The following is a 72,089-nucleotide window of genomic DNA, read 5'->3' on the forward strand; positions in this document are numbered from 1 at the left end:
TGAACAAAGTAACAAGCCATATACAGTTCTCTACGCTAGTAGAACTCTAATATTGATTGACTGACGGTTAAGTTGTCACGAAATTCTAGAATTTGCTCTCATGAAAAAACCTTGGACAAGCGATTACATAAATGTACCCTTGAACCAGTGACATGTGATATATCATTCGATGATATCGTACATTATTACAACTTTTACAATATAAATATATATATTTCATACATACTCTAAGCATGAACAAGGACACTAGAAATTAATACATGAAGGCTATATCTTGTACAAGGTGAGGTAGTCATGGAAATTGTAGATTTTACGACTTTGAGAGAATCGTTTTTCAAATCACGTTTATTTAAATCTATAGTCTTAGCTATTGTAATTCATTTTAGAGCATTCTCTTTCATGTTAAACCACATCTTAATGACACAGTATATTAATAACACAATGGATTTAAGCGCTGCACAGATGTTTTGAAGGGAAACGGGCTTTAGAATATTAAAAATGATGATTAAAGCGAGACAATATGAATTCAACTTCACTGTAAAATCCGATCAACATTTATTTAAAAAAAATTAATGTCTATATAATGGCCCACAGAAATATTTTAATAGTGAGGTGTAGGGCTGAAAATTCATAAAATCGCAATATTTCTAACGCTTTTATGTTAACTGAAAAAAATTGGGGAGCCCCCTCCCTGATCCATGGCCCCTGTATATATGCCCATAATTTACAGGTTATTCAACTTGCAATTCATATTGATACGTTCATATCAATTTTCATGTCGATACCTTAATGTCGCAACATTCTTTTCGGTACTGTCATGTCAATACAATTTTGAAGACGATAAAGAATATCCAATACCTGTATCACATTTTCCTTTGCCTTAGAACTATTCTCCATTGACTGAAGTTAGTGTATGTTGTGCGGGAAGTAACATCCCGATACTTTGTATATATATTTTCATGTCGATACCTTCACATCTTATGAAGATGGTACATGGAATATCGAATGTCTATATGCAGAGTCTTAAAATCACATTTCTACCTTGCATTAGTATATAGGACTATTGTCCGTTGACTGAAGTTAATGTATTTTGTGCGGGAAGTAACATCCCGATACTTTGTATCGATATTTTCATGTCGATACATTTACATCTTATGAAGATGGTACACAGGGGCAGATCCAGCTTTGGCCAATGGGGGGGGGGGGGGCGAAAAAAATACCCATATTTTCCCCTATCGGCCGCTCAAAGTTGATTTGGAGAGGTAGTCCTAACAATGACTTCTTACCTTTATTCTCAAAAAACATAAATAAATAATAATCTCATATCAGTCTAATTGAATAATACGAGCGCGAAGCGCGAGACATTGTTTTAGGATTTTTTTTTTTTTTTTGGTCCTGAAAGTTGGACATTCTGAGCAATGATTGTGTTGGTGATCAAGATGTGTATGTAACTTAATAAATACTGCGAACGCGAATCGCGCTCAGAAATTTTTAATATACGTTCTGGCCTGATGGAAAACAGAGGACTGTTTGCAGTTACCCATGAAAACGATTCATATTTCAACAATCAAATAATGCGAAAGCGAAGCGCGAGCTAAAATTTTTTGATATTTTGACCTAATAATTGGACATTCTAAGCACTTTTTGTAAGCACTTTTTGTAATCATAAACATGATAGGTATGTAACTAAACATTTCATGCGAGTGCGAACGGGACACACTATTTATGTTTTGTAAATCGAGAAAAGGGTGACAAATTGGGTATCTTCTTACATTAACAATGCAAGCGCGAAGCGCGAGAAGATTTTTTTATATTCTGATATGAAACTGGATACTAGTAATTCAAGCACGTTTGGAATAAACAAAAAAACTGCGTATCTATTGTGTACGCGTGTTTTTGAGATTTAGACCTAGAATCTGGGCATTCTAAATACATTTCTTTTATTATGAAAATCAATATTGCGCGAGCTGAAAAAAATTGATGGAGATCTGAAGAGGGTCAATTTAAGCATGAATTCAAACATCGTAGGAAAATTGTGAAGTGGATATGGATCACAACTCACAAATGATGCGAGCCGATTTTTAAAACTATTATTTAGACCAAGCACCAGGAGAAATTGAAACTACATTTTGTCATCATATGAAAATGACTATTTTCCTATTCTTATTCCTAAGCACGAGATGAAACTTGTCGATATCGATATTCCATTCTAAAAAGTGGCAATTTCTTTATAAGGAATTCATGAAACTGTTATTTATCAATCTGAAATTAATGAGAGCTCGAAATCTTTTGATATAAGGCCTGAAACCGGACATTTTAAGCATTTTTTAAAATAATGTTTTACGGCGTACTTGTGCGCATATGGTAATCCTCCTATGCATTGCTAACCGGCCGTTGATGGAGTGCAGGTGGGTGTTTCATAAAGCTGTTCGTAAAGTTACGCACAACTTTACGCACGACTGGAACATATTCTTAGGTCCTAAATCAATTACATAGTGATGTCACACAACACAAGAAAGGATCACCAGTCGTGCGTAAAGTCTTTCGTTTCTTACGAACAGCTTTATGAAACACCCACCAGGAGATTCATGTGCAAGAGAATGTCTTGATGCGCGCAGTTGCGGTAGCGAGGTTTGCCTACATGTGAACCAACAGAATGTGGTGCCACTGCAAGTAGGCTTGCAATAGTATAGGACTATTCTCCGTTGACTGAAGTTAGTGTATGTTGTGCGGGAAGTAACATCCCGATACTTTGTATCGATATTTTCATGTCGATACATTCACATCTTATGAAGATGGTACATGGAATATCAAATGCCTATATGCAGTCTTAAAATCACATGTTTACCTTGCATTAGTATAGGACTATTCTCTGTTGACTGAAGTTAGTGTATGTTGTGCGAGAAGTAACATCCAGATACTTTGTATCGATATTTTCATGTCGATACATTCCCATCTTATGAAGATGGTACATGGAATATCAAATGCCTATATGCAGAGTCTTAAAATCACATTTTTACCTTGCATTAGTATAGGACTATTCTCTGTTGACTGAAGTTAGTGTATGTTGTGCGAGAAGTAACATCCAGATACTTTGTATCGATATTTTCATGTCGATACATTCCCATCTTATGAAGATGGTACATGGAATATCAAATGCCTATATGCAGAGTCTTAAAATCACATGTTTACCTTGCATTAGTATAGGACCATTCTCTGTTGACTGAAGTTAGTGTATGTTGTGCGAGAAGTAACATCTCGATACTTTGTATCGATATTTTCATGTCGATACATTCACATCTTATGAAGATGGTACATGGAATATCAAATGCCTATATGCAGAGTCTTAAAATCACATGTTTACCTTGCATTAGTATAGGACTATTCTCCGTTGACTGAAGTTAGTGTATGTTGTGCGAGAAGTAACATCCAGATACTTTGTATCGATATTTTCATGTCGACACATTCACATCTTATGAAGATGGTACATGGAATATCAAATGCATATATGCAGAGTCTTAAAATCACATGTTTACCTTACATTAGTATAGGACTATTCTCCGTTGACTGAAGTTAGTGTATGTTGTGCGAGAAGTAACATCCAGATACTTTGTATCGATATTTTCATGTCGACACATTCACATCTTATGAAGATGGTACATGGAATATCAAATGCATATATGCAGAGTCTTAAAATCACATGTTTACCTTGCATTAGTATAGGACTATTCTCTGTTGACTGAAGTTAGTGTATGTTGTGCGAGAAGTAACATCCCGATACTTTGTATCGATATTTTCATGTCGATACCTTCACATCTTATGAAGATGGTACATGGAATATCGAATGCCTATATATGCAGAGTCTTAAAATCACATTTTTACCTTGCATTAGTATAGGACCATTCTCTGTTGACTGAAGTTAGTGTATGTTGTGCGGGAAGTAACATCCCGATACTTTGTATCGATATTTTCATGTCGATACATTCACATCTTATGAAGATGGTACATGGAATATCAAATGCCTATATGCAGAGTCTTAAAATCACATGTTTACCTTGCATTAGTATAGGACTATTCGCCGTTGACTGAAGTTAGTGTATGTTGTGCGGGAAGTAACGTCCCAATACTTTGTATCGATATTTTCATGTCGATACATTTACATCTTATGAAAATGGTACATAGAATATCGAATACCTACAGTTTATATATCATGATTTTCCTTTGGTTGAACATTAAAAAAGAAAATTCCGTTGAATGAAAATGGTGCATGTTTTCTGAGAAGTAGCGTCCCGATACTTGCTATCGATATTTTAATGTCAATACATTTTTATCTAAAGAAGATGATGATAAATTGAATGTAGATTCTTCCCCTGCATATCGTTCAATATACAATGAATTTTATCTGTCCTTAGAAAATGATTATATTTTTTAACAATATGAGATTTAGTGCAGTTTCCATTATGATAGGGTTAATTAGGCCCATCTGCCATGAAGCCTTAATAGAAGATTGTTTTGGGTGAATTAAAGTGTTCAAAACTCAACTTAATTAAGTAACGTCTTTATTAAGTTCTTTCTTTGCTCATTAATAGGGTTCAGATGAGCGGAAAGTGATGTGAGAATGAAATGTAAAAAGATAATGACTCAATAAACCCGTAATACAGGAGAGAGCGAGTATAACTAATGTATATATATCATGCAGTGATTCATATATAATTAACCTGTGGGTATAGTTTACGGTATATTGTCAAGCACTGAGGTTGTATTATGCTTGTTCCTCTATACTGTTAACAATAGATTCATATCATACTCACATCTTGCATGTAGATTGATGTGCTGCATTTTGCAAGATTACCGATGAAGAGATTCACCGGTTCCCATTTTACATTGTTATGGAGATTTTATGTATCTATAACAGCGCCGACCTTTATCCCCCTGCATACTAAATGGATCGCAACACTACATAAATTATGAGCTTTAGTTGAATTACACCATACTTATTCCAAAAGAAATAATACACACTCTCCGCTCATATCGCCCTTTCCCATTAACTGATACACTTATGAGAGTTACAATTTGAATATATTAAGTTGTAAGTTTCTTTGTTTTTTTTTATTTAAGAGAAGCAAACACGCTTATCCTTAACATTCCATCATAAAAGAGTAACTCCCTGATTTGATAAAGCCGGGTAATTAAAAATAAAGGTTCATTAGAATCGGAAAGTGGAAATTGCGCTCTAAATCTGAAGTGTTAGATAAACACCCAAACGAGCCGTGAAGTGTTTACCATGACAACAATTATAAAAAGAAGGTACAAAATGATTTACAGTGCTTTGCAAAAGCAATAAAAAGTGGCGAGTATTAATTGTATGTAAAGTTGACAGTGATTTGATATCGAGGTGAAGGGAAAATGAAAGGCAAATAAAGTTCTTTGAAAGTTTAATGGAGAAATAGGGGAGATGGTATAGAGAAAGGGGTCTGGAAATGGAAAAAAGAAATGACAGAGAGAGGGGGAGATTTTATAGAGTTGGAAAGATAGATGTATAACATTGTACAAATAAAATACGTTTGCCTGGAGCATAATATTAAACAGATAACAACACAATTTGCTTCGAAATTCGCATAATGATACTTGGAATTGGGCAAAATTTTCGAAAGTAATAATAAGCGGAAGTTTGCCAAGATTCACATCACAGGATTCGATGAGTATAACGAGAATATAGATTACGGCAATATAGAGGTAAGGAATAACAGAATCTAAACGGTGAGAATATGAGGGAAAACCAGATATTTGATATGTTTAGTAAATTTATGTTCATGGTCTTCTGCAAAAATTGAATGAGATTAAAACAAACGATTGCAGCAAATGTCTTGATACTTGAGATCGAGACGAGATGCATCGCAAAGTGACATGACTAAATCGTCATGCATCTTCCAGCGATTTGAAGACAAAAAAAGATTTGAAGAAAAAATAGCCCTAATGAAATGATAGTCATGCTTATTAACCTCGCCTCTCGATGACGTCATCGTTGTTAGTCCAGCTGAGTTTAACGTCTTGTCTATGTGGTTTAGATGAGGGAGGATTTGGAACCTCAGCGAGTCTGGCAGTTACGCAAATGGGTTTTCTTTGAGAGGGAGTGAGAATCAGACTGTGAAAATAGTAAGAAGAGAGAGAAAGGAAGAGAGAGAGGGAAAGAGAGAAAGAGAAAAGAAAGAGGGGGAGAGAGGGAGGAAAAGACGGAGAGAGAGAGAAGGGGGCCTTTCCTGAATAGGTAGTAATGACAAATAACAAGAGAGACGATAAATATTTAAATAAGGAGAGTGAGAAATATAGAATGGAGACGAGAAAGGGAAATACAAAGTACAAATACAATGCTCTGTAACAAAGAGAGAGAGAGAGAGCTAGAAAGAGAAGTAAAAACATAGCGGTAGATATGAAATAAGCAAAGATATGAATTTGAGGGGGATGACGAGAAAAAAAGAAAGAAAGATAGGAAGACGTGAATGAAGGGCAAGATGACAGAAAATTCAATAATCACTGCAAGTGGCGTCGCATTGCGGATGATCAAAATTACATTAACTCAATCGCCTACTCCAACTATTTTTGGTCGCGTGTCCCAATCTAGTTTTATTGAATCGTTGATTATTTTTACCTAAATAACAATTCATATGTCTAATAGGATGCGAATGGCATTAATGATATTATATAATAATCAAGTGGATGCTTTTAAAGATTTTATCTGTATAAAATTATATCTGAGCAACTAATCAAAGTTTTCCCTAGGTAATAGTGATTGCCAATAAACAATGGAAATTTGAATCTACGTATATGTAGAACAGAAATGACTAAGATACATCAGAATCAAATCTGTAGTCCTCGAAAAATTCCATCGCGGGAGTTCTAAACCGCCTTGTTATTTCTTATAGGTTACATTTTTAAAGATGAGAACGAAGTAGATGTTATGGGTTTAGATACCAAAACAAAGAAAATAAATCATTTTAACCATACAAATTGCTCTTTTTTATCCTGACCTCACTTTATCCTTGGCCGTACCGATGACCTAAGCTGGTAAATGAATAGAAGAAAATTACGAGACCTTGACACAAACAAGCTATACAAAAATAGAATTAAGGAAACCTCCTTTTGCCCTCTTTTGCAGAAAAGTACGAATTTTCCGCCAATTTGAAGTAATGTACTGACAAATTTCCTTCATGTGTTTTTTCCTCGGGAGCTTTCATTGGCGAATGCTTTCATCCTTCGATTTCAAGACGAAAGGGGAGTGTTTGAGATGGTATTCCCTGACCGTTGTGTAGATAGACCTATATCGTATGTCCTAAATCAGTTCTGTCAACATGGCTATGGTAGCCCCGTTTGTCTTAAAAGTCTTGGGATGATCGATAGGACACGTCTAACGATAGTAACGACTTGAACGATGGTCGTCTGCTAGATTTTTAAATCTGAGCGGTGTTTGACGTTGGGTTTGTTCACTTTGCTGAAAGTATGGCGCATGTGTACTTTTAGAAATGACCATAGCATGGGAATAAAATAATAAAAAGAAAATGAAGTAACCGGATATTTGAAGACAGAGAAACCGAGGAATAAAAGGAAAGGGTGAAGTGATGTATGAATTTACAGATTTTACTTCTTCTGTAATGCTCAAATTCTTCAAGCTCGCCAAGATGATTAGAACAGGATCATGTTCATAGACCTTGTCATAGACTGAACATGTTAGAGAAGCACCTTTATATGACACTGGTCATTTCAAAGTGACAAAGTGAAACAGTTTTTGAGAATAAAATGTAGATGCTTTACAATAAAAAAAAAAGAAAAATAATTTATCATTGTATTTGAATCCGTATTTTCAATATGAATGCATTAATGCAATGGTTTATTTTATGTATTATTTCTATCCCTCCAAGTACCAATTTCATCTGTTTATTTTCGACATTTAAATTCTTCTGACACTGATTTCCTTATCTTTCATAACACTCCTCATTACAAAGTATTCTTTATTTTAATCTCTAAATTTCTTTTTTACCCCCATCCCTTTAAACACTTTCTCTATTTCGTTTTCACTCTCTTTCCTCTTTTTTTTTTCAAGTTTGTCATTTCTTCCTTTCTTAACCTCCCCCACTTTCTCCATTTACTTTTAATGATCCCCTTTCTGTCATTTTAATGTTTATCTCCTCAAATGTTGCATTTTTTTTTTTACAATTTCTATTTTTTCAATTATTTCTTCTTCAATATTATATTGCCTCTCGACTTTCACATTTTAAATACCCCTTCCCAGACCTCCTCCCTTGCAAGGGAGCCAGCGGACTCACCGCCAAATTCTTGAAAGAGATGCATGAGATCCTTGTGGAGTACGTCCAGGAGTCCTACGACCGTACCACCAAGATCCTTGAATTCAACCATCCTCATGACCTGAGGGAGAAGCTCCACCTGGAGCTCCCTGACAAGGCGGAGAACCTGGATCAGATTCTCAATGACTGTCGAAACACGCTCAAATATTGCGTACACACAGGTGAATAGAGCAATAAAAAAAGTTCTGTTGTTAACGTCTATCAGAAAAACTTTCAAAGTCCAAGAAGTTTTTATAACCCAACACGCCTCCATCAATTTTTGTTTTCCTATACATGTATGTAAAAAAAACAACGAAAGATGTGCTGTAATAAAAACGAAGGAGCGAATATTATCCGCCCTATTCGGTCCCGTATTTTGAATGTTATTTGCATATTCATTCTTATAAAGTCATCCTATATAAAATGCACATACTGTCGATTCTGAGTCAATAAAGTCCTTAGTCTAGAGTTTTTCTGGATTCGATATAACTTGTTTCAATCTGCTCCCTTATCTCTGATCTGTCTGTTTGTCTTTATGTCTGCTCGTATATATTTTATCTGTCTGTTTGTATGTAACGACAGGTCATCCACGGTTCTTCAACCAAATCTCACAAGGGCTCGATATCGTTTCAATGGCAGGGGAATGGCTGACAGCTACAGCTAATACAAACATGTGAGTATCATCCATCAAAAACAGAAGAAAAGAGATTGGGATTGTATTTTATTCTGTCAGTTCCATGAAGCTTCCTCCACTTGCTTTTGCATGCTGCATTAAAAAGTTGAGGTTGATTTTTTAAAAGTACAAAGTGCATGACATTTTACTCACTGAACGCAACATTGACAAAAATATTGTTGATATTGTTTTTCTTTGTTTTTATTGTTGTTGTTACTCCTCTTTCCTTTAAAGGTACATTCTTCTTTTTATTTTCTTATCGTTAAGTCATGAATACTGCCTGGAAGATTATTTCATTTTATTTTAAACAATTTATCTTGTCTTTATGTAATTCCCTCAAATTTTCACATCCACCAGTGTTTCTTCTGCTATTCTCTTCTGAATATCTCTTTTTTTTTTTTTTTTTGGGGGGGGGGTTGTTTGTCAATCGGTGACATTTATTCTTCAAATTGTAGTCACGCTATAGCTCGTGTATTCTGGTCATGTTCCATGGCATTCATTGTACATAAACATTGAAAATGTTTTAACCGTGAAGAGAATACTCTCGGATTTCTTTATCTACCGTACTTACGATAGTATGAGCAGGGGTAGGAAGTTTCTCTTTTAGAGAACCATGATTTTATCGATGATACATGTTTAAAGCGTTTATGCCTTCTGGCATGTCTAACAGAAGAGTGCATTTATCTTGTCTTCAGAAGATAATGGAAATCGTAACTTTCGTCCAGGTGTTTCTTTTGTCGTTCCTGAAATCTGTTCATCCTACTCTCCCAGGTTTTACAGAAAAGCACTCGTACAGCTGATTTAAATATAATGTTAAGACTGAAGGCACTCAGGGGTACGCTTTTAGTGATTTTGGCGTCAATATTATATTTCTCTCTCTCTCCTTGGACAAGTTTCATCAACAGCAAAACTATTCAAATTGGTTTCTAATATGTCCACTAAGTAGTCTTATAGCAATACGATTCATTGAGTGCTGTCTAAGATATATTAGATTGGTATATTAACATTTGCAATTATCTATAAGTAAAACCTATAAATTATCTTAAGATTGATAGATAATCATTCATTGACTTTAAATCGTGCTATAATATGCATACAAGGTTGGGTTTGTTGATAATGATCAATAGACAAACTTAATTCGTCTGCAAAGTCACTGCAGAAAAAGTTAATATTTATTGATGGGCAGAGAAAGCACTTTTTGGTGGTAGATTTATTAAAATATTATTAGTTAAGGTTATTTGTTTAAAAATATTTTCATTGTTTGTACACACAGAATATTACAAAATCGGCGATTTTGAATAGTTTATCAACACAAAAGCTATTCTAGTTTACTAAGAAAATGATATTAAGATTTGTGAATGAATTAAAGATTCTCACATGTTATTGTCCTCATTCCTTGTACCATTTTCCTCTTCCTGCTCTCACAGACCCTTTAGCTTTTCTACATTCTCTCACTGCCCTCTTTCTCTCTTGACTTCGATATTTCAAGCATGGCTATTCTTGTGTAAATGTGAACTAAGAAACACTTGAGACAAAATGTCAGAACTCCAATATCGAAGGTTACATCAAGGGAGAACAAATCAGATAACTTTGATCAGTTCACGCAACCTACATGCACTCTTGGGAGAAACAAGGTGGAATGCAATAAAGGTTGACGAATAGTTTTAGGTTACACAACTATAACCTATCGCAATGTAAGAAAAGACGGTTGATTCTTTTGATGATCAGTTCGATGACGTCATGAAGTAGATGAGAATCATGAAACACATAGAAATTAATGAAATAAGTAGTTAAATTCCCATCAATAAAACAATTAGTAGCGATTTTTTATTATCTGACATTTAAGATCTTGATAAGTTTTTTTCATTTCGTGACATCATTACAGTGTTAATTCTTTATCAAAACGTATACAAATCCGAATGGTAACTCCATGTATTTTGAGAACGCACTTTTCATTTTTAGTCTATGTTAATTACAGAATTTTTCAATAATTACCTAATTGGTCTTTCTTTCATTTTACTTTCATGATACCTCACTGATGATGAAAATATCAAACAAATAATACTATTTCCTCCAACATCAATATTCGTGTTTTTTTTTTGTAATCTCGCAAACATACATGGATCCGATGCAATTTAGGGAAACAAGTTTGAAACATTGCAGAAATCATTTTTAAGACAAGCAACGTGCCTCGATTACAACTACCTCTACGATATCTTCGCCATGCATCATTCTTCTTTTCAAAGATATAAACGTCAAATTTCATTGAGGAAATTGTACACCAGCCCCAATACCGCCTGCTTTCAGTCGAAATCATCAAAGCTTTGCTGACACACTTTTCTTGATTTGGTTCTGATTCCATTTTATTTACCAACGCGATTGTATTCATCACTGAGGTCAGTGGTGTAACTACGGGGGGGGGGGGGGCACAGGGTGCACGCCCCCCCCCCCATCGGCTGGCCTAAAAAAAAACGGGGAAAAGGAGAAAGAGATGGAGAAAGGAAGAAAAACGTAGTGGGAATAAAGAAGTTATTGCACATTATTATGTTTATCACATTATATATCTAATGTTATATTACATAAGAATTTTTTTTCTTCATAACTTTATGAAACATAATTTTCTCAGGGCCTATGTGTTCGTTCCTGGTGTTTGCATTGTCTGTTTAACGAGATATATAATCGTGTTGTACTAAAACATCCCGTTTTTAAGTCAATGTACACCACATATATTTCCTCGCACTTCGAGTTATTATTGTTTTATGCAGTGACATATGCTTCTTTTTCATGACTACTTAAAGAGATTGCCCCCTTTTAAGGTCTAAATATACAACATTTCCAATCCATGCTTAAGTTTGCATTAGTGGATTGGTGAGATATGTCTGCTTCTCATGAATTCCTAAAATCAGTTCTTAACATGTTCCTTTTTCTGATCTGAATATAAAAAATTTTCAGCTCGTGCTTCGCGCTCGCATCATTTGGCTAGTGAAATAAGTATGATATTAGTGAATTCCTACAACCAAGCCTTAAAATGCTTTTCTTCAGGTCTGAATTTTCCAAATTTTTAGCTCGCGCTTTATGCTCGTAATACTTGATTGGTGAGATGCGTTTATCATGATTACAATGACTACAAAAACTGCCTCATGTGTTTAGATATAATTCTAACAAAATCAGTAAGCGCTTGGCACTCGCATTAGATGATTATGGTGAGATATGTGTACTCTTAATGGATTCTTTAAAAAGAGTCCTTAAAATGTCCCTGTTTGGGGTCAATATATACAAAAATTTCATCTCGCGCTTCGCTTGCGCATTATTTAGCGAGACAGATACATGACGATTCCAAAAATGAGCTTATAATGTCCCTTTTTAGGTCTGAATATAAAAAAATTTCAGCTCGCGCTTTGCGCTCGCATTATTTGATCAACATGAGATACATATCCGTATAATGGCATAGTCCTTGAAATGTCTCTATTTTGTCAGTATACCTGGCAATTGAGCGCGCTAAGCGCACTAAGTGAATCAAAAGTTTGGCTGGTGCCCCCCCCCATGCCGTGACACACGGTACGCCATTTACTAAAGTCTTGAATATCCAGAACAGTTTCTCGTGGATGCAATGAAGCTTCATATTGATATGTTATGATATAGGCTATAGAAGATAATGATGGACGACAATGTTTAATTCACTCAAATTTTAATTACCTATATTGTTTGTTTGTGTTTAAAATGCAGTAAAATCTATGAAATGATGAAGGCCTCATTTCTTAGTTGTGGATTCATTTAGTAATACTCTATAAAGAGTAAGTTGAGCCACCATCCCCAGGCCAATAATGAATGAGTCAGACATTGTAGGGAAAAATAAAAATTTCAGCCAAAAAGAGGGAAAAATGTGTGAAATAGATAAGTGCTTCTTATATACCCACACACGTCTTTAAATATAATTAAAACACAAGAACAAAATTGTTAGTCTAGGTATTGATCCTCAATCTTTTCATAGTCTTTTACATGATAGATGCATAAGAAATGTGTGAATGTGAAAATGTCGCATTAAGTTCGGACTGGGGTAAGTTGAGCCAGCCAACATGGGGCAAGTTGAGCAAAAGTAATTCTTATGGTAATGTATATAGAAAAAACCCCAAACAAACTTTTAAAAGCCATTGATATGCAGGCAGAAAGGAGCAAATTCACATGGCAGTTCTTTTACTTTTAGAGGATGTTAGTATTTATAGAGAATTAGCAAGTGAAAGACTATAAATAAAAAATTCACATGCTAGCTCTTCCCCCATACTTTTTCTACATAGTTTTGTGGCTCAACTTACCCCACAGATGGGGCAAGTTGAGCCAATTGACATCGTTTTTTTTTTTCCAAAAGTGACAATGACTTTCAGGGTGGGGATAAACAATTATATACTGTATAGGTGAAAAATATTTCCCAAGAATTAGATTTTAAGGCAAGCTACTTATTTCTACAAGATTATTCGCCATATCAATTCTAACATGCAAAAAGCGAAAAGTGTCACAACTTACCCCGCCTTTCCCTACATAAGCTGAATGCTGATTGAGGCATGTTGTATCATGTTAAAGACACGAGTTGACTCACGAAATATATATTACAAATATTATCATGGATGCAAGTTATGCTATATAAGGGGAGAAGTAAATGCTTAGTTTCCGATGCATCTCATGCTCTCCAAGGCTTTTACTCTTGTTTTAGTAATTGTTTGTGTAAAATCACTTTTTAGTTTTCCTGAAACCAAAATTACTTTTGTTAATCTTTTGATGATGTTTTACACCTCTATTTCATCTTACTTTATATCCAGTTCACTGGCGTAAATCCGTGTTGATGGGTGGGGGGGATGACTGAAATATTTTGGCATTTTTTTTGTAATCATATTTGTAGATATGCAAGGAATTGTAATTGATATGTCCACAGTGGCGTACCGTGGGTCACGGCATGGGGGGGGGGGGGCACCAGCCAAATTTTTGAATGACTGAGTGAGTGACCTAATAGAGACATTTTAAGGACAATGTCATTAAACAGATATGTATCTCACTGATCAAATAATGCGAGCGCGAAGCGCGAGCTGAAATTTTTTTATATTCACACCTAAAAAGGGACATTATAATCAAATTTGTGTAATCATGATAGGTACCTGTCTCGCTTAACAATGCGAGCGCGAAGCGCGAGCTGAAAACTTAGATAATTCAGACCTGAAGTGGGGCATTCTAAGGTTTCTTTGTAGGAATTAACTAGGACCATACGTATTTCATTAACCAAATGATGCGAGCGCGAAGCGCGAGCTGAAAATTTTTGATATTCAGATCAGAAGAAGGGACATTTTAAGGACTGATTTTAGGAATTCATGAAGAGCAGACATATCTCACCAATCCACTAATGCGGACGTAATCACGGACAGGAAATGTTTCATATATACGAAGACCTTAACATGGGGCAATCACTTTTGAGTCATGAAAAAGAAGCATATGTCACTACATAAAACAATGATAACTCAAGTGCTAGGAAATATATTTGGTTTATATTGACTTGAAAACGGGATGTTTTAGTACAACAGGATTATATATCTCGTTAAACAGACAATGCGAGCACCAGGAACAATGAAGACGTAGGCCCTGGGCAAATTATGTTTCATAAAGTTATGATAAAACTGTTTCTTATGTAATGTAACTTAACATAATTATAATATAATATAACATTATAATGAATAATATTTTCTTCTTTCCCACTACGTTTCTCTTCCTTTCTCCCTCTTTTCTCCTTTTCCCCGTTTTTTTTTTTTTTGGTCAGCCGATGGGGTGGGGGATGTGCCCCCCATGTCCCCCCCATGTCCCCCGTAGTTACGCCACTCTATGTCCATATGGCAAATACCCCTCCAATATTATTATCTTTTTTTACCCCATGATGGTTAATGGTTTTATTAGAGATAACTTTAAAATAATTTGACATTCCATCTTAATCCCTTCCCAAAGACCCCAACATTGATGAATTGGAAGAAACGGGGGTTTCTTTACAATGTTATAATTAGGACATAAGTATTTCGTTTGGAAATGGTGTACTGGCTCTTTATTTGCATTTTATGATTCAATAATATTATTTTATTTGTTAAGCGGTATTTTTGGAAGCATTTTCACCAATAAAACAATTATCTCTTGTGATTTTTTTTCCCATTTCTTTCGTAAAAAGTGGGGGGGGGGGGGAATGTTTGTACAGGCCATCCCCCCCTCCTCGAAAAGTGGGGGGGATATATCCCCCCCATCCCCCCGGGATTTACGCCAGTGATCCAGTTGAAAAAACATTGCATTATCAACTGATTATATAATAGGACTTTCAAAGATCAATTAAGGACACGCCTTTTAGTTATAAACATAGGAATGGAATTATAGTAAAAAAACACATTATAATATGAATATGGTTTCGTCGGAAAAATGGGAAGACTAACGTTTGCGTTTGCTGTAAAAAGAAACTACTGCTCTAGGAAGATAACATGCGGAGTTGCAAGAGCGTTTAATCGCAATATTCACACACGGTAATGTTAATAGTGTGATTATTGTATTCTCTGCGTAACATGGGGATCTCCCGTCGGATATTAAATCAGTTTCGTTATTCTCAGACATATTAGACCAAGAAAAGTCAGAAACAGTCTTTCAGAAATCTAGCATTCAATTACACGTATAGTGATCAAAATGTAACGAACCATTAATTTTGTTTTCTGAACATCCGAAGGTGATACAAAATGATCACAAAGATCTTTGATTAAAACAATTTTGAACAAACTCTCAGAAAGTGCCAAATATACGGATTTTATTGTGTTCAATTCTTTTCTGATTTGTGATTTCATTAACAGGTTTACATACGAGATTGCACCAGTATTTGTTTTGATGGAGAGGGCCACATTGAAGAAGATGAGGGAAATTGTCGGCTTCAAAGATGGTGATGGTATTTTTGCCCCTGGTAAGTATATACATTAAATCAAATTATACATGAATGGACTCAATCGATAATTTGCCCCTAAGCTTAAAACTAGTTGAAAACTTTTCCTTGGAGATTTTTTTCTTTATCTTCCGAATTAATATATGTGCCCTCGTGAATAATTCTCATATTTAAAAGCTGGATCACCCACCAGGCAAGTCCTGTTTTATCCGACATTAACCATGGTAACATACCTTTTTAGTTTATTAGAATCAATGGAATTTTCAGATCTGACAACTTGTCGGAACAAAAAATAGTAATGAAATGCTCCCTAGAGTGACAACTTAAACGACAAAAGACTCACATAAAGGAACCCATCATATTAAACAAGATAATAACTTTGATGATAGAAAAAGAGTACCACTTACTTCACAGCATTGTCGAAGTAGAGATTAAAGGCGGGTTGATATATTGTGACAAAGGGTAGTTTATAGATCAAATCGAAGATGTATTTTCAAAAGAATAAATAAATTGTAAAAAGAAGAAGAAGCAAATGAATGTTACAGTTGAGAAATAAATGAAGTTCGAATAAAAAAATAAGAGCAATATGCGCCAGATTTATTAGGAGAATCATAGAGAATATACTGTAACAAATAGAATCACAGAAAATGATGGCGATGACAAATGGAATTAATCACATAATGGAAGAACATATTCAAATGTTCTAAACCTTAGCCGTGAACCCAAATATGGCAAGATGGAGGCAGAAACATACTAGACATACTGCATGACATTACTTTCTAGGTAATTGCACTCTATCTAGATATCTTCAGGTGTTTGATTACATGTGCTAGACATTAATTATATGTGCGTGTAATGAGAGAGAAGTAACAACTCGACCTTACTATGGGATATAATGCCGTAATCTCCACGTGACGAAAGAATCGATGGGGGTAATTATCACCTTGGTAACGTGTCAATAGAGGGATTTTCTCTCCCATCCACGGCAGTTGAGTGCTCAATCATACAAATCTCACCTTTCTCGAGATGCATAATTTTTGTTACAATCGATTTACCAGCGACAAACCTTTGTCAAATAAGACTTGATATTATTACCACATTTACTATTGGCTCACTTTAGGAATGATGTAGTGAATACTAAACCTGCTTGACGTTTTCATTTTTGAAAATGATAAACACTATATAAGATATGTCGCATGAACGTATTCGGATTGGTCAGATGCGTCCTTCTTGCCATTGCGCAATTCGTTTCATAATCATGAACCGTTAATTATATTTCAATATCTTTTTGGTCAACAACTTTTTTCCTTATCTTAGTATTCCTGACTCTGTAAAGTAGCAATGAATGCGACGTATGACTGCAAATTGTTAGGTTCTCGTTCCTATATTTTTCATCATCTCACATTGCATTGCTTAACATCGTCAAGTATATCATTAAAAAAATGATATGCATTCATAGATCTTTTTTATATCTCACCTCGGCCTACAGCCTCGTTATCATGAATCCGCTTTAAAAAATTATCTGTGAATTTTTTATTTCGGTAATTCAAGTTTAGATCATACACTATATTTAATATAATATACATGTACCAATTTATGTAAACTTTAGAATATTGGCACGGGCTTACTTAGCTTGTGATTTTTTTTTATTCCATGAAAAACTGGTACCATTCCTTTAAGTTCTATCATTTAAAGCGAGTCGAAACATCACGAATTTAGACAAAATAAATATATAGAGAGAAAATATATTATATACATAGCGACAAAATCTTTGGGTCTCTTAAATAGCACTAAAAATGTTTTCAAAAGGAGAATGATCATGAACGAAATTAGTATGATAATGCTGTCAGGTAACGCCAAATGTATGTTTTCTGAACATGACTTTCGAGTATTATTCAAATTCAAATTAAACAATTGACTTTAAGGATTACAGAATAATTGAATACATTTTGCGCATAGTTTGGGTCATTTCATTCTCCTTGACAAATAATTATGTAAAGGAGAATGATGAGAGCAAGTAGGGCAGCGTTTCATCAACCTTTGTTATCTGAATTGTAAGATCTGACAACGTTCCTTGGTTTTGATTGGATAAGAAGCGCAGATATTTAACTTTTACTATGGTAACTGCGGAATGAAAATAGAATAAAACATTCCATAGTTTGCGCGTTCTCTCATAATTAAACTTTAATCAAACTTTGAAACGATAATAGATTTTCTTTCTACTATTTGTATGATGTCATCACAACAATAGGTTACTACGATTGAAGTGGTACCTTATATTATCTTGATTAAATCCAGATTATACAACAATTCTACATTTCTACGGAATGATAGGTTACAATATTCAATATTGATAAAGTAAAGGTTATCTATATACCAACATGACCAACATGACTAAACAATCTATCATTACACCCACGCCTTCTCATTTATATATATTTTGGAGAAATTTCTTGATATATTTTTTCTTAATGAGTAATAGTCTATACTATGAGAATATACTCCACCAGTCTTTTTCTTTCTTATTTTAATTTCTTTGTATTCTGTTTGTTTTTAGGGGGAGCTGTATGCAACCTATATGCAGTGTTAGCTGCCAGGCATAAATTCTTCCCAGCCTGCAAAAGACGTGGCTTGTTTGGTCTGCCCAATCTTGTCATGTTCACCTCGGAACAGGTAAAGATGTAATGAATTTGCATATGTTTTGGATCATTGGAGAATGGGATTCCATCTGAGCAGTGGCAGTAAAAGTAGTAGTACGCCTAATGATAGTAGCAGCAGCGACATCAGCAGCAGCAGCAGCAGCAGCAGTATAGTAGTAGTAGTAGTTGTAGTAGTAGTAGTAGTAGTAGTAGTAGTAGTAGTAGTAGTAGTAGTAGTAGTAGTAGTAGTAGTAGTAGTAGAAGTTGTTGTTGTTCTTGTTGTTAAAGTATTATCCTGAATAATATTCTGAATATGTCTAGACTCTATAATCACGATTAGTGCATTGAAATAATAATAAAACCATAGTTAGCACTGCAGTTAACTGCGTTTTGTGCAATGGCAGCGGTAATTAACCATAATCGTTCCTCGGCATCTTTGTAAATTTCAGAGTCATTTCTCGATCAAACGGGCGGCCTCCATCCTAGGTATTGGTACAGATAATCTCATCCTCGTTGAGACAGACGACAGGTAAGTTACCATGGTAATTGCGATTTTTAAAACCAAATTATACTCTTTGTTTCTACAAACAGAGCCTTCACAGAGGGTCAAGCATAATCACGTCGAGTTGTTGGCGTATCAAAACGAAGCCATATCTTTTGTAATTACATTGTTTGGAGGTCATGTACCCAGTCATACTACCCAGACCTCAATTTCTTTCAAGGAAATCTTGTAGACATGTTTATAAATCAAGTATATATCACTGACATCGTTAACATTCCCATTTTACCTAAACACCCCCTCCCCCCCCCAAAGATATAGTAATATTAATAATGAATAACTAAATTGATTAATTAATAAATTTAAAAAGTGTGTCTGTCTCAAAGCATTTAGCCATAAGCCACCATCCTCCTACGTTCGCCTCCAAGACTACTTTGAGATCTAGAAGACATAGTGATAATACTTACTCTCATTTTATTGGTAGACTTGTTACTTTCAGAGATACATGTGACTGATTTTTTTTTCAAATGTGATCACTGCAAAAACTCCGGTGTTGATTTAACACCAGCCCGGAATCTATATCTGTCCACACCAGAGAAGTATTGAAATAACACCAGTTTGGAATCAAACCGATGCTGTTTTAATACTAATTGGTGTTGTATAAACACATATCTGGTGTTAAACCAAAACCAAACTGGTGTTGTTTAACACTTCTCTGGTGTGGACAGATATAGTTTCCGGGCTGGTGTTAAATCAACACCGGAGTTTTTGCAGCGTGGAAGTGTCTCTTTTGATTATATTTCTGGAACACAAATTAAGTAATATTTTCAACAGGATTTACATGTTCAATAATTCATTTTCAATAACCTATCTGTGCATCTAAAAAAACGTAGAATCGCAAAATTTGCAATGCGAAAATATTTAAATCATCAAAATGTCTTTATTTAGGGGGAGGATGAGTGCAGAGGATTTTGAGAACAAAGTTCAACAGGCGATTGGAAGGGTAAGTTATTTTTCATGGAAGGCAGAATACTGGTATTTCAAACAGATCAGCAAATTAGATGTTCATTGTAAAAAGAAAGTTTGATATAAGCAGTCCATTAGTGAAGACTGTATATGGCCTTGTTTGTTTAATTTATAAAACTATAATCAAAAGACTTAGACATTTTAGGTAGATTTACTCAAGTCATGTTTCTATAAGCTATTAAATTTTTATTACGCTGTTTTTTAATTGCACATTTTATAACATACATGTACAATAATATGAAGAATGTGATTGAATACATGAATATCATAAATAATTTTCATTACATAAAGATCAAATAGATGATTATTTTTGGAAATTTAATTTCCTTATTTGTGTGCGAAATTCATGTGACCTCTGAAAATGAATTAATAAATGATACATTAAAGTAGGGCCAACTATTCAAATTATGGACGTCTAAAAGACCAGCGATGATTTCTCAATTCAAACTTCATCAAATAATTTTTGCATTCCATAAAGTAACGCTAAGGGCAATCAAAATTGTATTTCTTTGAATTAACCTTACTGTTTGTTGTTCTATTGTCATTTTTATCACATGTTTTGCGTGAAAAGAATGCATGTGTTCAGGTTTAATGTATTTTTTTTTACTAGGGGGACAAGCCTTTCTTCGTCAATGCTACAGCTGGCACTACCGTAGTTGGAGCATACGATCCAATCAACAAAATTGCAGATATCTGCTCAAAATATAACCTTTGGATGCATGTAGATGTGAGTTCTTACAACCAAAAAGTCATTCGATCGAAGCGGGCAGCAATTCCATTTGAGCGCTGGCCAACTACTCTGTCATTCTCGGTGTGATTTTATCCCGGGATTTTATTGCCAAAGCTAATCGGTTTTAATTCTATTCGATATATATTTGCGCTTAAATCTTGATAACTATTTTTATCAACTACTAAAATGTTACATTATGTGATTGAAAAAAAATCGATTAATGGGTAATGGTCAGCAAGACTTGATCTAATAGCACTAAATGCAATAGACCCATTTAATTCAGCTTCACTGTTTTTTATTTCTTATTTACCATTCCCTTTTATTCAGAATGTGATCTCATTTCATTTGATCAAAGAGGGCAGCAATTCTGTTTGGGCAGTGATCAACTCTTTTTTTGTTTTTTAAATAATTCTAATTGTTTTGCAGTTATGTTTCTGTTGCATTTTTTTTTTATAATGAAGTTCATTTAACCAATTTGTTTTGATTGGAAGATGGTGTTAAATAATAATGACATTCTAGTTCGTATTTCAATTTTTAATGACATAAAAATAAACGAGTTTTTAATAGAACCCGATACTGTAAATTCATAAGAAAGTAATTACCTTGAGAGAGGTTGAGGATGAAAACATAAATTTCACATTATTAAATCTGAATGAATCAACCCTTGTTAGTATCTATAAAAAAAAATCAAATTATTTTGGGGAATTAAATAATTTGTTATCTTTATTTCATTTCTGTTCATCAGGCTGCTTGGGGAGGGGGTGCACTTCTTTCGCGGAAACATCGTCATAAACTGGATGGTGTTAGTAGGTATGTACGTAATATCAGATATCCTTATTCAATCAGGGCATCAAGTTAAACCTTCGTGTTTTTAAATCTTTCGTCGACAAGTATGAGATGTCCGACCATGTTCTTTCTTTTACGTTTAGTCGGGGATTTCCTGGTTTACTAGATTCTTCATTTCATTTCATTTATTGGTTTCTGCAACAATTTTTCATAAACACATTAACAAAGAAAATACAATAATAATATACGTATAACTGACAAGCAAACCATTGTGTTTTTTTTATAAATCAAATATCTATCATTTAAGTTTTGATTCACATAATCAAATCACGTGTTTATAACTGCATAAGCATAATTTCCAATACTGCACAGTGCATAATATGTAAACGGAGTTTTCGGTTATTCTCGTGGGTGCTATTATAACACACGTACCATAATATGTACAGTAACAATAATTATTACATAAGAAACTTTTTCCAAGTAAAGTCAGACAAGATGCTTATAGTAGCAAGGTTTTGCCCTTCTATGTTAATTGTACATTTCTCGAGCTAAAAAAAAGTTCTGGCTGTTTTCTTTCGGGAGGGGGGTGGATCCACATTATACAAACAAGGCAAATAAATCCCCAAATCCATCGATATCTATTGACATCATTGAAGTTTGCCCCTCTATTTCATAATAGGAAAATCATACCAAAGTTTACTTGGTTCACGCTGATGAAGAATTCGGTTTTAATATTTCATGCATTGTTTATTAAGATGATTAAAGTAACGTAAAGACCTTTGCTTCACATCTAACAGAGCCGATTCGGTGACATGGAATCCTCATAAGATGATGGGTATTACACTACAGTGCGCTGCTGTGCTATTCAAAGAAGACGTAAGTTCCTTCTAAAATAATAGCCAAATTAATTGTTCTCATCAAATATCATTTTGATCAAATTTGTTTACGTATAATGCTTCCCAGACATCTTTATCAAGTTTAATTGAAACCCTGGTTTTGCTAGGCAATAAGAAGCGGGTTCATGACGGACATTCTGCAGAAAAGTGTAATTTTTAACCACACACCATTTGTTAATGGTTTAGTCCAAATTATTCCCAATATTGCATGTTTCTAAAGAGCCATTATCATATCAACAATGCGAAATAAATAAATATAGTCTTTCATCGGCAGACACAATACATACCCTTAATTGAGTTCTGTCAGCCAATCCACAGTGAGGTCATGATCAACGGACCCCGTACAACTTGATAACCAGGCATTATTTCTTTAGTATCGTGTTAAAAAAATACAAGTCAGTTTTCAGTGACATGACACCAAAAAAGGAAGAAGGCCTGAAAGGGGTTCGAACCCTTGATCTTCTGTTTACGAGACAGACGCCTTACCACTTGGCCACCAGGCCTTACATGGGAGTAATTTGGTCGTAATGTAATTTAAAATAAGTCATCATTATTTCATTTTGAGTGGGGCATTAGGAAATATTATATAATTGAATAATCATGCCGGAGAATTTACCATTGAACTATATACTAATTTATTAACGTTTTTTTTTTCAAGCAAGAAGTATGCGTACGTGTCGAAAAGATTCATCAAATTTCCTTGAATATCTGACCAATAAAATATTTAGGGCTTTTCATGACATGCAAAATCTATATTATTTTTTCTAAAACTGCATATTTTTGTTCGCTTCGCTTGTGATTCCGTGTTTAAGTAAGATATTACCCCCCCCCCCCCTCTTCTCATAACAATGCTTGGAAGGGATTCGAACTCTCGACCGGAACCACTTCACGTTCAAACCTTATTTGTGTATGACCGGGGCTAAAAAAAGTTTCGCAAAGGAGACCATGGGAGGGCTTGGGACATCCATCTTCTGTCTATGAAACAAAGACCGTAACTACTTGGCCAGTAGCCCTTATTTGTGCATATCCTGGGCAAAATATAGTTACTAATTGTCGCTGCAGTAACCAAATAGCAACAAAACCTAGCAAAAAAGCGATTGTTAAAAGTCCTCGTTTCAGTAAAACAGGAAGAAAAAAAGCACTTGCATTAGCCACCAGTCCTATTCTGTGTACCAAAAACATAGTTATAATTCCTTCTTTCCGTAAGATTGTACAAAACAGGCCGGAGGGGTGATTTGAACTCTCCATCTTCTTTTTTACGAAACGGAGACAGTATCCTTGGTCACCAGAATTTATTTTTTGTTTGACTTAGCCAAAAGATGTTAGAAATTCGCGTATCAGTAATATTTTACCATAAAAAAGAAACACCATGAAGGCTTGGGAGGGCTTCGATCCCTCGATCTTCTGATTACGAGACAGGGGCCATATCATTTGGCCGTCAGGCGTTAGGGTTGGCCAAAAACATATAAAACGTTCGCGTCTCAGTATCTTCTTTTATAAAAATAGGCCATGGGAGGGAATCGAACCCTCGATCTTCTGTTTATGAGACAGAGGCCGTAACCACTTGGCCACCAGGCCTTATATGTGAACGAGCTGACAAAACATTTTCAAAATTTCGCGCTCCAGTATTTTCTTTAAAAAAAATAGGCCATGGGAGGGAATCGAACCTTCGATCTTCTGTTTATCAAACAGAGGCTGTAACCACTTGGCCACCAGGCCCAATTTTTATAAAGCCTGGGCAAAATATAGTTACAAATTGTTGCTGCAGTATTTTTTTAATACAACACGTTAATGCATAAAGACGTAACCAAATGTAAAAAAAAAATGTTACAAGTCCTCATTTCAGTAAAAAAGCACTTGGCTACCAGCCCTAATCTGTGTATATCCTGGAGGTATTTCATAAAGCTGTTCGTATGTAAAGAGTGACTTTAAAAGCGACTGGTGATCATTTCTTAGGCAAAAGAAATATAAAGAAAAAACAATAAAAAAATAAAAATACTAAAGAACATTGTTACCCTAAAATAGTCAATCATGACTTATTGCCAAATAAAAACAAGGAATGGAATGGCACTAAATAATCACCAACTGACCAATGAACTTTTAATGGTGAATATCATGATTACATTAAAGGATCACCAGTCGTTCATACAGTCACTCTTAACCTCAGCGGCGTAACAGGGGTCGCTGGCCAGGGGGGGCAAGAGCCAAACATTTCCCGGTCATATCATGGTATGAACAGGCGTAATGGTGTGATGAGGCGACGAATTTGAGAGGGCCAGATATTGCGTATCGGGCAGAATTTATCTTTAAAAAAAAGTCGCGAGCGAGCGAAGCGAGCGAGCAAAAACTTTGAGATTTTTAATACAAAAATCCAATTTTGTGATAGATTTTGACATGATATCCAGAGAATAATATATTTCACTCTTCTCTCTCTCCGTTCCTTTTTTGTGTGTGGTCTGTACGCCACTGTGAACAGGATTATTTGCGGCAGTAGCGTGAAGAGTACAAAACAAGAGGGGCGCAGTATGGCGTATGTGCTAAAATGCTGCTTAATGTAAGTCCCGAGCGAGCGAAGCGAGCGATAAAAAAAACCTCTTCATGAGAATCTAACTTTGAAATATTTTTTTGACATTACATTCAGTAAATAAAATCATATCCCACACTTTTCCTTTTGCTTTACTTTCCTCCTTTTTTTGTTCTTGTTTGTAGAACTTTTAGGGGCCATATGGCCCAAACCTTCGATCCATACTCATATACGGCAGTTCTATGCGGTTGGGGTCCGGGGCGGAGCCACCGGAACTTTTTGATATCAAAGCCATTTAAACCTCGCAGAATGCCGACATATTTAATCAAATCGCCATGATCGCGGGTATATACAGAATGTAGCTTTTACACAACACAGTAATTTTATTCAATCCAGTTACGTAATGAACCAAATATTTTGAGGGGGCAAAACATAGCAACGTGGGGAAATTTGTAAAAAGTCGCCAGCGAGCTGGGAAAAAATTGCCTATTGAAAGTAAAATTCTAATTATGTCATATATTTTTCCATTATATTCAGCAAAATAATAATTGTATTGTTTCCATTAATTTTAATTTCTGTGTTTAATAGCTCCATGATTACGTTGTCTCCTATAATTTCTTTTATTTCCTCTTGGGTGTGAAACCAAGACCCCCCCCCCCCCTCCCGCGCATGTACGCCAGTGATTGAACGTTAAGCTTAGTGTATAGGAAGGGTCCCTACAGGGGGGGGGGGGCGTTATAGAGCCATTTGAAGGTTATAGATGAAGAGCCTCTACTGCATGGGGTCTGGGACGGGCCTCGATAGCTTATTTGCATAAAATTTAGCAAGCTTATAGAACAATATTGTATGCTGTCCGTCTTTCTTCCCGTTTTTTATTTTTTCAATCGTCGGCAGCCCGGTCGTGTTATTAAGTTATTTTTTACATGGAGTTACATGGAGATCCTCCAATTGGCAATGCGACAAGGAGGTGTGATGTCACATGTGAACAACTTTCCCTTTGATGGACTATAAAATACCCCTAAAATGTATCTTTTTGTTTTTTCTTATGGTGATACAAACTCTTCATCCATGATGTATTCTTTAAAAATATGTATTACATGCACTCCTATAGAAATAACACATGATCTACTGTTAGATGTGATAAAAGAGGCATTTTAAGTGAAATATATACTAAAGTAATGGGGAGAGTTGTTCACAAGTGACATCACACATCTTTGTCGCATTGCCAACGTGAGGATCTCCATAGCATTAGTGATCGCAATATTCAAATGCTCATAACTTTCTCATTATTTGTCTGATTATACTCAAACTTTCGTTGATCTGTTTCTTTGATTTTTCTGTTTTCACACAAGCTATCTTGTTCCAAATGTTTCATTCTTCTTTCGTTCCTTTTCCCGCTTTCCTTCATTTTCCATTAAAAAAATTTCGTTTTCTTTTCACTTTTCCCTTTTCTTTTCATCCTTTCCTTTTCCCCTTTCCTTCCCCTTTCCCTTTCTTTCTCCCTCCCTTTTCTCTTTTTCCCCGTTTTTTATTTTCCCGGTGAAATCCGCCAGGGGAGGGGGGGGGGGGGGCAGCTTGCCCCCCCCCCCACCGCCTGTTACGCCACTGCTTAACCTATGAACAGCTTTATATGAAACGGTCCCTCGCCAAAAACATTGTTATAATTCCGTGTTTTAGTAAGATTGTACAAAATAGGCCTTCGGAGTGATTCGAACTCTTCTTTTTTACGAAACGGAGGCAGTAAACTACTTAGTTGTCAGGCCTTATTTGTCTCTGAACTAGCAAAACAGAAGTTAAAAATCCGCGTATCTGTAATATTTTACCAAAAAGATAAAACATTCAAACCCTCGATCATCTGATTACGACACAGACGACAACCAGTTGGCCATTAGGCCTCACACTATTTTTAATAGCCTTTGACGTGCATCATTTCATTCATACCCCCCCCCTTCTCTCTCTCTCTCTCTCTCTCTCTTAGCACTGATAACTCGTTACCACAAGATGCCCAAACTGTTATTAGTTATTATAACTAGTTATTAATTCAAATATTTTTCAATAATTGCTGGAATCCATTGTGCATACATTAATTATTGCTATATCTGGCTATACAATCTGAAATTACTTGTATAACAAAAGGCTGCATTAAGGATGTAATCTAGGCACTGCTGCATCAATGTTTTCAGCAATGACTAGTTGTCATTATTAAACATATTACAGGCGTATGGACATTTTGATCTTAGGTACTGTAATCACACACTCTTGTGTAAATCAACCTTGTAAATATTTATATTCTTTGGAAAATATTACTTACAACGAAGTTATTAATCTTTCAGCCTATATAACATTGACGGACGGTCGTTTTTGCAGTTTATTCTAGTCCAAAGCTCTCACTTTATTTTTAAATTTAATGTGTTTTGGTAATCTTATGAAGAAAACGCATCACTTTATATTTAATTTAGGGTCTTTTGGAGGACTGTAACTCGATGCGCGCCCCCTACCTCTTTCAACAGGACAAGCACTATGACGTTTCGTTTGATACGGGCGATAAGACCATACAATGTGGGCGCCATGTAGATGTCTTCAAACTTTGGTTGACGTGGCGATCAAAGGTAATTTATTTCCTTTTATTTACCTTACAATAGTATCACTGGAATGAAGCCTATTTTTATAACTATGTTGCTACAGAGTGATTGGAGAGAGGTCTTACAATATGGGTGTTCATGAAAGGCCGATCTATATTAATTCGCAGCTTTAATTATTAATTGAAATGTTGGGGACTTGTGTCACCATGGGTGTACCTCGAGGCAGCGTCCAAGTTATAAAGTGGGACGGTAAATGGACGTTGCCTTTAAAGCGCATAATTTTTGTGTCCACAGACACATGCAACATTTTAAGTGGCTTCTAACGAAGGGAATAATTTCAATTAATAATTCATTCTTGAATAAGTAAATGTAAGTTTAATTCCATGCCTATCATAGTTATTTCCACATTTTGGTGACCGATGAGAAAAAAAATTGTGTCAGGATGTAGGCCTACACTGTTAAAAAAAACCTGATTTTACAGGGGAAAAAAAAGATTTTGCAGAAAGCAATAACATAATCATTCTGTAAATTCGTAAAACAGGAATTCTCTGCAATTTAACAGAACAGGTCTGTTTAAAAAGGGGAAAAGGGTGTTTTCTTAAAGGAAATTTGTAAGGTTCCATACACCAAATACCAATTTCATGTAAGATTACAGTGTTCTCGAGACTCTGCTGCAGGAACTTCTTTTATTTTAAGGATAAATTGTCTAACAGTGTACTTGATGCTTGGCAAGATAAAATTAGTATGTGACATCTCCCCCCCCCCCCCCCACACTGACAGGTTTACCAATTACGAAAGGCCAGTTTGGACGAAATTCTGTTTCCTTAACAAGCGAATTAAGAAACATTGTTTCCTTTGAAATATGACTTTTTATTTTGACATGATCACATTTATTAAGGCAATCTACTCCATCTACTCGAACGAATTACATGATTCTCTAATTTATTGCTTATTTTGGTCTTCATTTCATGAGAATCATTAGGGATTCATAACCAATGAATCTTAAATCATAACCAATATTCTTCTCAAATCTCTGTCCTGATTTTGGATTTTCAAAATAAATGATTTTGCATGATAAAACAAAAAGGCAAAAGTATGAAGCAATTGTCAGAGACGAAAGGCTTCTTTGGTTGACAATATTCTGCGCAATCTTCTAAACAGCGTTCATTTTGTGTCATTTTATTCCTTTTCGTCCCCAAGAAAAATGATGCCTAAATACCACGGAAATGCGAAAATGAGATATTAAATGTCAAAGTTCTCACTTTTCACAAGATGTTTGTTCACAACGTGGCATGAAGACTATATAGTGCACGATCATTTTGGTTTCGGAAAGACCCAGGTTGATTATATCGTACGTTTTTATATTTGAAGGAGACTTTCACATGTCTATTCATCTGGGGGCTGTTCCATTAAGCTTTTCCTAAAGCGAATGACTACTAGATATCATAGGGATGTCCATACAAACCTCCATTGCGTCTCTGAGACATGTTATAGATCACAGAGATGTCAATACATACATCCATTGCATCTGAGACATGCTATAGATCACATAGATGTCCATACAAACCTCCATTGCGTCTCTGAGACATGCTGGAGATCATAGAGATGTCCATACTAACCTCCATTGCGTCTCTGAGAATGCTATAAATCACAGAGATGTCCATACAAACCTCCATTGCGTCTCTGAGACATTGTATAGATCACAGAGATGTCAATAAATACATCCACAGCGTCTCTGATACATGCTATAGCATTGTATATATCACAGAGATGTCAATACATACATCCATCGCGTCTCTGAGACATGCTGGAGATCATAGAGATGTCCATACAAACCTCCATTGCGTCTCTGAGAATGCTATAAATCACAGAGATGTCCATACAAACCTCCATTGCGTCTCTGAGACATTGTATAGATCACAGAGATGTCAATAAATACATCCACAGCGTCTCTGATACATGCTATAGCATTGTATATATCACAGAGATGTCAATACATACATCCACTTCGTCTCTGAGACATGCTATAGATCACAGAGATGTCAATACATACATCCATTGCGTCTCTGAGACATGCCGGAGATCATAGAATTGCCCATACAAACCTCCATTGCGTCTCTGATACATTGTATATATCACAGAGATGTCAATACATACATCCATTGCGTCTATGAGACATGCTGGAGTTCATAGAGATGTAAATTCAAACCCCCTTATAGCGTTTCTGTTACATGCTATAGACCAGCCCTTCTCAACCTTTTTTTTTTACTGAAGGACCACTTTGACTCTCAGATTTTTTATTTCGAGGCCCACCTACCAAAATTTTGAGAAAATGTCAATGTTGATTTTAAAAAATGTTTCATGAAATTTGAACACAAAGCTCTGAAGCACATTCGAATTAAGCAGTTTGAGAACTAATCTGCATTTGCAAATGTCCGGTGAATGGGATAGGCGACAATAATTAACTACATGCAATATGCACGCACATGAGGTTAACATCAGAGTTAGATCAAAACCATCATAGTGCGCATGTGTATGTTTTGCAACATACATGATACCTCAGCGTGCTTTGGTTTGTGTGACCCACGTAGACCGGACATAAATGTTCGGGCAGGTCTGTGAAATATAGTCTATAGCATTTCCCCTATTTTTCCCCCTCTGAAGCCTCTCACGGCCCAACTGAGAGAGCCTCGCGGCCCACCAGTTAGTCTAGTTCTAGACGATTTTAAACGAATCTATTTGCACCACGATATAATACGTTCTATAGTACAGGTTCTCGGTTTTGCGCGCACACTCGGCTGGGCGTACGCACGGAATAGAACGTATTATATCGTGGTGCAAATAGATTCGTTTAAAATCGTCTAGAACTAGACTACCCACCAGTGGGCCGCGGCCCATCGGTTGAGAAGCGCTGCTATATAGACCATAGAGGGGGGGGGGTAATACAAACCCCATCGGCGTCTCTGAGACATGCAAGAGAGTACATACAGACCATGGAGGTGTCAATAAAAACATCAACAACTTCTCCTAGACATGCTAGAGACCATAGAGGTGTCAATACAAACCTCCTTAGCGTCTCTGATACATGCTAGAGACCATAGAGGGTCAATACAAATCTCATCGGCGTTTCTGAGACATGCTAGAGAGTAGAGACAATGGAGGTGCCAAAACATCAACAACTTCTCTTAGACATGCTAGACCATAGAGGTGTCAATACAAACCTCCTCAGTGTCTGATACATGCTGGAGACCATAGAGGGTCAATACAAACCTCCACAGCGTCTCTGAGACATGTTAGAGACTATAGAGAGGTCAGTAAAAACCTCAGCGTCTCTGAGACATGCTAAAGGCCATAGAGGGTCAATACAAACCTCCTCAGCGTCCCTGAGATATGCTAATAAAAGATATGTTAAAGAATCATGGAGAGGATTTTTTGGCCTAGAAAGAGGTAGGAACTGGGTATTTTAGGCATTAATTTGTAATCATAAAAGGAATGCTTACCTTACTAAATTATTTAATGAGATGGCGATGCACGAGCAATTTTTTTTGAAATAGTGACACGCAAAAGAAATATTTTAATGACTATTACTAAAAATTCATCAAGGGAGTACATGGCCTATTGTGTCCCTAACCCCTTTTTTTTTTTTTGGGGGGGGGGGGTCTTTTTCCCCTGTCCCCCTCATCTGACGCCAATGCCAGTCAACACCGAAATGCATACGAATCCCCTATTATACCATTCTAACCTTTTCGGTGAATTCCCGTTCATAATATGCCTTATATTAAAGCAATTTCCGTTTTAATTACGCAAAAGCCAATGAATAATAATTTTTTTCTTCGAAAAAACAAAACTGGTTCCTAAATCGGTTTCAAGTAAACTAGTTTTTAGCTTTGTAATGAAGACGGTGTCAAACTCTCCTTAAATTAGTAACAGGTGCTGCTGTTCATGTTTCAGACACAGGTTTTTGACGATAATTTGATAAATCCCCAATCAGCGTACAATTCATATTATTCACCAATCTTTGATCAGGGTTTTACATTAATATAAGTATCGACTAAATTAATATTTTGATACTGCTTTATTGCAGTGTTTCTTTCATATTTGATGCCTTTTTCCACATTATAGTTTGGAAGTCGATATTAGTTATGAAGTTTAAATATGTTTTCCACATTAACTGTCTTATCTTGTTTTCTTGTTACAGGGAACAAGGGGTTACGAGGTTCAAATCAACAAACTCTTCGAATTAGCCCAGTAAGTAGGTTAGCAAATGGAGAAAAGATTTACCTGAAATTAAACAGTGGGATGTTCCAATATAATTACAAAAAAACATAGTTCGATTACTGTCAATTTAATATGATGGCATATGATGTAATCTAACGTATGAAATTGATTTTTTTTATCCAGCTTAGAAGTAATTAAGACACCAGTAAACATACAAAAATTATTTGGTAACAAGGGAAGTTAAACCTAATTACGATGCTTTGGTAGCAACGTAAGAACATTTACTGAGAGTCTCTTCACTTACTTCACACTAAGATATTTTGGAACCCTAAATGAACTGAACATTTTATTTTGTACCAACCTTTCGGGGTGTAATCTTACACTCTAAGTGGAAAAAGGTTTGAAAAATGCACCTTTCTATTTTTATTTGCACCGAGAAATGCTCGTTTAATCCCCGGTGCAAAGGTGCAAATTAGAACCTTTAAGGTGCATAATACTTGACATTAAAAAGGTTCAAATTTGAGCCTTTATTACATGGTTCATTTCTGTACCCTGTATAGAGTGTTTAATATACCCTTAAAGGTGCACAAATGAGCAAAATTGCATTACTTACCCCCTTTGGAATGCTGCTATTGTACCAACCCTTAGGATTCAAATTTTAACCCCTATTTCTTACACTCTAAAAACACTGAGTAAAATTCTACCCAATATTGAGTAAAAAGGGAACATGCGTGTTTGCTGTGTATTTTTTCACCCCATATTGGGCTATTTCAACACAACATTGCGTAAAATTTACCAAATATTGGGTATCTTTTTACCCAACCAGCATGCATGTTCCCAATTAACCCAATATTGTGTAAACCTTTTTTAGAGTGTAGTGTGTTGAATAGGGGAGGAAGAGCTTTAAGGAACTTGTTCACTTCAACACTAAAAAAATCTTCATATATTTTTCAAATTCCTACACAATAACCTATATACATTTTTTTTTCTTTTAAAAGAATGGAAAGTCTTTGCATCACGTATACCTTTTCCAGAAAACTTGCCGTATTCTTAGATAATGCGACGTTAACTCAATTACAATAAATTATACCAGGCTTTAAGAAAGCATAGTGGGTATTATCTATCGGAGGTTGGTCTGGCAATTACTATTTTTCCCGAGGGGCGAAGCCCCGAGGGAAAATAGTTATTTTTTCCAGACGAATCGTTTATCTAGAATACTCATTATTATCATTGCCAGACCACTCGTTTATCTAGAATAGGCCTACTCATGAATATTCATAAGAGGGATATAAATAATAATAATCATAAATTGAGAAATATTGTTATGTAAACTATTGCATTTCATTCACTCATGATTATTTATATTTTAAGAGTCTGATCCTAACTATAAATTTTATTTTGATCTTGATAAAATCATGGCGTTCAGTGCTACTTGGCGAGATTTCATTTCCCCCCAAGACCATAAAACGCTTGATTCATTAGATTAATTCAATCTTAATACTAGTCTGTTTAATTGATTCCTTTCAAATTCTGGTTATTTAATCCCTCTATCCTTCACAATGGAACAGTGGACCAAAATGTGCCACTTTTTTTTCTCATCGATTTCCATAGATATCTCGTAGACAAGATAAAGGCGAAGGAAGGATTCGAGTTAGTATACGACAAGGTAAGAACAGTTTTGGGGTCAAACCCTACGGGGTGATGACAATTCAACAAGGATTCAGCTGTAACCCGATAACATACTATAAATATTATCTTTATAATTGCAATGTAAGACGTGGACATGGCTAACTGCGCGTTATGAGATCGGAAATCACCGATTTTACGTTATTTTCGGTTTGGCTTGTGGAGCCTGAACCATCTTAGCCAGTTGCGAAGTTGTGAAGTTCAATCAATGTATAATGCTTTTGTACTATCCTGACTATCGGGTCGTCTTGCACAAAAGTTTGTAGATACCTTGACCACACGTCTTGCATTTTCATGATATAAACAATTAAAGCAAATGAAACCATCATAAATGTATATATTACTGATCCGTAATCAGTGTCATCTATACCAAGGCTCTAGATATGCATCAGTCACAAAAGATGGGGAATATGTACATTGATTAGACTCAAGACAATAATCAATCTATATCTTGTCGTTTATTCATAGCCGGAGCTAACCAATGTATGCTTTTGGTATTACCCACCTAGTCTACGTGAAATGGAAAACTGCCAAGAAAAGCAGCTCAAACTTCACAAGGTGATTATTCGATGGTTATCAAAGTTTGGGATATAAATTAAAAGTAGGCATGGTGGACCAGTCAACCTGACTTAGGTCGTTCCAGGCGCTAGTTGTCGGGGGGGGGGGCAGAAAACTTCATTGTCAGTTACCGCGTTCTTAGCCCCAGCTCGCGAGTCTAACTCGCCTTTTTTCCCCAATGTGAACGGAAATATATCAGCCCCGCGATCGAGGCGAGTCTGTCTCGCCTTTTCTGCCCCAGCAAAAAGGTAGGATCAAACCCGCTAGCTGGGGGAAACACGGCTATTTTTTGCAGTGTGGACAGAAAGCCGAATCTAACCCGACAATTGATCGCGGACTTCCGTTGAATCTCGCGCGGTTTGTTCGAGTTTTGTTTTTCTACGGACGCAATCCGTCCAGAGTACACTTGATTTTATGCAGTTTGCAGTCGTGGTTAATTTTCAAGGAAAGCGCGCGCCAGACTTTGGTTTGTTTACATATTTATCGCGGAGGATTGTGGATAATTGGCAGAGCAGACCCGCGAGGCGGGTCTGCTCCGCGCGCTGGGGCTAAAGGGCTCACAGGCCTAATTCATTTCCCATAGACTCGTGTGTTAAAGTGGCACTTTAAAAAAATTCATAAAAAATAAGGAGGAAATTCGAGGGTTGAATGTTTACTACCAGTGGATAGGATAAATGTCTGACATTCCATATCTGACCAGAAAAGGGTACCTCGACCGGCTCATTTTAAAAATAAATCAGCATTTATGAAGACTACACCTGCCGGGACCAAATTCATCACTTGAGAGAGTAAAATGACCCTAATTCTTCCGCCAGTAAAAAAATAGTTCCATAGTGGTGATATATCTTTCCAATTTGGAAAAAGTAAGTTCAGTAGGTACCCTCCCTAGAATCAGTGTTAGATTGTCAGTCATATTCATTCATTTTTGTCAATCAGCAATATCAAATTTAAAAATTGAGCAATGGGTTGGCTCGAATGAATATCTATGGCCTGCCAGTTGTGATTAGGCCCGTGCGACCTTAATGTGAACACGAGGACAAGACCCCACGAGCCGAGGCTGACTAGCGAGCTGATCCGCGAACTGGGGCTAAGTGAAAACGCGGTAAGTATGGCGTGAACGGGAATTTTTTATGATTGTGCGCGTTGCACAAAATCAGACGCACGTTAACACAAAGCCCTGTGCGGGTGGCCTACTGGCCTCCAAGAAGAGTGTTTTTTTTTTTTTTTTTTTTTTTTTTTTTGGGGGGGGGGGGGTCTAGAGATTCAGCCATTTCAAGAAATGGCCACGATTATTAACCAAACTTCCAACGGGTATAGGATTTTATACAACAGATTGCTATAGCGTAAATCTTAATGCAGATAGAGGCCACATAGGGCCTCCTCAGAGAGCCCTTTGCAGGTTACTTACAGATGCTTTAGAGACTTAGCCAGTGTAATGAGATTTGTAGGCCTAAATTGTTCTAGAGACCTTAAAACTTTGAGTCCCGCGAGTGTAAATTGTGCGTTGCCCTTGGCCGGCCGGCGACATAGGCAGTGCTCTTTCAGGGGATCCAGGCGGAACCTCCGGCAGCTCTCGAAGTCCTATCCTTTTGAGAATGTGACCGTTTTGTATGAAATGTAGCAAGCAAAATTTGACTTTTTTAACAGACTTTATAAAAATGCGTATAAATCTTTGAAAATGATCTTTGAAATGATTGGGTCGAGCGTTGCAAGGACAGATCCCCGCAAGAAATGAGTGCGAAATATCAGTGAAGTCAATAGTGGGTGGAGTACATGGGTTCTCAGGAGACTGGGAGTGCTGATGCAAATTTGAAAAGCAACCAAAAAGGGGGAGATTGACTACAAAATAAAGGTCATTTGGACCGAGAAATTTGACAAAAAGGGGGTTTTGTACAAAATGTAGGTCAATTTTGTTACATTTCTTCATGCTGCCACACCTTCCAGAGAATGCTGCCTTTGGAGAATAATACAAGCAGCATCCCGAAGGAAAATATTGGGTGTGCTGAAGCACCCCCGCTTCCCAGGGACATGGTTCCTCTTAGTGCTCTTCCGGTGGGATCCAGGGGTGAAGTCCCGGCAAGCCCGAAATATTCATTGCTCATTGGCGCTTTCTTCTTTGATTTCTTATCGTTTTTCATCCTCTACTGCCCGGTCATTTTCATCACTTGCTCTTTTTCCTCTTCCTTTTCATGCAATTTCCGTTCCAGCTTTTCCCTTAGCCTTTTCATTTTTTTCATTCTTCCTTTATTTCCCTTTAATTAGACATGAATATTGCGTGAAAACATACATGTATTTACTATTATGTATATTTATTGTGAGGTGGGGTACATTATATGCATACAATAATGGGAGATGTTAGCCGTATGCTTATAATCATACTAACTTTTATTGCTTTTGACCTGTAAAATCTTCTCTCTCCTTCTTCATCTTTCCTTTCTGTATTTAAATAAAATCAACTTCTATACTATAGTATAGGTCATGCTCGAAACTATTTTAAACAATTGATTATAATTCCAATAAGCAGACCTACATGTTTATGAACAAGCAGGTATCGTTCTAGTGAATCCTTCAAAGGTTATTCTAGTATTTCATGAAATAAAATTAATTTTCTTTTAAAACTCAATCGAAATCTATTAATCCTTCATTTCAATTATTCATCCTTCAACAAGATCTTAAGCATTGAGATATTTGTTTTTATTTTGTTTCATAAGTATTCAAACATTTGTTTTCTATTTGAAAGGTTGCTCCCGAGATCAAAGCAATGATGATGAATAAAGGTACGGTAATGGTGGGCTACCAGCCTCTTGGCAGTAAGGTCAATTTCTTCAGAATGATCGTGAACAACACAGCATCAACCAAATCCGACATTGATTTTATGCTGGACGAGATCGAAAGACTTGGCAAACCGCTGACCTGGGATGCTTAATTAGACGTAATTAAATTGTTGAATAGGGGGGAATAATTCTTTTTATTCCGCAGGTTGATTATTTGAAGATTCACCATCAAACCCTACTTTAAAGTGTGTAAATGCAAAGCGTATGAAACAATTCGTAAATAATAATAATATGAAGAGCTCACTTGCAAAAAGGGTTAGGTCCATTTTTCATCAAAGTTGATTTTTATGTCTCAATTTATAGATTTTTAGTAGCTCTATAAGATGATACCAAAGAAAAGTTGAAATTCCTATTAAAAAGTGAACTAAAATGGCAAAGAAAAATCACTTTTTTTTCAAAAGGGGTTACCGTTAGGCCCATTACAGTTTAGTTGCAAAAGGGGTAAGGTCCACACAGAATTTTTTTAGAAAAGAATATCTTAAAAAATATGAAGACAGGTACATTTCTCTTATACCCAATTTTATGTTCTCATGGTAGGGTATCATGAATATTCAGTTTCGCATAAGAATATTGCAATGTGGGAGAATGAAAAAAAATGATTTTCTTGTAGTGGACCCAATCCCTTTTGCAACCAAACTCTTCTGAAGAACTCATTTGTTAAAACGGATTAGGTCAATTTTTCATAAATTTTATTTTTTTCTGTCTCTAAACCTCTAAATTTTTAGTCACTCTGATGATACCAAAGACAATTTGAAATTCAAATGAAAACGTAAATGAAAGTGGCAAAGAAAGATCACTTTTTTTATCAAAAGAGATTGGATTCATTTCAGTTTACTTGCAAAAGGGGTTAGGTCCACAATGATTTTTTTTTTAATATATAGAAAAAAATTGAAGGCAGGTAGATTTCTTTTATACCCAATTTTATGTTCACATGATAGGGTAGTACATCATGACAATTTAGTTTCTCATAAGAATATTGCAATAAGTGAGAATAAAAAACATGTTTTTTCTCGGAATGGTCCAAAGTGGACCTAACCGCTTTTGCAACTGAACTCTTCATATATAAAAAGAAACAGAAACGTTTATTGAAAATGCAATTTTGTGCCATTATGTTAAGCCAAACAATACTGAGTTTAGGCCTAATTGTTTATTCTGTTTGCATTTCATTTTATATGAAGTAAACATGCAGTAATTATTATGAACCAACCTCAAGCTTTTAGTTGTCATTAACTTAGAATCTAGTCTTTCTTATTTTGTTCTGTTGTTTTACGTTGCATTTTTAGTTTGTACCATGAAGCCATATATACATGTATCTCTGTAATGTTGGCCTTAAGTTGGTATAACGTGTTTGGATGCAGCTAGATAGCAAATATCAAACAGCCGTGTCCAGTTCTATAGTCCCGACCTTTCGTTTGAGGACGCGCACGCTTATTTACGACGGTAGTTGATTTTGGAAGAGACTTTTTGGGACCGTCATCTTGGTCGTAAAATTCTGTCATGCAATGCAAATTGTGTGACATGAGATTTTTTTTTCGTTTCGCATCTGCGACGGAAACATTCAATATGCGTTTCGTGTGCAAAATTCTGGTTGCTACTATGGTAACAGCGATTTATCCGATTTAGGACGACTTTCCAAATCCACTTTTGGTTCCTCCCAGAGCTCGAGAAGCCGCCCGGGGGGCCCACTCCCATTGAATAGTGGATACCAGGCGCGACCATACGTAAAAAGAGAGAGTGGGTAAGTACGTTACGTATAGGCCTATATATGTAGCGTTATAAGGGTGTCAAAAACGATGATTAAAATACTGAAAAACGGGATATATTTCCAATACTTGTAGGGTGTCACAACCCAAATACTTAAGAGATGCATTTTCATAATCTGGAAAAGACTTACTTCCCTTGTTTAGGGTGCTTTTCAAAACCCCATGGTCGCGCCTGGTATCCACTCATCAACGGAAGTGTACCCCCGGGAAATCCCCCATTTCTGTGGAAAATAACACATACTGCCCATTACATTGTGTGCTAGAGGCATATTGTTTGTGTATAAGGAGCAGGCAAATGAAGAAAACCCCGCAAATTTAGACGTTTTTCAGACGGTTTATGGCCTATTGCATGCTGTGTACATGTCAACGCATGCGAAAATGGTTCCGGCTGGAGAGGTGATCTGACTCATGGAATCAATTGCCAGTGATCCACCAATAATGCACATTAAATGCAATATCGATTCGATGGACTGTAATGATATATATCTAAGCATTAATTCGGTAAGTTTTTTCCTTACTCAATATGTACTCGATTTGTCTGAAAAACCACTTTCTTATCCATGTCATAATCTACATTTCGCATGTCTCCAGCCAGCTGGAGTCATAGCCATGATACAGGTACAGTCCCGCCCCGAGCTCAGGCAGGCAAATGGCATGGCATGGCATGCTCGGGGGCATGCGGGTATCATAGAGCTCCATGCTGGTATCGTATGAAAGAGCTTTGCACACGAAAAGCAAGATCTATAGGGCCTGTAACACAAAGCTTAGCAATGATTGTAGAACAGTTTTCTACGTTGACTATAATGTACAATCAATCTGAAAATCGAGTCTATGATTAATCGTTAACTTTTGAGTTACCCGACTCTAATCTCGCGTTGTAGAGGATTGCGAAAGGTGCCTAGTTCCATCGTTTTGAGAACGTTGACCCACCATTATGTTAAAAGTGACTTGACCTTACCCCGTAATTCCATCTGCAGCGATTTATTTGAATAATAGTCATAGCGGCATTCTTGCTATGTTTGAAATATTCACCCCCCTCATCATGATAATGGTTTCCAACGTTTATATAAACCCAAATGTCAGTCACCCTTTTGGAAACACATGTCTGTAAGCCAGTTCGTAGTTCCATTCTGCGCATGATCAGAAGATTCTGTGCATGATCAGAGAAAGGTCATTTGTACTAAAGTGGCATGGTGGTTTAAAATTTAATGAGATAAGCACCAACTTTGGTGTCTTGACTATTCATATATTCTTTTCAATTGTGTTTTTCATTTGCATCCACAAAGGACAAAAATGCGTCCACGACTGGTATTTCACTGCAGTTTGCCAAGTACATTGTACAACATGCTATAATATGCATTCAAAGTAGAAATGCAACAAATACCTTCATAGAGTCTTCAATGGTGTGCTATTCTAGTCACCTGGTATAATTCAATTTCTTCATCCTGCTATGTAAGGCATGCTTATGTTATATCCTGCTTTGAAATCTGCCTATCATAATGAAATAAATGAAAGGTCATTTGACCAAAATTGTCTCTAATGTAACTACGAACTGGTCTATTCTATGGATTTTTTTTTTTTTTTTTTTTGGGGGGGGGGGTGAAATGATGTATGGACATTACCCCTCCCCTGCCTATTTCTCCTTGATATACATGAAAACTCGATAATGAACTTCACTTTCATGATTTCGAATATCCTCCCTGTAAAATGATAAGGAATTTTACACGAATTACTATTATATTATGTTATACTATATCACGAGTGGAACGATCGAAACGCTCGTATGTTTTAAGCATTTTCATTTTTATCCACAGATAATTTCATAATTAATGTGTGACAGGAGACTGATATTTTGGAGAGTTTGCATTAATTTTATTTCATTGATAATATATTTGACAATGAAATAATGTATATATAAGATTATAATGTACATACTCATTTACATTATCAGTAAATACTGATAATAAAGATGTACATTTGAAATATATATATCAAAATCATTTTTGTTTTAGAGTATGCTAATCACAAAGCATTTAACACAAAATCTGAATTAATTAATTTATGATGTGAAGGAGTAAAAGTTTTGAATATATGTGTTTTATGTATGAATGCAAATAATAATATCTTTTGTTTAAAAAAAAACGAAATTGGACTGGAATATTAGCAGAATTATTTGAGTGAATTTGTGAAAATTCTTGCGAAAATAAAATTGTTAGTTAAATGTGACTAGGTAACACTTTAGCTGTATAATGTAATTTTTTTAGTGCAATATGTATTTCTTGCATTTCTGATTTTATCATTTCTTATTTTGGACAAACAAACAAATGAATGATCGGAAAATGTACCTTTAGGAGATGAACATTTTAATACAAATGTCTGAGTATGAAGCAAAACAATGTTAGAAAATGTATAAGCAGTCTAGACATTGACGTCAATATTATTCTCAGAAACAAATATAATTATGAACATATCTTCCTTCAATAAGACACATTCTGAATTGTATTTCTATATAATGCTAAATCTAATTCTAGATTTGTCCCTTATATAATAAATAGATGTGATTGAGAGTATGGTGAGCATACATAGTTTCTTTGTTTATGTAACAGCATGCTTCCTTTTAGACTCTTGACGAAACTATCTATAAAGAAGGTGTGTGTGCATGTATGGTAGAAACAATTTTTTTTTTGCATAGCTAAGATCCTCATTGGCGTCAGTTGCGAGGGGGATGTGTCTGAGAAAGAAATTTTTGGATTTTAAACATCAACAAATGGGAGAAGTTTGCCCACTGCCCGTGCATAATGGTAACATGTATTTTATTCAAATAATGTACTTCATGATTTTATTCCACCTCAATATTCCCTCTGTTTTATCGAATTCGTTTTAGTGAACAATCATAAGCATACGTTGAATCATTCAATTTCTCTATTGTTCCTACATTTTTATCGATCCGTCCTGTTATCATTTTAATTTTCAAGAAGATTTTACCCTTTTTTTTAGATATCTATCATATAGTGTTATTTATATGTTTGGAAATTATGGTATGTTGGTTTGTAAAGTTATTTCTTGAAATAAATGGTGTATTATCGAATATTGAAGCAGTAGCGCGAAGAAAACATTTACCAAACTGTTTTCTCGTCTCTATTATGACTAGTTTGAACATGTTGGAGAGTGAATGATCACTAAAATGCCAACTACAGATGAAGTATGATTTTCAATTGTATTATCTTTGCGATAAATTATAATACCCCATGAAGCATCATCCAAATTGTGTTGACTTATTAAAACACACCTAAACGCACTTGTAAGTGCGCATTTGGGGACTCATAATATCATTATTCATCTAAGTGGGGACGTGTGTCTACGGTCTCCTTCACTCAACATTTCATTCTAATCTATTAACCAGGCTCATTTTCGGACAAAGCGAAAGGATGGTGCGCTAACTGGTTACGCTTCCTACCTCTACACAAAACTTGAGTGGGAGAACGGATTAAAATGAGATGAGGAATTGATTGACATGGTTATCTTGACCGGCGACGTCCCTTGTTGATGGGTAAATGTAAGACAGTTTACACAACAGTAGTCATAACAAGCACTCCCTCTCACGAATATACATACAAACATACAACACAAAATTCATAAGCGCATTCCAATCAAGGCATAAAGTAGGATGTCGTTTTGATTACGTCTTCCTATACCAGTGACCCTGCTGGTCATGTCTAAACCACACAGAAGAAAACTACAGACAGACGGACACAACTGCATAACTTGTTATCGGGTAACTAATACACACGCATGCTCTCAGTAAATTTCTCTCAGACGCACGCATCACCCACCCTCTCACGCACACGTGCCACACCAAGAACAGTCACACAGGTGGTCATTTGACTAATCTATAGGGCGACATATATGCATACACGCACAATTACATTAGCAGAACTGACACAAGCATACAGTTTAACTAGCAGTTAATTTCGTCTCTCTCTCAAAGATGCACACTGTTTAATCTTTCTAAATCCCGTTGGCCTTTTACGACCCTACGCTCCCATTGTACATACCATGCGTGCGTAGGTTTAAATTTCATATTCATTCATTGCATTAAGATCAGTGATATACTACTTAAATCCTTATACCGTTCAGGGGAAACCCCAGTCAGAAATAAAGATTTTTCTTTTCCGAATTCCTTATATTTTGTTTGGATGTTCTTGCCCCCCATAAATCTATCCTAGATTCAGAGTAATTCCTGGATTTATCTGGATAAAGTAATATTGTAATTGTGGATAATCTTTTTTTTGTAATTCTATACTGCACTTAGAAAATAAGCTGAAAGTAATTTGATAAAACAACTCAAGAGCTGGTACATGAACAAAATCTATTCAACAGATGTAAAAAATTGCATTGAAATAACCTATTTCTTTTAAGCATATAATTCACAGAAAAGATCCTTAAAAAATTAAATAGAAAAACCAATGTTCTATTTAATTGTAAATGGTAACAACTTATATTTCAGAAATTATTTATGTTACGAACATTGTAACATTTACAAAATGTTTATATTTATGTGTGTCTTTCTGATTAAGCATTTCAACTTTACGTGTTTGCTTTGGTTGACAAAAAGCGTTCATAATGTTAAGATGGTTAATAATTGCATTACTATTTCCACCTTCCCTGTCATTTTACATATTCTTACAATTCATTACAACAGATTGAGGTCGATAAAATAATTTCACTGGAATGTTTCAACACTCATCGATTAAAATTTGGTGTAAAAATTAGATTAAAAAAGGACCTAAGTACAGTCGCGCACATTTTGAGGGGCCTCGAAGCACTCGATATGGTTAAATCGCGTAAAACTATTAAAAAGTTGCGAGCGAGCAAAAATTTTCAACCGGCCCGAAGGGCCAAATAAGCTTATGCCGTGGCGTGGCGTCCGTCGTCTGTCGTCCGTCCACAATTTCAAAATGCTTCTTCTTCGCCATTTCAAGTCCGATTTCAATTCTGTTTGCTTTATATGATAGCACTAGGTAGGGGATTCAAAACTTTTACACAGAATTTTGAGACTAATTAAATATGCGCAATTAAATTTATGCGCATTTTTCAAAATTCACAAAAAATGCTTCTTCTTCTTTATTTGTTGACCGATTTTGAATTTTTTGCTTCCATCTGGTAGAGCTTGATGAGGTTCACCGAACTTCTACACAGAATTTTGAAATTTGGAGTAGAAAATTATTTATGCTAATTTATGCAAAATTCATAAATCACAGAAAATGCCTCTTCTTTATTTGTTGACTGAATTTCAAAATGCTTCTTCTTCATCATTTCAAGTCTGATTTCAATTTTGTTTGCTTTATATGATAGCATTAGGTGGGGGATTCAAAACTTCTCCACAAAATGTTGAAACTCATTAATTATGCTAATTTATGTGTATTTTTAAAAATTCACATAAAATGCTTCTTTTCTTTATTTGTTGAACGAATTAGTTTTTTTTTCTTCCATCTGGTAGAGCTGCATGAGGTTAACCAAACTTGTACACAAAATTTTGAAATTTTGTCCAGAAAATTATTTATGCTAATTTATGCAAAATTTATTCATAAATCACAAATAAATGTTTTTTCTCCTTCATTTGTTAATCAATTTCAATTTTGTTTGCTTTATATGATTGCTGTAGGTGGTGCTACAAAATTCCAACACAGAATTTTGATTGATTTTGATTATTTTTGTTCCATCTGAGAGCTACATGAGGTTCACCAAGGTTCTACACAGAGTTTATAAATTTTGACTAGAAAATTGTTTATGCTTAATGCTTCTATGTCATTTCTTCATCAATTTCAATTCTATATCCTCAATTGATGTCACGAAAATAATTCACTACAGTGTCAACTGGGCTGAAATTAAAATTGTGTTACATTTCGTTGCAAGATGCCGGATGAGCTCCACATCATTGATGTGCTAGTTATTACAAAAATACAATTTTTTTATAGAGTTTGACATAATATTCAGAAAATGATATATTTCACCATTCTCTCTTTCATTTTCATCCCTTTTCTCTTTTTTGGGGGGTCGTGAAAGAGGCCCCCATCTGTACGCCAGTGCCTAAGTGATAATTTGATAGATTGTGTTTTGGTGAATCATTAAGTGTTATCAAAGCTCTTTAAAATCTTTTAGAGTGGTTCAATAGGCCTATGTGAAATACAATCGAGTATCATCTAACATGTCTAACAGGTCAATCTTACAGAATCGCACTGCAGTCGCCATTCATTTTTAACCATTGATCTGTTTGCTAAAATTTAGATTCCTTTAATATGTAGCGTACTTTTCAGCGGTGTTTTATTTTTCTAAAGAGCAATAAGGGCGTTTGTCTTAGAAATTAAGTGATTGACTATGTAGCCTAATTTTATTTCAACGTTTCATCCTCCACATCATATTTTATTTCATATTTGATATATAGGCTTATTCATGCAATCTAGTAAATAATTTGCGTAGTGGCATGTACTTCCGGGGGATTTACCAAATAAATCTTGAAATAAGAACAAACATTAATATTTGTCTATCGTTGACCCCCTTCAATCTCCTATGTGACTCTTTATCACATTTTGACTGAAAACGGACAACTATTCGTTTCGTTTCTGTTCGACATTCGGGTCGTCATTCGGTTATAATCGGATCAATCGGTTCGATTCTGGCCACATTTGGCTCGATTTTTTCCACTATTCGTGTGGGCATACGGATTTATTCGGGATGGCCAATATTGATTCGGGTCAATAATATTTTTGGCGATTCTGTTCTGATTCGGGACCTGTTCCGGACCTACTCATCTCTGATTGGGGGAGCTCCCAGAATCGGAGATGAATACGTTCCGATCCACCGAATCCATTGAAATCGGGCCATAATTCGGGCAGAATCGGTCCGAATTTATTCGGGAAAAATTAGTTTTTGGTGTAAACCTGGATTTAATTGTGGCTTTGTAAAATCCATGAAGTTTAGTGAAATTTGTCAATAGAATGTTTTTTCAGCAAATTGTATGTTAACATCTACATTTACATAATATTTTGTAATTTGTGTGAGTAAATACACCACATCAATTCGCAAAGATACGCTATTATTATGAGTGCATAACGCTTGTTCCAAAGTATTCTCAATCTTGATCAATTATAAGCGATGTTATATCTCAAAATAACTTGTGGTTCTTTTTTATACTTAACTTAAAAATACCAAGCACAGTGAAGAATACAATACTGATTGTATTCAGATTATTATTTTAAAGAAAAGTATAGGCCTTTTATAAGTAGCGCTTGCAAAGGACTTTGTTTCGAGGAAAACTTTGAAGTGACAACTGATAAATCGACATGCATAGTTAAACATCATTCATCGTTTAATCTTATATAATCACACACTTAAGTTGTACTGCATTACACATTTATTTTTTATTCATTCTTCCATGATGTAACGAAGAAATTATGACTGGACATGCTGGAGAAAATGGCAATAAATGTAGATATGTATTTCATACAACAAATCATCAATCTAGCTACATCTTGGCGGATTTTTCTCGAGAGAGGGTTTACAATAGATAAATTGATTGTTAGCAAATTACAAATCCCTATATACCTTTACCTGTATGTCATGGTCGTGTGTGTTTTAGACTCCAGGTGATGAGAGGGAAATTACATTAATCTTGAAATTATTGTTATATTGGATACCCATGGGTCCTGTAATATAGTTTCAAATTATGATGGGTTCCGTATATATTGCTCATGTATAGACAAATCATAATTTTATCTTAACATATCTTTATTTGGTATAAAATCAGTGTAAACTTGTTTCTTTCTACACGCAAATTGTGACATTCCGCATTGTGAGGATCGGTTTGTTCTCTACATGCATTGCATTTTTGTTGTTTCGAAATAGCAACAGTGCTGAATAAATCGGCTGAATCGACCCAATGGGTATTAATGGAATCCAAACATTTATTCAGTCAGACACGTGGGTTTCTTAATACAACCATCCTGGTATCAATGAAACAAAATTGACAAAATTTATGCAACTTGTATATAGCATCCCATATATTTCAGAAGGCATTGTTATCGCCGTTACCTGCATGCTAAAATTGATAATTACTAGTGTTTTGGACATTTTGATTCATTCTCTTTTTAAATTTATGCATATCAACTAATGAGGTAGGCCTATAATTGTAATGAATCATACTTTGAATATTGTATATCGAAATGTGCATCACACCATCTATAATTCACAATAGCCCCGTATTGCAAGCAATGCTTCAATAATAATGAAAACTTCTAAATATCACATCATGCAATTACATAATACCTGTAAATGAATCCATTATTTTTTTTTTTATATTTCATCTTATGATACCTTTCTTTCTGATGAGGAAAAAAAAACGTGACCTCAGAAATATTCTGAGAGATGTATAAAATACAGAATTTAGTATTTCAAAGAGACACGGCGTTGTGGTATCATACGAGCTAATAGTGGAACACAAAGAGTGAATGATGACAGTGGAAAAGATATAGGGAACTAAATAGTATGTGCTACAAAGAGAGGTATGGGATGACAGATAAAGGAGAATGGAAGAGATAGAAAGAAAGAAGATAGGGAGAAGAATCAGTTAAGAGGATAGAATGGAACAAAGTAAATTTAATGCTTTAACACGGAAGAGACTACGTCAACAAATCGATCGCACGAGGAGGTGATCGATCCACGATGTTATGCAGGATCACGCACTCCACTCAGCCAGAATGAAGCACGGATGTAAATCCGACACCAGCCCCGCCGTCATGTCGTGATTCCTAGCAGCTCTTGCCTTTTTGCGATGGTGGTAAAATGACATGCTCACGGTTTCGAATTTGTCAGGCGGTCGCCGGGCTGGATGACGAAGAGGGGGAATGATGGTTGGTAGTGGAGTCTTTCGATTGTTTGTAGCCCACGGTCATTCCTCCTGCCTAAAGAGTCGGGAACATCGCAGTGACGGCATTCTACTTCACACTGCTACCCTATTAAGGTACCCTGATAAGGTTTCGAAGAGAAATCACCCGTTTTCTACTTCTTCCTCCTTTCTACCGTCACTTACAACAATTATGATTTACACATCTCCCTTTTCAATCAAATTACAAATCGATCCCAGTTCAGAGGTGTCAAAATTAGATCCGAGAGAACATTGACGAGTAAATGTGTCATGTTAGACGTTTTATGTCTTGTTTGAGGAGTAGAAAGGATGCAATTTCGTACCGAATTAATTAGAATTATCTAAAAGATGTCCATGTCAACCTTGTCATATTGGTAGCATGTAATCAAGCAAACGAAATGTTAGGTGGGTTTTCATGGGCGCTTTGGTATCCTTTTTTTTATTCGAAATACATATATAACTATCACGAGTCATAATTATGATTTAAAAGATGGGGTCGCTTAGAAACGAGGGAACGACTATAGTTCTTTTGCTTATTAGGAGGTTCTATATTATGAATTATGCTGTCATAACTTTTTTTTAAATTAATTGCGTTAAAAAAGTGAAAAATACCATCTAATTATAATTTTGGAGGAATGTTCATCCCCACCTCTTTCGTCTCACCCCCCTAATTTTCACCAAAGTTCCACGCCATCCTAGAAAATGACTTTTTAACATAGAAATCGGCGACATCCCAAATGTATTTACATGGTTACTCTATCATGACGGAATCGCTCAAAGATAAAAATCACATTCGTATATTCGAAACATTCTTATTGTTGGAGGTTTAAGGGAATGAATCAAACTAACGATGACTGACATGATATTAACAATGGCAATGATCATAAGATAATTATATATTTGATTATAAATAACGAAACGATTAGCAACAATTATCATCATAATTATATAGATAATAATAATCATGATAATAATAACATTAATCATCACATTAATAATGATGATATTAATGATAATATTAACAAAAAGAAAAGGTAAAAAAGAAATAGTAGCAGTAGTAGTATTAGTAGAAGTAGAAGAAGAAGAACAAGAAGAAGAAGGAGAAGAAGAAGAAAAAAAAAGAAGAAGAAGAAAAAGAAGGAGGAGGAGGAAGAGGATCACAATAACAATAAAATAATAATTGTTTAGGATTATTACTGTACCATTTCCATTTTTATCATGGAATAATAAATTACTTTCAACGAATTCAGAATAATATGAGCGGCAAATAAAGTTGTATCCGCTAGAATTAAACTCAACTTTAGTAATAATCAATAAGCTAAAATAAGATAAATAATCTTTAGTAGATATGAAGACACTTTCCCCTCCAGATTCATAAAAGAAGCAAGTGACTTATTGATATGTTCATACTAGATGTCCTCTAATACTTGCCAATTTTAAGCTTGATCACTTGCTAATTTAAAGGCAATACCACTTTCGTCATTTATTTCCTTCTTTTTCATTTTGTGTGTCTTAATAATGCACAATATGAAAATAGGCCTATCTATATATCTAAAGAGCGCTTGTTGAAAAACTTGTCAATATCAAAAAACTTTTTCGGAGACTTATTGTCGGTTTTAAGCTGGTGGGACACAAATAACGTGATAAGCGCTACATAAGAAGTTATCGCAATATTATTATTATCATTATTATCATTATTATTATCATAATCATCATCATCATTCATCAGTATTGGTATCATGAAGGCGCCTTTGGAAATCAGTTTTGCATAACTGAACAGGCCTACCCTGCAGTATAAGATAAAGAAAACAAACAAATATATAAATGATCATGATCAACATCAAAACAATAAAGGAATGCAAAATGAATCTCGCTGGAGTGTAACGTTTGAATTTATTATTGTAATGTTTCTCTTTGAAGGATTAACGCCTTTTGTAGCATTATCCTGGAATTATTAGTTACAACTTGGGTGGGGAATGAAATGAATCGAAATGAAAAAAATACGGTTGCCCATGAATGAACAATAAGGGTTGTATCAAAATTATAGGGGGAATCAAATATGTAAACAACAATAATTTTAACTCGTTTGAAATTTCTTTATGGTTCGTAATTGCACATCTGCGCAATTTGTGACGTATGGGACCGATTTGGAACAAACTCTGACTCATAATATCATGGATCAAGGGTTGGATTGAAATCCTTTTTCCAGTATTTATTGGATCTCATTTTGAGGATGCTAAGCTTTGACTTTAGTAATTCATTTTGTTTACCTCCAAATTCATTCCATTGCCATTCATTAAATTAATTTTGCGCGTTCATTCCAGATTTCTGTGTGCATGGCGGAATGAAAAGACCGCAAAAAATACCCTGCAGATTTACACAGGAGAAATAGGTGGATGACAATTCGTCATACAAAATAATCAAATCATGACGCCGAATATCCTACGGTGCAACTTAATCTAAACTTCATTTTTTAAAAAACTTAATTGTTCAGCAATCATGTCCCATTATTATGATTCCTTATCCGAATAAATGTAATAAAAATCTGTTATTAAATAAAATTCTGCCCTGATATTTTTTTGAGACATAAATAGTCACAGTAATCAACGTTTTTAGCTCACTCCTTCGGTATTTTTTTATAATATGAGCTTTAAGTTCAATAATGCTCCTCCAGTGAGTAAAATATACCAAAATGAAAATCACAGGTTTTGATGGAGACAGTAAGAGACATTTTTATTCAATAAAGCTATAAACCATATGTTCAAAAGAAAGTGTAAATCAATAATAGGCGTCCCAGTCTGTTATGTCTTTGATATCCGTGAACATGCAGAAAATGCTATTTCGAGAAATATGAACCCAAAACGAAACCAAATATGGACTCATATTTGAAATGTTGGTAAACAGTTGAATAAACCATTAGCTGTTTACAACACGCACGCATGACATTCTATACATCCATTCAATTCTGTTGAAAAGTTTCATACATACAGTATGTATCAATAAATTTCAGAAAATATCCAAACATATTCTTGTTTAAAGATGTATGTACCATATTCACCAAAGCCAGTCTTTGTACCCTTCCTTGGACAAGACTTCTGTGGTGACGAGGGAATAATAAGAAGAAGAAATAAGCCTGGTTAACGCTTTTAGAACTTAATGTTGTCGACCGAGGTGCATATAAATGACTCGTGCCTAACGAAAGAAATTAAGGGCATAATACAGAAATTATTTTCATATTCCTACATGAAATACAATTGTAGTTTAAAACCAATAATTGATCTTTAAAAGGTCAAAAGATAATCACAAATCAAAGAGTAAGTATAATACGCTGCTTCTGTTCTATTCTTATTTTTCACACTCTAGCTGTCCAAAATAAGTTCTTAACCGCCAAAGCTAGCGGAACTATTCATTTTGAAGGTTGGGGTGTTAATGACAGATAGATCGTTCGCCATCTAGGCTATGGAGATTTCATGGCTGAGTGGTCACTACTAGACACGTGATAGTTTGGGGTTCGATCTCCGCTCACAGAACCTATGCAGTATATCCGTATGGAAGGCATTCAATCAGCATAAATGTTATATGCATTCTTGCCGCGTGTGCGCTTATATATATATATATATATATATATATATAATACACACAAAAAGAAAGTTTTGAATATCTTGGAATGTATTACTTTATATTGATATTTTCCGGAAAATGCAAGTTTCCCTTTTGAGACACCTTGTAGTTGGGCAAAGAACTTGGAAAACAGGTTATAATGATTCTCGTATATATTTTTCGGATAAAATTTGGAGTGGAAGATTGATACGACATAATCCTCGCCCTGCAGCTGAAATTGTCAGAGCACAGCAATAACACCTGCTTTGGATTTAAATATGACTATGGCTGCCCAACTTCTAAAGTACCCTACCTGTTATCAATATCTTAGAATTCATTTTTGGCTGCCGAACTTTTAAGCTATGTCTCTTATTACCTGTCAGTAATGCTCTGCTCGTAATTCAGTCGTCTGTCGTTATCCCTTGATAACATTACTAGATTAACCATTTTAAGGGGAATAAACCTGCTTAATCCAGAGTTGTTACGTGTCTTTTTAATCTTGCTTGTTTTTTTCCCAGATAAAGTTTAATGTAGGTTAAACCATCGTCAATAAGACATACATCAATAATCATACTTGAGCATCTTGTTTAATTTTCGTTGTATTGAAGTATATTTTATTAATTTCACAAACATGAAAACTATAGTGACCACAATGAAAAAAACCCTAACTTAACGACAATAACGAACAAAAGATTTAAAAATAAAACTGCTATAAAGGTAATGATACCCAATTGTGAACACTATGAAGGTTTATGAATATAATGAGATATTGAATATGCATAGTGCTTAAATTTTTGAAAATCTTCAAACCTTGCTGTAATGATATCAATAACGTTTACAAAGAAAAACAAATCATGATATGACAGAAATCATTATTTTTTACACTAATTGCTTATTTTTTCCCAATTGCTTCTAAAAATCATTGTATCCTTTCAATTCTACAATTAAAATTAGTTATCATCATACACTGACAAATATAAAACTGAAGTAGAATTCTCATGAAACTAGTTCACTGTCTGTCAGATTGTATACTATTAAAAATGATGTTATCTTATTTAAGAAGTTTTGTTTTGTCCTAACGTTCGACATGTTCGAATGGCATAGTAAACATGCTTTGCTACCTAATATTAACTGCATGGCAACAGAAGTTATAACAGGCAATTGACTTTGTCATTTCATTAAAAAATGATACGATATGAATTTATAATCTGTTTGGATTCTTCCCAATTCAACCTAATAACTTCGTGAGAAAAGCGCATCCAGCGAATTGTAAGATTGCAGAAAAACCGAAGAATATAGTATCTACAATTGCATTTCATCTAAATCATTGTAAACAGTATTTACATGGATATCGACATTTATTACCTAACATCATCGTTGAATTGGATTGTTTTATCCAAAGAAATAAGACATTGATACGAGACTTAAAAATGTATCAAGAAGAATGTTATATTACAATTTATCCACTCATTCACTACATATTATATCTTCAATCGCTACATCAATAAAACGTATGATAGAAAATATTTTCAGGAAAGCGTGATTGTTCAAAAGATACTGACTACAATAGTCTAACAAACTGTAACACAGTGAGAAAATTATAACGTAATAACATGATTGAGAGGTCCTGAAATTCGAGTGCTATGATAGAGATATATAATTTTGAACAAATGTCAGGTTTTTCAGTACTGATAAAAAATAATGAAATAAGATAACGCTTGAGTATAATTATTTCGAAAACATTTTGAAATGAACCAGAGCTAAGTGTAACATCAGATATCTACAATATCCCTCAATTGAGATTCTCAAGGTGAGTGACAAAATAAAATGTAAAATGCCCCCTTACTTATCCTTCGGACACTATAGGGCAGTAGGGTTGAAATAAACCATGACGCTCAGAAAATCTCTGCGCCGAAATCATTCTTGGAGCAGTATATTCCTGATCCCAAAAGACGAATAAATCATGACACACATGAATCATGAATAAATTTAATGTGGACACACATACCAAAAAATATAAACCTCTATGTGATCCCAACGTGAAAGTACTTTGACTTATGGTTACAGTCTCGTCGACATCATTGGCCATGATCCCGTTTAGAATCCAGTAATTCAAAAAGATGATTTATATTCAATCTGACAATATTTTGATAGTTTGCAGGCTTTTTTCATTAAAAAATTATTTATGTTGAATAACTATTGTCCCAGTGCAGTGTTTTCATCCATTAATAACCCCCATTTTCTTCTGCCTTTTCAAGTTGCGCGATGAGTTGCTCTATGAGGGGTAGGTTTCTGAATTGAAAAGTTTCGTCGTCGTATTTGTCAGCGCCGTAAACATCGTCCAGTGTGCTTGGTGGTTGCCATGCTCTCCCGTACCTTGAACCAAACCGAACCGATTCCAGTCTGTGTTTCGTCTGCATAGCATCTCGTCCTGTATAGAAAAGAAATAAACGAGGAAAAGAAAGTAGATTGATAATTAAGGTGATTTTTTTCTGTCTCTCTTTATCGTCATTAATTCCTCTGTAGATATCCTTATATCGAAGGAAACTGATTAAATAGAAATCCGGGAGTAAAACATTCAACTGAGATCAATGTCTGTAAGAGGTGAATGTAAACAATGACTTCAAATTGAAACTTATCGCCGTGAATTCTTTTTCTTCCTATAAAGATATTTTTGCAACATATAGCTTACTCAAAAGTAGTTTGAAACTGTATGTATATATATACGGCAAATCAAATATGCATACCTAATACGCATATGATGAAGAACAAGAACATTTCATTAGGGCATGAAATTATTGATTAACCATCTGAATTATTCCGAAATTGAAATGTTAATAGATTAACACCATATTTAATAGAAATCTTTAGTATTCAGTTCATGATTGGGCCCATTCGAAAACAATTTTAGCGCCATTCACATTTAAAACTTAATTGCATTTATATAGTTTTAGCCGATGACTGAATAGGCCTATTTGCTCTATCCCATGTGTGCTGATTCTGACATTTTATCTTTCTTTTCATTTACGATGTATGTCTCTTTAATAAAAAAGAAAGGTGTATAATGGGGTGTCCAAACTTCGCGGACATTTCAAAAATATTCATTAAGCTAAAATTGGTTCACAAAATATTCACATTTTAAACAAAAACCAATTCGAATACTTATAATAGCTACCAAATTAACTGCAAGATCGTAAACTACTGAATAAAATTATTAACGAAAATGTAGGTCGCGAACTCAAAATCCTATTGCGATCGACGAATGTGCGCTCGCTGTGCATGTGCTGGAAATCCGTTCTGGAAAAGTGTGAGCTAACCCGGATGATATAACTTCGCGGACCAAAGTTTTATGGAGATTTAAACAAAAACTCAAGCTCAAAAGACGAGATATTCATATCAGAGGGACGGCAAAATGTTATAGAATTGTTTTTTTTTTATATAATATCTGCTTCCAAAATGATGATATCGTGATGTTTGCTGAGAAGTTCATATTTTTTGGGAACGGGCGCTAACGGTGACAAAATTGTCGATCTTTTGTCATTTTTTTCAATAATTATGAACTCATTCTAAAGAAACTTACGCTATATTAAGGGTAATTTTTGATCGCTTTCATGTTGATGATGTAAGATTTTAAAGATATTGAATAGTTTTTTAGATAATGACCGTCCGCGAAGTATGGACAATCGCGAAGTTCTGTCTCACTGCCATACATTATATAGTTTGAAAAGATCTTCTAAAAAGATTATATTATCCTTTAAATAAATTCAAAATAATCACTACCCTTTCAAATTCGTATTTTAAAAAGTGGAAGCTTAATCACTATTGACACTTCATAGAAAGCAGAAAGCTTTTGTAATAGCGATGTCAGGGAGTTAAAATCATATCTAAAGTGTCTATTCTATTTAAATCGCTTGAAAGGGTTCCCCAAGGACTTTACGTCAGCTTTCATCTTTTTAACATGAATAAATAAGCAACGAGTATTGTCCTGGTTCATGCAATATTCATGGCACCTCTCCATCCGCACTATCCGAGTCCGATGAACTATTTCTTTTTCAATCATTCTCTTTTTTTAAGTTTCGTTTTGTCTGTTTAAAAAGCTAAGTCGACTTTGACGAGCAAGTCCCGTTTATTATGTTTAGTTAATTTTTTTTGTGCCTGAATTACAAGCTGATGAGATAATAGAATACAGCTTATCAGTTGACATGATAATTGATATCGATCTTCTCTAATTCTCTAATGAAGTAAAGCAGATGTATTGTCATGACCAAAGCATATTCAGCAGGTCTCTTCTCAGAAACTCGTCTCTTTGCGGTTATGCATCACAGAAAATTTACCCCTCCTTTAATTTCATTTCAACCCGCGCTCTCCGATGTCAACGAATCAATTTATCTATTTCGAACTAATCGCAAATACTATTTGATTTATTTCCCTCATATGGATCAATAAAAGATATATGTTATCCTAAAACAATTAGAACATTTGATCGCCACATTTTGGAGACCAGGGGGGCGTTTCATGAAAGGACTTGTCGGACGTTTTATCCGACAGTTACCATAGTAACAGTACCTCTTAGCCAATCAAAATCAGAGAAAGATGTCAGATCTGACAACTTGTCGGATCAAAATGTTGATGAAACACTCCCCAGGAGAGCGTTTCATCAACGTTTTTGTCCGACAAGTTGCCAGATCTTGATTTTAATTGGTTGAGATGCAATGTCACTATGGTAACTGTCGGATAAAATGGGAGCGTTTCATAAAAGGAGTTGTTAGATGTTTTATTCGACAAGTACTGATTTATCCGACAGTTACCATGGTAACAGGGAAAGTTGTCAGACCTGACAACTTGTCGGATAAAAATGTTAATGAAACGCTACACGGGTGGATTTTTTTCAATGAATCTATTCTGACTTAAAAATTGTATTACATGACACCTACATAGATCCTTGGAATTTGATTGGTTGTTTGATATCGATCATTCGGACCATTTTACAATGACGTCATCGACCGTGCAATTTAGGATCCGTTCATCATACAATTTTGGAACAATACGATTTTGGCCATTGCACGCGCGCAGTTTACGCGACATACGCGACAATCAACAGACCGAGCTCGCACTGCATGATCATACATTGCATCGAAATTGATAATTTTCATATGAAAATAATGTAGTTCTAAGTGTCATATATATAATCCAAATAATGAATGTTCCTTCATTCGTGCAATGGACAGAATACTTCATTCGGTGAAAGATGAAATAATGATCCATTCAACTCGGCTACGCCTCGTTGAATGGATCTATTCATCTTTCACCTCATAAAGTATTCTGTCCATTGCGCTCATAAACATTGTTTTAGTAGAAGTTTCTGCGCATGGGCATGCCACTCTGAATTCTTTCGCAGCGTATACGACATTCATCACGAGATCTTAATTAACCTATTACCAACATATTCATTAATTTACTGCTTTAAATGTAAGTAGGTAACTGCTATAGCATGATAAGAAATATAAAAATGATTCCATTCATTTTTGAAGGGAACATAATTTAATCTAGCCTCATAGACAGATAGCGACAGATTTATGGAACCTTAAAGCTAAAGAATAAAAGTCATCAGATTTTAATGCCGTGTGGGGGGGGGGGAACAATGAAGAAAGTGAAATATCTTTGCAAAGTCATGTCATTGTGTTTTAAAGAAAGCTAGAAGGCAAGCTGCATCCGCTAAGGTTTGAAAAAAAAAAGTTATTTCGCAATGAACGAACAGGCATCGTAGGGAGGTATTTATGTATTGCAAATTACCCACTTGGATAAATTGAGGGATCTCCGAAGCGAGTGAAATAGATCCTCCCATTGGGAGTCACCTAAACGTTCTACCTCAAGGGGAAGATGAAGAAGAATTTATCCAAGACTGGCGGCTTAATACCAAGTTTATGAACCTCACTCTGATATACAATAGAAAGTTATAGCTCAATCATTAAATAGTCTCAGGGACGACCCTGTGACGAGATTAATTGGAGGGAAAACTGATCCTCTCCGGTATTAATCGTCTTGATTAAGAGGTCGATGTTATATGTAAATAATCTACGTCCTTCCAATACCATCCCAACAAATAATTGTCTGAACGGAGATAGCAGTAAGGTCAATATTACAGGTAAATTATCTATATGGACCTCCAATTATGATCCATATAATCATTACTGTTGAAGAGGAAAGAAAGTAAGAAAAGTGTTTTGTTTTTATCGCGAATAATATACGGATTGTGTTTATTCCCGTGAGCTCACAACACTAAAGATGCAGCTAAAAATTTTAGTTCAAAGAAATAAGATATATGACGATATGGAGAGCTTCATGGTAAAACATTCTGTTATAAAACTCTCTCGTACATCCTAATGACAAAGACAATGTTATTTTTATTTCCTCATTCCACCCTAAATGGTTATTGGAGAAAACCATAAGTTTCCATTTACAATCAGAACAATAATTTGTATATTTACAGTTTCTTGTACAATTTTACAAGAGAGTTTTATGATAATCAATTGTGAGCTGTGATTGATTAATGGCAGTAACGTGTGATTTGTTTTACCCTATCACACTTTGCTATATAACGAAAGCAATATTATACAGCCATATTCACCGTCAAACCTATTGCCTAGAATAAAAATAAGATGTTGCTTCCACGTTGAAAACTCCAAAGAATATGTGTCAGAATAAATAATTCACTGTACTAGTTATCATCATAGTGCGTGCTAGTAATATTAATGAGCCTCTTCGGAACAAAATACATGAAAAAGGTAAACCTTCCTTTTTATTCATCTTTAAACCATTCCTATCGCTCTTACAAAAATAGTGATCAAAACATGATTGTTTTGTATGTGACTCGTATGTATTTTTCTTAGCGTCCCAATACAATAAACGTTCTATTGACATGATTGATATTAAATAAATATTATTAAAATAGTTTAAACGTAACAACATCATAGGAAACATAGATGAAAACCAAGGGTGTCAGATTTTGAAATCATTCAACAAAGCCATTCACGAATTATCCTGAGCAACAATCGGGTTAAACAGATATATCGTCAGTACTGGAAAAGTAGACACAGATTGAAGTGTAACATAAAACTGTTCATCATTGACAGTTGACTTTTAGTTTGTTTATTTATAAACTAACTTAGGTAGACGAAATTTTCGTCTAACAGTATTGGCACAAAGAATTCGGCTCGTGGGCCTTGGATCAACGCTATTATAAGAGACAAACTTGAATAAACAGCATATCATCTCACACTTGACATAAAGGAAAAGGTGAAAACGAAACAAAGAATTCTTTCGTCTAAAAACGTGAGGAAAACAAGAACAGTAAAATTGCTAGGGTAAGAAGTCTGTATTTACATGACGCATGGATGATTACAGTAGAGACAATGTCGCTGAATAATACATCTCGGGAACTGATGGCTGAATTACACGCTTATTTCATTGAGCAAAAGTACAAATAGAACAATGCAATTACAACAAGACAAGAATCGCACGGAAAAATGAAATATTAGACCATGGCCCATTACACCAAGTCGATATCAATATCGTTGTCCAATTCTTGCTAAACGCACCTGTGGCGAAGACCATGGGATGGCACTTCAAAATTAAAAAATACCCCTATTCTGTGATATTGGTAAATGAAAACTAGGAACTGGTGACCATGACGGTAAACGAAGGGAAATGAAAAGACTAGCAATGAAGAATTTATGGAACAGACCACATCCTTGTTCTATAGTAATTTCAAATAACATCCCATTATACATCCGCACCCCCAGGCTAAACACCACCTCCACTTTACAAGGGCAATTGAAGGAATTTGACTCGTCACATTTCTTTCAATCAATCCTGATTGGCTTAACGCCAAATGACGTAATCGATTCTCGTTCAATTCGCGCTAGTCATTTCGCCTAATCTATACGGGTTATCGATTTCCACACGGCCAGAGCAGACGACCTATCTTGTCATGCCTCGGGTTAGAAGCGCCAGAGCTCTAGGACGATCACGTGACTCTGCAATACGTTCAGCCATAATTTGAACAAGACGTTTTCCGGTGTACCGAGTTCCCGCTGGTTTGAAATGAGTAGGCTACGTGTTCATCCTCTTTTATAGAGCAAAAAGCAGAATAGTTTATCGCTAAAAAAACAACGTCAACTTCATTCAGAGAAAGCGTGGTTGTTTCAAAGAGCTGATACGGACAACAGCAACGAACCCACAGAACGTGATACATTCAACTTTACACAATATCTCGAATACATCACATAATAAGGTTTCTTTCGAATCAACATGATCAATGCACGCACGAAACTCATTTTCAGTAATCCAATGAGCCGTCAATTATGATTTATTCATGACGACAAAGACGTTACATTTTTAAATATAACTATTATATGAACATAGCCGTTAAAAGATTTATTAATAAATATTCAGTTCAATCAAATTATTTCGGAGTTTTCACACTATAAACTAGGTACATTATAAAATTAGATTCATCAATATCCGTACTATAAGACGTTCATTAAGTATTGCTTATTTTGTATATCAAAAAAAGCAGGTCCGCACATTGGTATTCATAACGCATATGCACTTTTCATTTATTGAATGTACGATAAAACAGAAATGTGGATAAAATGCCTTGCTCAAAGGCACAAGTGCCGAGCCGGGAATCGAACCCCTGATCTGCAATCAAGCGCCGCGCCTAAGACCACTCGACCACGGCTTATGCTACAGTCAACGTGGTCAATCCTATTCTAAACCGATCGATGGTATTTAATTGGAACTAACATTATGATTTTATTGTTCTGGGGGTCGGTTTTGCCGTTCTGACTATAGCATGATGCAGTTTTTGCTTCCACGGCGACAAACGGATTCAAGAACACAGAAAATGTATTTTCAAAATGATCTTCGTGATATTGGACAACCAAGAAATCTTTGTCGAAAATCGATGAATCAAAACAGCAGTTTCGTTCTGGACTCTTGAAAAACGGCATATTCGCAACTTTCGTCAGCTCCGAAACTCAAAACGAAACCGCTGTTCCGGTTCACTAATTTTCGACAAAGACCTCCCAGCTGTCCGTTGTCATTTTAAGAGGATTTTCAACGCCTTTACTGTATTCTTGATTACGTTGTGTGCCATGCAAGCGAGAATTCCCGATCAAGATCACGTAAATACACGAATCTACATTCCAATCCATTGAAAAAAAACGTTTCATGATAGAATCAAGACGAGAGTTGCACTTCGGGTAAAGATGTCTCTCACCAGGAAATCATGACGGGTCATTTGATGCGGATACACCCCTTCAACAGTATGCATTCAAAGTGAGTCTATCGGCAAATAAGCGAATGTGATAAAAGTGGCTGAAGCGATAATCAATGAATTTTGTAATAGCATACGTTTTAAGTAAATTGGATAGTTTACCCCTCCACCACAATCAATATTCACCTTGTACATATAGGTCTATATATTTCAGAGGAACTGCACCAAGTTTTCAAAAGCGTCCTATTTGCCAATAGGACAATCACGCAATAGACATCGATTGTATTGTATCGAACAAGAACCCATGGGAAAACTAGGACAAAAAAATTCACTGCTAAGCTTTGTAAACACAAACAATATTCCAAATAGATTACAATCACTTTTCCAGTGACAATGAATGTTTTGCCGAGTATAGGTTAGTAAAGATGGATCATTACACTGTTTTGACAGGTCCTTACTAATTTTGATCAGTTTTCAATTAGTTTGTTTGTTAATTATAAATATTTTCGTGTATTTGAGTTTCCGAGGTTGAAGGCAAAGAACCAAAAACAAAATTTGGCAATAGAAAATATAAGTTACACAAAATTAATAGTAAAATACTAATATAAATTTTTTCAGCAGACTGTTTTTTTTTTCTGGCTAAATAGAAAGCATGAAAGCTCGTAGGTAAGCATCCAAATAACTTACAGTTTTAACCTCATGCAGAGCAAGAGACCTCATCAGGGAATACCAAATGAATTGTCTTGAAATGCTTAGTGTCTAAATTAAACCGGATCGCCGGATAACGGATAAAGGAGCCATTGCTATACAAAAAAGTAGAGGGCCTTAGCATCTCAACTAAACTTAAAAAAGAGAAATAATTCCTCCCCACTAGTTTGGACTGAGTATTATAGCAGAAATATGAAATACAAGCCGAAATATGATGAAATTGTACTGCTGCAGATAGAGAATGAGAGAGGGAGGGGGAAATAAAGAATACGCTTGCAGATATATGCCCTGACCCATAGGCAGATACTTAACTTCAGTTTACGCTGTAAATGAATAACGCGAAGAGCGCCCATTTTGGCATGACAGATGACTTCCACTAATGGTATGATAAGAATCAAATGCTTTCTAGGCGAGATACCTAAAAGACACCTTTACCGCGTTTTGTAGATAATTCATTTTAAACCGAAGTAGATCGTTGACAACAGCTCTAATAGAGGGAGTTTTTTGGCGAAATTAATCTGGTGGCGCTTCATTCATTCTTCACAATATTATTTGTAGATCTTAAGACAAGTATTATATCTTACAGCTTTCAAGTAAACATGTATGTATTCAGGTAAATGATGAACCTTGTGAGTTAAATTGTGCAGTCTCTAAGTGTGTTGGAGGTGGGTGAGAGTATTGTCAGAAAAAGAGGGAGAGAAAGAAATAGTGCGTAATAACCAAATTGCATGTGAAGATGTGAGTGTGGGTGTTAAAAAAGAGGCTGGATGTGGGTGTGTGTGCGTGCGCAGCGGATGGGTGTATTCTTGTATAAACATGTACTATTTTAAGACGCTCGATTTTTAAAGTCTTATTACAAGAATTACACCATGCCAAAGAATTTCATGTGGAAACGCCAATCTATAGAGAAAATACACATAATATTTGAATTTATCAGACTAAAATAAGCGGGAAATATAAAGAGTAAATAAAAAGTATAAATCACACAATCTGATAGGCAAATTATAGTGGAATAGAACGGAGGGAACAGGAGAGAGAGAGAGACAGAGACAGAGATAGAGAAAAGGGTGGAATGAGAAAACACACCCATATTCCCATTTCTGCCAACAGACACAGGCTCACAGAACAGAGAAAACATGCACATTCTCTCCAACTAACGGTACTAATAATAAATAAGATATAGATTTTACAGTGATATTTCACTAGTCTTTCTGAGACATCCAACTTTTCATGTTGAAGTGATATTCCAGTGTACCATGCTCAGTCCATTTTAATATGAAATAAGGAGGTAGGGGGATCCCCAAACACCCAATCTTCTGATCTTAGCTGCTTTTGGTGAGTACGTGTAAGTATATCTGTCAATCAATAGTCCATTTCAGGCTCATTTGGGGACAGATCCTACGTATCACTTTTCCTCATTTCCCAAAGTGACTTCCCGGCTGCGGATAGAACATCACAAATGCAGAAATTGAACCGAAAGAGAGAAAGGCTTCCCAATGTCAAAAACAACATAAGAAAGGAATGAATGATATGTCAAAGGGCGATAAAGTGTCATATTGTTAATCTTTTATATAAAAATGTGAAAGTTGTATCTTAGCAACGTCTCCATAGACGCCTTCCAGCAATGGTTTCATTACTGAGTTTTGCGTTCGCGTTTTTAATTATTCAAACACCGTATTTTTATTCATTCATTTATTATTTATTTATTTTTTTGCTTTTACAGACTTTAATTCTAGTTGTAACGAAGACTGTGAAATGGTAATTTGAGTCATTATTAGGTTAATATTTATATATGGATGTATTTTTGCTGGTCTATTCTTTAACTTGTTCCAGTCTGCTAAGATTTGCTCTGGAATACATTCTGCGCAATAAAACAATTTAGAAGCTAAACGAATGTCTTAAGTTAATCGTTTATTCATTATATTGTATTTCTTAGATCTGTATTATCATAATTCTGATGGAATTTTATTTCATATCTGGTCGATTTTATTTCTAACACCCAAAAAGCTATTATAAAAATTCATAATCTTATCAAATAATAATTTTGTTTTGCCTCACCCTCTTTGCTCACTCGCTAATCTCCAAAATAATGTTCAGCCCCTGAATTTTGGATGCCTCATCGCGCTGTTGTTAATAGATTTTCTTTTCACGGCAATGTTTTGTTTGTTTCGTCTCATTCCAAGTTACCATCAAAATGCATGCACCCATCCCGTCATAACCACGCCTCGTCCAGAGCGTGTCAGCCCTGATTGGACGGGTATGTCTTTAATTTGCAACATTTTTTTGTAGAAATATATCGGTCATGTCGGTCGAAATGTATTCCTTTGTGTAAAAAAAAAGTCAATTAGGTCAGACAAGAATAATGTGAATGAATTGAGTGCTCACTCAACGTGATAGGAAATTACCCCTTATGTTCAAATTAAAACGTACAACTCTTGGTAACTAATTGTCTTTTCATTGTTTTAAAATGTAATTTAAATAACTCCCCACTAAATTGTAGCCATGGACACGTGTCAGGGCGGGTGAAATATGTTTAGCGATGACTGACGATACAGCAATTGAACATAAGTTATATTCGATAAAAAACACAGAAATTTACTCTTATGTCATTAATGACAATTCTACTATCAATACATTTTAGCTAATGCATTCTTCAGGAATTAACACTCAAATGTTAGTCAATAAAAATAGTATAAACACTTTGGCAAAATAGTTTGGCTTAGAACTTCTATGGTGAAAAATCACGCCTTTTTATTTTTGGGGGAATTCATATTTTGTGTCGTGTTTCGTTTGTTATACGTTTACAGTTTCCTTTCCATTTCTCATTATGTTGCTCCTAGTGGTGCGTCATCAATTCGCGATGATGCCTCTTTGTAACACCCCCCCCCCCCCCGCTTGCTGGAAATCAACTTATGACGTAACCCTATAATGCATTCCAGTATGCTTGTTTTTCAATTGTCAATTGCGTCATCGAAATTAAACTAATGCAATCTTATAAAATGATATCTATAAAAATCACTTCAGATTTTCTTGGGGGCATTCATTACGATCCACTTTGTACCAACGCTTGTGCCTTTATTGACCAACAACCAATGCAGAATAGATTATGCCTCGTTTAAACAAGAACGACGTAATATATCTTACATTTCTTGTTTATAGGTTTAGGTTTATGTTGCTATACAAAAAAAATATCACATCAGAACATCTCGATAATGTCTTCGGTGGTGCATCCATGGAATAGGCATCATATACATTGTATAATATATTCCATTTGTGCATTTTCCCTCAACCTTGTATTTCGGGTTAATGTACTGCAAGCCTAATTCAAATTCAAACGTGGGTTTGGATATCTCATATATCAGACAATCTTGGAGATCGTCTGGAAAGAACAAGATCAGATTTTGCGGTGTCTCCGCCAAGCCACCTAATTTTTCGCTCCCTAAAATTCCACCCCGTCACACAACTCCTTTCATTGCAAGCTTTTTCTTAAAAAAGAATGTCGGAAATTGAATAATTATGCATTTGCTCTTATGGTATTGAAGATGTAAATGTGACTCATTTTAGGCGTGTGGTATTAATGCCAAATATGGATGGTATTTAGGTAGATTTGTGTGATCTGATTAGAATCTGCCTGTTTATAATCTATGGAGGAAGCAAGAGGATTTGAATTTTCCATCAATGAAAGTTATTTCTAATCTGATAAGCTTGAAACATTTAGCAATCCTCCGTTAAAGATTAATGTTCTGATACAACAAACGTTACTTCTCTCGCATTTTTTAAAAAGAAAATCCATTTAAAATGTGTGTGTGTGTGTGTGAGGGGGATGGGTGTGTGTGTATATATATTGAGAGAAATTAGATAAATACAAACAACTTGTGGCAACTCTCTTGTAAATAATGAACAGTGAAACAAACGAGATTGAGAGTTTAATAGATAGTCTTATTTGTTTCACTATATATAGTGTGTGTGTGTATGTTCAAAACAACCTGGGGTTCTCATATCTTTAAAAATTTGGAAAAATTTCACTTTTATTTAAATCAGCATCTTGATTTTCCATTCTTATTTTGATAGAGCAGTTTAAGGTTTCAATATAAAAGAGGAAATAGTTATTCAAGGACACGACAAACTTGCGAATTGAAGTAATTGATCATTAGCATTTCTTTTGTTTTTATTATCATTTCAGTTTCTTTCAATAAATCTCTGAATGATATGAGATCAGGTTAAAAAATGAGTTGCAAAACAAAGCATCATTCTTATTGTTTGTAACCTGCCGTGTTTATGCCTTGCATCAGTTTTTTATAAAAATAAAAAAATAGGCGACGATTTCACATGCGTGCAGGATAATGCGGATATGGGTATAATTTCCGGCCAGGAGTAAATATTTATCTTTTTCCTTGTTTTTGTAATTCGTTATCATTATTGTAAGATTAGCATTTTAGATATAGCAAGCAATATACAGGGTGTATGATAATTGATATACATTAATATATCTATATTTTTATAAAGAAAAAGTTATGCCAGTAAAACACTTTACAATATTATGTGTGCAATAGATGCAACAATCTAAATTGAGAAAAAAAGGATGAAATTGGAAGAAAATAAATTAGCAATTTATATGTTAATAATCAATTTGTATCTATCGTACAAGATCTTATTGATATCCCGCTGACCCAATTTCCAGCTGGTCCTTACTTTGAAATTAAGAAGAAGAGGATGAAATATCCTATAGATGGTTTATTTTCATATTCCAATAGCTTTATTTCTTAGATATTAAGGAAAGCACGATTGAAGCCTTTAACTAAGGTCTAATCGTTTTAAGAGTAATTGAGTTCGTGACAGAATGTGTATTTTCGAATTGTAATATGCCCACCTTCATGATGCTGACGGGTTCGATAGGAACTAACAAGTTTCCTGAGATTTCTCTCAAATCGTTCGCGATTGTTTCGTTGCCTTTTCATAATAAGAAAGTGAGACAAGTTTTGGGAGGGTGAACAACAGCTTCAGATCCCAAAGAAACTATCAAAAAGTTAAAGTCAGAGTCGATCATGGACCACGTGACTAAGAATGAACTGCTTGTCTCTGAGCGTCATCGTCTATCAATAATAACTTAAAATAGGGGTGACGTTTTCGCCTCCCGTTTCCAACTTCCCTGTCGTTTTTATTCCGTGTCTTAGTCGAGCAAGTGTTTATGCATACATTTTATCACATGTGGACTCTGGCAACGCATCTTTCCTTCCTAGTATGTGAAAACACAAACGGATGATAGCATTGAATAAGAAAAGGGGACTTTAAGCGACTTGCCTTGGGCTGCAAGACGCTATCACGCGCGGCTATCAGGGTTTTAATTTGACAATATTTAACCAAATGTTGGCGAGTTGCTGATGCATGCGGATTGGTGAAGCAATGGGTTAAAGCATACTAGTAGGCGGCAAGTAGTAAGAATTCCAAAAATTTTCTGTAGAATCTGATTTTTTGTGCTAATCCCCCTATTTTTAGGGTGCTGAATACGAATCTGCTTGTTGCCAAATTTATAAATGCCGTCTTCGACCGTTGCCATGGCAACAGATTAATTTCTCAAAAATTGTATGTATTCCCCTGTAAATGGTAGATAAACATGATATAAATTAGCCAATAGATTGATTTCAGGGTTCCAATCAAATACAAATGAAATTCAAAAATATTTAAGATCATCAAATTGGTTCCAATTGGCCCGTTGTCATGGTAACGGCTCATTTTTCCTCCAGAAAAGTAAAAAATGTGATTTAAAGTTGTAGAATCTGTTTTTGTTTCATTTTCCCTGCGTTTAGGGTGTTAAACATAGGAGTGGTTTTTGCTTAATGTATAAATACACTCTCATTCCATTGCCATGGCAACCAAATAATACCTAATTTGGTAAAAAAAGGAAATAACATGGTAAAAAAAGACAATGGTGAGAAATACAATAAAAGCGACCTACATGTAATCTACTTGCGTTGGGTTTTTCCCACTCATTTAGAATAAAAACTACATAAGTGTTATGCATGAGTTTATTGGAATGATAGGAATTGATGTTGCCTTGAGAATGCTTGAATTTAAAGATAAATATCAATATTGCAAATGGCCCGTTGCCATGGTAACATCTTATTTTTCTCAGAAAAGAACAAATTTTGATAAAAACATATAGAGTCACATTTTTTTCGTTCATTTCCGCTAAGTTTAGGTTGCTAAAAATAAATATGCTTGTTGGTAAATATGTAAGTACCATCTCAGACCATTGCCATGGCAACCAAATACCAACTTATTTGGTAAAAAATAACATGTTGCAAAAGGTAATGGTGGGATGTACAGTAAAAACGAACTAATCTACATGACCAAAACCAAAAACAAAACCAAAATTACGTAATTATTCTGCATGAATTCATTAGAATGATAAAAATTGATGTTCCCTTGGGAATGCTTGATTTTATTAATAAATATCAATGTTGCAAATTGCCTGTTGTCATGGTAACGGCTCATTTTACACCAGAAAAGTTTTAATAAAAATATGTAGAGTCTGATTTTTCTTTCATTTCCGCCAAAGTATACACGTAGGTTGCTAAACTTGATATTCTTGTTGCTGCTGCTTTGATAGTGGTTAAATAATTTAATTTTATATGATAAATATCAATGATGCAAATGGCCTGATGCCGTGGTAAACATCACTCCTCGCAAAGTTCCCTTCTGCAGACTTTCAACCTGAAGAAAGTAAACTGAGCAGTTTGGCATAGATCTGGATACATATCTTCAGAACCTCCCTGCACTCCCTACTCATTACGACATATTTTTTGAGCTGCTGAAGAAATCATCAAGGAAGAATATCCCACAAGAATGCCGTACAAGCTATACTCAGGGCCGGCAGAAACACCATGCAGATTCGGATCCTTGGGAAAGACTCTACAAAGTCCCAATCTAGGTCCCAAGTGGCCAACCAGCTTCTAGTGAACAGCCAAGGTAACCCTCATAATTACCCGCGAAGATCCAACCTAAAAGTGTGCGGACAGCCTGCCAAGAGTCATCTGAGTTCACAAGACCTTTCAGCATGAACGACTTGTGCAATGCTATCAAAGCAATGAAGATCAGCAAGGCAGCTGGATTGGATGATGTCCTCGATCTGTGAGCAGATGAAACATCTTGGACCTGTTGCACTCCAACGGCTGCTTGACACGCTAAACTACTGTCTGAGTGAAAGCACAATGCCAAACTTATTGAGGAAATCAAGGGTAGTTGCCTTACTCAAGCCAGGCAGAAAACCAGCCAATGCAAAGAGCTACCGGCCCATATCTCTGCTTTGTCACACATACAAGATCTTTGAAAGGCTCCTACTCAACCACATTGCTCCCTTGGTGAATGAGCTCCTCATTCCAGAACAGGCAGGATTTAGGCCAGGAAAGTCCTGTACTAGTCAACTGCTGAATCTGGCACAGTACATTGAAGATGGCTTCGAGAAAGGGTTGATAACTGGAGCAGCCTTTGTTGACCTCATTACAGCTTATGACACAATCATCGAATACTCACAAGGAAAGTCTTTGAGATGACAAAGGAAGGCTTAAGCTGACACAGATGATTCAGAGCATGCTCTCAAATCAGCAGTTTTTGTGCATCTCAGTGGTTTCAGTAGCAGAAGGCTGACACACAAAAGGTCTCCCACAAGGAAGAATCATCGTCCCACTCTTTAGCATCTACATAAATGACCAACCAATCCACCAAATAATGAGAGCTACCTATACGCTGATGACATTTGCATTGCTTCACAGAAACAGTCCTCTGAAGAGATGAAAAAGCACTCAGCAATGCTCTGGTAGGCCTGACTCCTTACTACGCTGCAAATCATCTCTGGGCAAATCCAGAAAAAACCCAACTCAGTGCTTTTCACCTAAAAAACAGAGATGCAGACCAGTAACTAAGGTTCAGATGGTATAGAAAATGGTTGGAACACACCAGTAAGCCAATCTACCTTGACGTCACCCTAGACATTTCCCTTACCTACAAAGACCATGTTTCCAAGACAAAGGCTAAAGTTTGAGCAAGGAACAGCATCCTGAAGGAGCTTGCCAACATAAAATGGGAACAGATGCCAAAACCATCCGTGCGACAGCTCTTGCTCTATGCTACTAGACTGCTGAGTATGCAGTCCCCATCCGTTTTCGGTCATCACATGCTGCAATGATTGATACAGCCCTGAATGCTGCTTGCAGAGCAATTACTGGCTGCGACAAAACAAGAGCAGGTGATCTCTACCTACTGTGTGGTATTGCCCATTTACACATTAGAAGATAGGTGCCAGCAAAGGTGGAAAAAACAAGCAAGAAGATCACCCTCTTCATCCACCCTTTAACTATGAACCTGCCAAAAAGAGATTCAAAACAAGATGTAGCTTCCTTCACTTGACTGAATCCCTTGGTGGCTCTGCTCACAATCAAAGGGTCACCCAATGGTCCAACCATCTACAGTCTGTGACGCACAAGCTCTCCTATGGACCTAGTGAATCACTTCCTAGGTTCAAGTGAGGAATGTGGAGTGTAAAGATCTTTTTTTGACCATTTGTGCTCTAATAAATTAAAACAAAAAATAGCCAGTATGCCAATATTTCTAAGGGTTTGTGAAATTAGGGAGAATTCAGCTAGAGACCATTTTGAGAATATTCTGACAGAAATATTGATTTAGGGGTAAAGTTTTCAAGAGATTGATATGTGACATCTATTTGCTGAATTGAATTACCCCAACTTCAAACTCCAAGGTGGCTGCCAATTTAAGGGTCACAAATGTCTATATTTTAAAGCTAAACGTTAATGGAATAAAATAAATTTGCCAATCACATTCATGTATAATGTGTTTCTGGACAATTAATTGTATGAAGAAAAATTGACCATGAAATTCGTATAAAAGCTTTGAAATGGCTGCCGGAAACCATTTTAAAAAGAAATTTTGGGTGGATATTGCTATAAAGCTGATAAAAATATTATAAAGAATGAGTTTTATAGGGAAAAGGAAATCAAAATCGTAAGTCTATTTGTTGAGTTAAAGTGATCTTGACCTCCTGAACAGAGATTGACTATGATATAATTAAAATATCCAGAGTGGCTGCTGGTGGCCAGTTTGAAAAAAAAGGAATTTGGGTTCATTTGTGCTATTAATGAGTTTTTAAAATAGCAACATGGAGATTTTTGAGGTTAGGAAATTAAAATCTTAAGTTCACACAGTTAACTGACCTAAACTTGACCGCCTAATCAGAGATTATCGCCATGAAAAAATCAAACTGACAGCTGCCTGTCATTTTGAAAAATGACAACTTTACGGGGTGATTCCATTTTGATAGAGAGTTGTTCAAAATATTTATTTGGGGGTTTTAGAGTCAAGAAATCAAAATCTGAACTACCTTTGACATACTGACCTTGCCTTTAAAACGAATCTCGGTCGGTAGCCATTAAGAAAAAAAGGGTCAAGGGTTGCAATATGGCGTTCCTCAGGGTTTTGTACTGGGACCTTTAATTTTTACTTCGTATTTATAACCACTTGGGGACACTTTGAACTGGTGTTCAGCCGCCTAGATAATAGTCACTACAGCACATTCAGAATCGAGCAGTCGGTACCATTTCAACGGCCAGAAAGTATGATCATGTGTTTCCTTTGTTCAAAGAGATTCACTTGCTACTGGTCAAAAACAGAATTATAGAAAAAATTGCTTTGTTTACTTGTCCATTGATAACCTGACACCACAATACATTTCATGCTGGGTTTTTGTTGACAGACCCTTTTCTATCCCCCAACTTAGGTCAACAGTGCATAAGTTTCACTGGTCCCAATATTCAAAATCCGTTCATGTCCTTCTGTACAATTGTTTTTTTAAAGCTTACAAACCTATGAATTTTATTTGTAACACCCACTTTATGTATTGAAAGCACTTCAAAAGTAGAATTATTCATTTTTATAATAATAAATAAAATAATATAGGATTTGTATAGTGCTCCTATATTACCCTGGCTAAGCTGGACTACCGCATCCGGTGCTCACAGCTTTTTAAGGACTTATATCCTGCAGGTACCCATTTATCTCACCTGGCTTGAGTGCAGCACAATATGGATAAATTTCTTAATGAAGGAAACACACCCTGGCTGGGAATCGAACCAATATCCCTCAGATTGAAAAAGTCTTAACCACTAGACAACGACGCCCCCCCCCCCACAATTATATTGGAAAGTGCTTTGAGCATGTTTACATGAAGAAGTGCTATAAATGTTAAAATGTATGTATTTATTTAATAGAAAGCTGTTCAAGATAATTTAACTCCAAAGTTTATTTGGCAAATTGACATAATCATGGCCACCTATTAGATATAACTGACCTTTTGAGGAAACAAAGGTAAAATTCTTCCATTTTTAATGTAGACTCAATGTGGGACTTTCATGAAAACCCTATTCATTCAATAATAGAATCATAAGGGTTTTTTAACCTCAAAAGACCCTTGACCTTCACCTAGTGACATGATATCTAATTATCTTGAAAATTAATAAACCTAAGTAAAGTTTTTGATGTTGATACCACAGTACAGTCAAAGTTCATTGACCATAACTTTAACCTGAAACTCATGCACAATGATGTGATAGTTGAATACCTTTATGTCCAACTTTCTTGAAATAGATTTATATACGCACTCTCAAAGGTTTGTTTTTTCAGAAACTTTATGAGATTCAATGATAATAAAACAACATGGTCAAATTTTGGTGATCGTAAAATACCTATGACCTTGATCATATGACATGAAACTTGTGCAATATGATTAATTATATTTAATGATTACCCAATGTTTTGTTGAAATATCATAATATAGATCCATATATTTCCAAAATTATGAAAATATTTCTAA

At 35.4% G+C, this 72,089-nt stretch overlaps 1 protein-coding gene and 1 non-coding gene across 2 annotated transcripts; one reads left to right on the forward strand and one right to left on the reverse strand.

Annotated features, from left to right (window-relative positions):
- Window positions 1–8,290: 8,290 nt before the first annotated feature.
- LOC129257113 (glutamate decarboxylase 1-like) lies at window positions 8,291–41,263 on the forward strand. Its single transcript, XM_054895367.2, has 14 exons — window positions 8,291–8,521; window positions 8,922–9,012; window positions 15,870–15,976; window positions 18,513–18,628; window positions 19,044–19,123; window positions 20,042–20,096; window positions 20,730–20,846; window positions 21,595–21,659; window positions 22,433–22,511; window positions 27,515–27,664; window positions 31,836–31,885; window positions 33,467–33,521; window positions 34,010–34,099; window positions 36,840–41,263. The coding sequence occupies exons 1-14, from the start codon at window positions 8,341–8,343 to the stop codon at window positions 37,023–37,025; spliced, it is 1,422 nt and encodes a 473-aa protein (XP_054751342.1). The 5' UTR covers window positions 8,291–8,340; the 3' UTR covers window positions 37,026–41,263.
- On the reverse strand, window positions 22,963–23,034 carry TRNAT-CGU (transfer RNA threonine (anticodon CGU)). The gene has a single exon. It is a non-coding gene; the product is annotated as a tRNA-Thr (tRNA).
- Window positions 41,264–72,089: the final 30,826 nt, after the last annotated feature.

This window comes from Lytechinus pictus, chromosome 3 (genome assembly GCF_037042905.1).
Source record: "Lytechinus pictus isolate F3 Inbred chromosome 3, Lp3.0, whole genome shotgun sequence".
Lineage (NCBI taxonomy): Eukaryota > Metazoa > Echinodermata > Echinoidea > Temnopleuroida > Toxopneustidae > Lytechinus > Lytechinus pictus.

Coding starts and splice junctions, on each gene's coding strand:
- LOC129257113 (XM_054895367.2), top strand. CDS start 8,341: ATGCATGAGATCCTTGTGGAGTACGTCCAGGAGTCCTACGACCGTACC. Junction 15,977..18,512: donor TGATGGTATTTTTGCCCCTG/GTAAGTATATAC, acceptor GTTTGTTTTTAG/GGGGAGCTGTATGCAACCTA. Junction 22,512..27,514: donor CTGTGCTATTCAAAGAAGAC/GTAAGTTCCTTC, acceptor TATTTAATTTAG/GGTCTTTTGGAGGACTGTAA.